Below are 63,534 nucleotides of genomic sequence, written 5' to 3' on the forward strand. Positions count from 1 at the left end.
AATAGCTGGGATTATAGGCACATGCCACCATGCCCGGCTAAATTTTTGTATTTTTGGTAGAGACAGGGTTCCAGCACTTTGAGAGGCTGAGGCGGGCGGATCACCTGATATCAGGAGTTCAAGACCAGCCTGGCCAACAAAGGGGTATGTTTTTAACCATTTCATCCTATGCCTGTCCCTCTTACCCCATTTGGGACTGATATTGAACTTTGGCCACCTTTTTTAAATTAATGAAAAAGTCTTGACCAAACAGCCCCCCGCCCCTTCCCCTTCATTCCTGTTAAGCTCATTACCCTTCAATTCCTTGGCTTTAGGAGGAGAGAAAGGCAAGCAGGGCTGGAGCTGGAGAGGTAATTTCTTGCTGCAAGTTCTGAGTTGGGAACTCTGAGGGCTAATTTCCATCTGAGAAAAGGCTCATGCTCAGTAGGACTTGCCCTATTGTGTTTTCAGGGATCTAACAAGACTGACTTTGGAGACTGAGAATGCAGTACCCACCTCTGCCTGTAGTGGTGCACTCACCAGTGCATGCACACACCCCACCTCCACTCCACCTCGGATTCCTCCATTCCTGCCAAGATCATGCTACCCTGCTAGCCACTCACACAGAATCCCGTGGGCATGCCACCCTCTCCCTCACCCATAATCCCCATGTTCAGCCAGGAGCCAGATCTTGTCCTTACAGTTGAATAACTGATCTTGTCCTTACAGTTGAATAAACTGCTGTGTTTATTCAACACATACCCTTTTCTCTAGCCCCACATTCCTAAACCACTGTCCCTCTCTTCTAGGGGCTTCTTAGCACAGGTTACATTGATCTCAAAATCTTACATTAAGTTCAGTTTCATTCCTAGGCTGTAAAGTTTTTGAGGCGGGGAATCTTACTAAACTAATTTCTCTGACTCCAGTGCCCAACAGCTGGAGGGGGAGCTACAGGAAACAGCGTTAGGTAGAGTTGAACAGAAAATGTAGCTGGGACTTCATTTGTCTAGCAGATACTAGGTATCCGAGAACCAGACCACACACCTGCCTCTTGTCTAGCCTGTGTTGGGAGGAGGAAAGAAGATGAGGTTTATAATGAGCTTGATAGTAAAGTTTCAAGAATAGACCTTAATAACCAAATGACTAGAAAGTCATGGGATCTTCCCAGTGTGCCATTAAAAAACAGGAAAGAAAGATTTGACAGAGCATTCCTGGAGGCAATGATTGCAGGAAAAATAAAACCATGATATATTTACCACACCAAGTTCAAACTGCTCCACAAACTAGTTACAGCTGTTTACAAAAATCAAGTCAACCCACAAAAGACCAAGATTTGCCCATGTTGACTCTTGAAGGATCTTCTGAGGCATCTAGTAAAAATTCAGCTCCATTGCCTTCCAGTTACCTATCCCCTACGAGGCCAAGTTGAGGAGCCAAGGGCGTCAGGGGAGTGAAGCAGCTTGGCAGAGACCAGTCACATCAATCACAGCAGTCATGCTAAGATGGCCCTCATAGACACAACCTGTCTACATCTGGACCTCAATGAGTCGGAGTCATTTTCTCCTTTTTGGAGTCTCTTACTCCTCCCACTCCCAGGCAAGGTCTGCATGGGAGAAGGCAGAAGAATGGGTAAAGTTGTTCAGGAAAGTCTAACGGGTTGAGGATATCCAACTTTGCAAATAGATGGCTATTTATCAGCTCTAAGATGACTTAGTGGAGAAGAGGCTTTCGACAGGACACACGAGAGGGGAGGAGTCTTCTTTCTGACAGGCTCCAAAGAGTATCCACCTAACAGGCACATTCAATTTCTTCCTTTCCCTTACATTTTAAAATGACATCGCATCTGAGACCTAATGTATATAATGGGGGAAAATGCCACAGAATACATGCCCCTATGTCTCAAATCTCCATTTCTGTAAATGGTTTACCATTAACTCTTGAAGTCAGGAATGAGGCAACAAGAGGACTGGGCAAATGATAAGTAATGATGTTTAGAAAGACCCTGCTCTGTGGCAGTTTTGGTGTTACTGTCAGATATCTGATTTCCTCTTAGAAAAGACACGCAGTTCCAAAGTTTGCAATGGTTTGTTCTAAGGCTCTGCTGCTGGAGATTGTTGGGGTCCTGGGTTCAGAGCTTTTCTCTTTGCCCACCCATCCATACACATACACACACAGACACACACATTCACACATACGAACACACACACACCAGTGTATTCCCAGACTCAAGCCCTCAGACATGCAGGACCTACCTATTTCCCCTACTTCTCTCATGTAAGTAACTCCAAAGTCCACGCCACCTCTGAATATTTATCCAGCACATGCCCTTTACACACTGACCCTAAAGTACATCAGACCCTCATTCTCTCTCTTTTGGGAGATCCCCCATTAAGAATCCAGAGCAATCACAAATTCTTTATATCAATTTTAATGCTGACTATGAATCCTTTAAGAATAGGAATCTACACATTTCCCCCTCCATAATCAGTGCCTGAAAACAAAAATTACCTAATGGATAAATGGGGCCCAAGTCTAGAAATCCTGTCCCATCTCCTGCTATCTCCTCCACCCCATTCTACCCCAACACTGCCAGGAATCTCCTCCTGAACATTCTTAATTAGAGGACCGGCTGACTCCTAGGCCCTGCAATTCCCGATCACTTTATTTCCACTTCGTGTTGAGTTCAGTGTCTCCGGCAAACCTACCGGAACTTCCTCCCTATCTCCCAACCCCTACAAGAAGCAGCCTTTGAGATAGGGCAGGCCTGCTCACCAACAAGCCAGGCAAGGTGTCTTAACCCTGCTTCTGACACTTCCCATGAGGCCTGTCCTAGAGAACCTCACACAGCACCTCCACAGGGTGCCAGGGAAGCCCACAGCCAATATTGTTTGCCCACGCTGGAAAGGATTGGGGGAATTCAGAGAACTTCAGAAAAAGCTGTAGGTAGAAAGAGATTCCCAATTTGAGGCATAAACGATGAGTAGATTTAGACACACCGTGAAAATAAGACAAAGGTTCTCAGAGCAGCAACACGGGAAAAGTTGTTAACTAATGAAAAACTTGATCCACTGAGAAATTTTCAAAAAAAATCTTGTATCAAAGGCATGAAGTCCAAATGAGGGATTGAGGAGAGGAAAAAAAACTAAAACCTAGGTGGGGCTAAATCAGGAAAGGTCATGTTTGCTCTGCTAAATATCAGAGTTTTATCCCTAAGAGCAATTAGGAGGCTTTGGAAGGTTTTAAGCAAGGAGTGACAGGATCATATTTGCATTTTAAAAACCATTCTGGCAGGCATCCTAACAGGTGTGAGGTGATAGCTCATTGTGGTTCTGACTTTCATTTCCCTGATAATTAGAGCACCTTTTCATACAACTCTTGACCGTTTGTATGTCTTCTTTGAAGATATGTCTATTCAAGTCTTTTGCCCATTTTTTAATAGGGCTTTGTTTTCCTGCTATTGAAGTGTAGGAGTTCCTTATATATTTTGGATGTTAACCTCTTACTAGGTATATGGTTTGCAAATATTCTCTTCCATACCATAGGTTGCTGTTTTACTCTGTTGGTTGTTTACTTTGCTGTGCAGCAGCTTTTTAGTTTGATATAGCCCCACTTGTCTATTTTTTACTTTTGCTGACTGCACTTTTGGTGTCATATCCAATAAACCATTGCCAAGACTAATACCAAGAAGCTTTTTCCCTGTGCTGTCTTCTAGGAGCCTTATAGTTTTGGGGTCTTACATTTAAATCTTTAATCCAGTCTAGGAGATTTTTGTGAATGATGTAAAATAAGGATCCAATATCATTCTTTTGCATGTATTTATCCAGTTTTTCACACCGTTTGTTGGAGAGACTTTCCTTTATATTATTTTATTGTTTTAGGCAATATCATAAATGAGATTGATTTCTTAATTTCCTTTTTTGATAGTTCATTGTTAGTGTATAGAAAGGAAACTGATTTTGGTGTGGTCATTTTTGTATCCTGCAACTTTACTAAATTTGTTTATTAGTTCTAACAGGTTTTTTTTTTTTTTTTTTTAGATGGAGTCTTGCTCTGTCACCAGCCTGGAGTACAGTGGCGTGATCTCAGCTCACTGCAACCTCTGACTCCCTGGTTCAAGAGATTCTCCTGCCTCAGCCTCCTGAGTAGCCAGGATTATAAGCAGGCACCACCATGCCCAGCTAATTTTTGCATTCTTAGTAGACACGGAGTTTCACCACGCTGGCCAGGATGGTCTCAATCTCCTGACCTCATGATCCAATTGCCTCGGCATCCCAGCGTGCTGAGATTACAGGCATAAGCCACCATGCCCAGCCTCTAACAGGTTTTTTTTTTGTTTTTTTTGTTTTTTTTTTTTGGTGGACCTTTCAGGTTTCTCATCCGTCCGCCAAGTAGAGAGACACGTTGACTAGAGAAATGTTGTAGAACTGATAGGCAATGATAAGTGCCCAGTGTAGATTTGTAGTAATCAATTTAAACTAAGACCAACTAGCATATTATTTTCTCCAACAATGGTCAGTTGAAGAAGTACAGACACCAAGAAGGCAGGAGTGGGACAGTTATGTATGTGCTTAAGGACTCTGTGACAGACTTCTTTTCATTTAAACTAATATATGACCAATTTTACACAAACTGCATTTTTAAAAAATATCCATGACAACAACACGGGACCATCTCCCATACCCTGAGTGTCCATGAACAATCCTTTGTACGCTTCCCAGATTATTGCAGACCCACTCTCTAGGGAGGTCTCAGCCTTGCCGAAGGTCTTCATATGATACTTTAACAATTTGGGTTTTGTTTGTTTGGTTGGTTGGTTTTGTTTTGTTGTTGTTGTTTTTCAAGATGGAGTCTTCCACTGTTGCCAAGGCAGGAGTGCAGTGGCATGATCTTGGTTCACAGCAACCTCCACCTCCCGGTTCAAGCAGTTCGCATGCCTTAGCCTCCCAAGTAGCTGGGACTACAGGCACCCACCACCACACCTGGCTAATTTTTTTTTTTTTTTTTTTGAAACAGAGTCTCACTCTGTCGCCCAGACTGGTGTGCAGTGGCACGATCTCCGCTCACTGCAAGCTCCACCTCCCAGGTACCCACCATTCTCCTGCTTCAGCCTCCCAAGTAGCTGGGACTACAGGTGCCAGCCACCACTCCCAGCTAATTTTTTTGTATTTTTAGTAGGGGTTTCACCCTGTTTAGCCAGGATGGTCTCGATCTCCTGACCTTGTGATCTGCCTGCCTCGGCCTCCCAAAGTGCTGGGATTACAGGCGTGAGCCACGGCGCCCGGCCATACCTGGCTAATTTTTTGTATTTTTAGTAGAGACGAGGTTTCACCATGTTGGCCAGGCTGGTCTCAAACCCCTGACCTCAGGTGATCCACCCGCCTCAGCCTCCCAAAGTGCTGGGATTACAGGTACTTTAACAATGGGTATGACAGCCAAATCATTCTTAAAAAATAAGTCAAATGTTTTAAATATTTGAGTCCACTGAAAGATTAGTGTATGATTCAAACTATGATCCAAAAACTCAGAAAGTCAGGAAAGGTTGGGATTATTGCTTGATGCTTTGTGAAATAGAGCAATGAAGCTTCGTTTCTGAATTCTCCATCCTTTTTGATTTCTATAAAGCATAGATTCTGGCAACAGAAGTTCCAAAAATCCTGCTTCTCCCTCTCTAGAGGGGTAAGACCTGACTACAAAGGGATACTTTTGTCACTGAAAGTTTCACTGATGTTTTCCTCCTTTTCTAAACAGTAAGATTCAGACAATACACCCTGGAGCCACAAGGCCAGCACCAAGTGCTGTAGTTTTAGGGACCTGAGTGGACTATCTCTGACAAAGAATCATTTCAAGGGATTAAACATTCTGATGTATTGATTCTGATGACTGGATAATATCCTAGAGATCCCAGAAATTGTCAGGCAATGTGATTAAACATCTCTCACCTAAAGAGTCCTAGGTGGACTATTTCTAGAAGACCAGTAATTCCAAACACTTTTAGAGAGAGAACACAGAAAATAACAGAATAATTATCACTTAATACATTTGTGTAAATTTTAGTACAATTCAAGTACAATTGTTGAAATTTCTAGAATGTAATGTAATAGACACAGCATGCTTCAAAACCATACATTAGAAAATAACATCAGTAGAATAATTACTCTGGGTATATACTCACAGATTTTAATCTCTTTCTCAGTCATGTCTGTCTCTAACACCATGTCACCAGTTTTATTCTGAAGAACATTCTTTTCAATATGATCTTGGGTTTTCTTTCTTCTTTTTTTTTTTAAGAAACCACTGGGTGCGGTGGCTCACACCTGTAATCCCAGCACTTTGGGAGGCCAAGGCGGGGGGATCACAAGGTCAGGAGTTAGAGACCAGCCTGACCAACATGGTGAAACCCCGTCTCTACTAAAAATACAAAAAATTAGCTGGGCATGGTGGTGGGTGCCTGTAATCCCAGCTACACAGGAGGCTGAGGCAGGAGAATCACTTGAACCTGGGAGGCAGAGGTTGCAGTGAGCTGATATCGCGCCATTGCACTCCAGCCCAGGCAACAGGACAAGACTCCATCTCAAAAAAAAAGAAAAAAGAAGAAAAAAAAAAAAGAAACAGAGTCTTGCTCTGTCACCCAGGCTGCAGTGCAGTGGCACAATCTTCGCTCACTGTCCCACCTCGAATTCCTGATCTCAAGGGATCTTCCCGCCAAGTAGCTAGGACTACAGGTAACACACCCCCACACCAGGAAATTTTTTTAATTTTTTGTAGAGACAGGGATCTTGCCATCTTGCCAAGGCTGGTCTCGAACTTCTGACCTCAATGATCCTTCTGCCTCGGCTTCCCAAAATGCTGGGATTACAGGCGTGAGCCACTGTGCCTGGTCTTATATTTTATTAAAATTGCCAATAAACTTTGCCAAAGTTGTGTTTTATGATTTAAAAATTTAAATGTGTCGACATCATCAATTAACTCTTTTCTACAGATCAGAATATTTTAGGTGAGAAAATACTCTGTACACAGTTGCTGAAGTACATGGTAAACAAAAAATTCTGCCAGAAAGAATATTCTAGTCTAAGTTTTTCTCATTGAAATGTGTAAAGATTTTAGCCCAGATATTTTCACAGATACTGTCTTTCTATCCTGTTCAGAGTAGCATTGCTTAACAAATATTTTTAAAAGACAAGATGAATTGGTAAGTTATCTTTGTTTATGGTTCTTTGAATGTTTCACCAGATTTAGATGCTGAAAAATCACAGGCCTCAATTTCACCCAGTTCCAGAATACAGTATCAATATATTAATTTAAATATAGAAGCTCTATCAAAAGATTCTTCCCACAAGGTTGAGATAGTCTAAAATCTCAAGATTAAACCTTGTAAACTATTTGAGTACTCATCATTTAATTTGTTCAGTTGTTCACTTGCTTTTGTGCAGATAAATTTCACCGTCCTTTTGTTTGCAAGCTTTGTCTTCAATCATTGAAATTTACTGAAAGATTCCAGTGGTGAAGTTTTCAGCACTGCACTGGAATATTTTGATGAAAGATTTACAATGATTCTTAAACAAAATACACTCAACAATTCACAGATTAATGTCCATGAATATATAACAATAATTATTCTGCTAGTTTTTTTTAACTCTAGTATCACTGTAAAACACTTAGGTTGACTGATATCAGCTTCCTCACAAATTACATATATATACACACATACACATATACAAAATATATAAAATATACACACTTTACATATATGTATATATAATACATGCATACATATTATACACATATATATTTATAAATTTTGATAATTATCCCTCTACATTTGGATTGGTAGAATACTGTCATTTACGTGGCCTCAATTCTAAATTGCATGTGTACCACAAGTACACAGCACAGGTACTTTCTACTCCATTGATTTTTTTATTTTAAAATATTTACCACACATTATGTTATACCAAAAACCTTGTTCATATTATCACCACAAAAACAAATAATTTTGTCTTCAAAATGAGACCTTTTAACTAACTTTACAATAGCATTAATGACAATGTCAAATGAACTTCCAAAAGCTTTACTTTGATTCCAGGACTTGGCTGCAAAAAAAAAAAAAAAAATAGAAGCATTACTAGAATTAACTGATTTTCTACTTAAAACACTTGAGGACACTGATATAAAATCGTCATTTTTTAACTATTTGCAAAGTTCATTTATTAATGGAGCTCATAAATTAACAGCTATAAGTTCACATTTCATACATGCTCAAGAAAACTCAGAAATTCAAAATTGTAAAAATTATTCAGAATATCCATCTGATCTAAGCAAAAAGTTGTGCTTCTGTGGAGTAATACAAAAATGTGGCTTCAGCAGCTGCAGGTATTAAATCATTGTTGTCTTCTCAAATAACTACTAACTGCGAGTTGATACTAAATACTTCCTTAGCAAACTTGTGCTTTCTGGCTTTCATGTGGTCAGTGATAGCACTATGATCTCCAAAGTGGATGGTAAATATCAACATTTTGTACAAGTTTTATATGCATTAACAGCTTTCTCTAAAAAATGAATACTGGTACTTAATTTTTGTTTTTTTTTTTAGTTCATTGCTGCCAAAAGTGTTCACAATTTAAAAAGCAATACCAAACAATAAAATAAATAAGTAAGTGAAATTTGTACCATATCATAGATGACAAAACTACTGTAGCAAGGGCAAGCAGGCTATTTTCTGTAGGTCTATCGTGTAACTGATCAGCCTGTTTTTTACACGTATCTCGCACAATTTCCCAAGTTTCCCGCTGGCTCTATCAACCTATGCCCTGATATACTGCACATTTCCCCGCTCATTTCAACAGGCTATTGAACAACTGGAAGGCACACCAAGTGGCTGACAGGAGAGCAATATCAAATACTTCTCCCACCACCTCCAAGACCTGAAAGTGAACGCTGTCTCTTACTGTCCCAATATATACACTATTTTTATCAGGGAGTGCCCTGCATGCTGTCCTTGAAAGGGGGGTGTTAGTCAAGTTGCACCTAGAAAAGACAAGAAGAAGAAAGAAAAGTTAAGTCTAGTTGTATTCCAAATGTGTGAAAGTAGTTCTCACTACAAGACCAGACTATGGCAGAAATTCAAAGGGAAAGTCTACCAAAATATGTCAGTTTATTTTTATGTAGCCATTAATAATAATAATACTTCATTAAAATATAAAAATCCAGGTCACATGCTTACCCAGACCAGACACTTGGGGAGCAGGGGGAACAGCCCTAAACTGGGACTGTCCCAGACAAAACAGGACATATGGCCACCCTACCCTACTCAATATCCATGTTAAGTATTTTATACTGCCTGCTTTCACCAAGTGAAATATAAAATCTTACAAATTCCCCAACTCTTAAAAATACTATTCAAGTAGGGAGTATTTGTTAAGAATATATCCAAAGTGAGTAAGATGCCCAAGCAGGATTGCATTAGCAGAGCTCAAATATTAGTCCTCCGTTTCACTGATTAACCTTCTCCACTGAGTTATACTATTATACTGGTCTCTAGGGGAAGAAGCTCCCTCTTCACTCATTTTGAAGGAGGGGAAATGCTTGGTTGATTGGTCAGATTCTAGACCATCATTAGGCCATGTTTTCTAGTTGAGGACCGGGGCAGAATAAATGTGCCTGTGTACATGAAAACCTCTCTATGACTCATTTTCCTTTGACACTGATGGTGTGAATTTCATCTTTCTTGAGTGGCAAGTTCCAAGATTTAATCTTAACAAATGGCACAATTTAGGACTCTAAACCACACAAAATGTATTTCCCATGCGGTCCAATTAAGCTTCCTAAAGTTCTATACTATGCTTTAGGACCAAAGATTCAGACAAAGATTTTAATCAATCCAACAAAAAAACATATTTAATGCTTCTTATGCCGGACATGTTCCAGATGCCAGGAAATCAACACTGAACAAGACAATCTTGGTCTTGTTGGAGAAAACAAGAGTGAGAAAGGTCAGAAAAATAAATTTCTTAGTACATCTTAGAATAATAAGTTCTTATACATATGTAACTAACCTGCACAATGCGCACATGTACCCTAAAACTTAAAGTATAATAAAAAATAAATAAATAAATAAAAAGAATAATAAGTTCTACGATAGTCTATTAGAGGGTGCAATGAAGCTATTAGAACTATGCCTAATCAAAACTTTCAGGATAGAAGATTCCCAGAGAAAGTGATATAAAATGAAAAATTACTCAAATATGAGTATTGGAGGAGAAAGGGAAGATAATGTTTCAGAAAGAAGGATCAGCAGGTGCAAAATCCCAGAGATAAGTGCAAACAACGTGTGCTCAAGGAACTCAAAGAAAAATGCATGGCTAGGACATAAACTAAGAGGTGAAATGTGGAAGAGATGGTAGGAAGAGGCCAGATCATGAAAAACCTCAAAAGCCTTGTTTAACTGATATTTTTTAAAGGTCCAGGAGAAATTAAAGTGCAAGGAAGAGTAGCGATAATCAACAGAGCAATATTCCTGAGAAGGCAGGAGGAGACAGGAGTCAGATCTTAGATGAAGGGTTAAGTTTTAGGCAAGAGAAAGAAAAACTCTCACATAGTTACTGTAAAAAAGAAAGAAAAGGTGGACACAAGTACATGTAAGGTTACAGATATATTAGCAGGAAATAAAGGGAATTTGTACCAAAACACTTATATTTTCTCTGTGAAGCTGATGAAGTCACTAGGTGTGTGTGAAGGATGTAGTGGGATCCTAGTTGAGGTTACAAACCAGAAGTTTATAATGTATAATCTTTATGGTTTTATATCCTTTTTTTTCCTAAAAGTGCTCAATAGCCCTGGAATAGGACAGAGAGAGTAGAGAGCTAGATTTATCAAGACTCAGAATTTGCCAAACTTTGTAAAAATGAGGTCAGGAAGTGACACAGATTGGCAAAAAAACTTCTCTAAGTGGAAGACCATGTAATTTAACCTGGAAAGGAAAGAACGTGAAGACTGGAGTAGGCATACAGAAAAAGAGAAAATAAAATGGTCAGGGAACTGAAGTTTGAAAAATAAATATAGAAGAAGTATCAGAATGAAAGAGTTGGAAGGATAGGTGATATGTGGTGAGGATGTGGGTGTTTTCAGAATTGGAGTAACTCTAAGAAATGACCACGGCCACAGATTGACCATGGGAGTTGGGGTGAAAGTTATGATAAGGTCAATTTCTACTTTCACGCGAACTTCCATGGTTCCCTAGAACCCAGACTTCTGGGTAAGTCATGGTCATGATCCATGAAGTTGTCCAGCAGCTTAAAACAAAAAGGAAGACCACCACTCAGGAGTAAGTCTTCCATGAAGGAAGGGAGTGGCTGGGAGCCCAGCAGGTGAAACAATGAGGAGGGGTAGACAGATGACCCAAGACTCCTCCGAGGAGGAGGTATTAGTGATATGACTCAATGGACACTGCAGTGGAGTCTAGGATGATCCACATGTCTGTGAATTCCACTGCCCAACCTAAGAAGCATGGCTGTGGGAATGAGTGGGCTGCACTTCAGAAGAGACTCAGGGAGAACCATGTTTTCCTATTGGGATTGCATAATTTAATTTAGTTAATTTCTGCTTTTATATCTATTAATGCCCTCTTCTATTTTTCACATTGTTTGATTAGACATTTTCTAGTTTCTAAACTTGAATTTACTTTTGCTACATGTTCATTTCTCATAAAATACTAAACACCAGGGATCCTCTAAGAACAGTTGGCTGCAAAGTAAAGGTGCGCAGCGTTCACATATCCATTTCCAAAACAATCATCACTTAAGGCTCTGTTTTCTTTTTTTTTTATTATACTTTAAGTTTTAGGGTACATGTGCACAATGTGCAGGTTAGTTACGTATGTATACATGTGCCATGCTGGTGTGCTGCACCCATTAACTTGTCATTTAGCATTAGGTATATCTCCTAATGCTATCCCTCCCCCCTCCCCCCACCCCACAACTGTTTTCCTTTTAACCTAAGAAAGATTGCTGTTTTTCCCCAGGGACTTATTTTTTTAATTATTATGATTTGCCTTTCATTTTTAATTTCTAACTTATATTACATGGTGGTAAGAAAAAGTGGACTTTACAATTTCTTCTTTGGAGAATGGATTGAGGTATTCTTTGATACCTAGTATTTAATCGATTTTGTAAAACCATGCAGGTATTGAAAAAATGTTTATTCTTTTCATTGGCTATAACATTCAAGCAAGTTTGTCAATTGTGTTATTCAAATGTTCTATATACAAAATTATATTCTGTCCACATAAACTGTCACTTCCCGAGACTTAACAGATCGATGTCTCCTACAGAGAGTGTGGCTCTGTCAGGTAGTCCTCATAGTCATCACAGTTTTTGCTTTGTTTCAATGAAAGTGTGATGCATAAAAGTTTGTAACTATTACATCTTCTCAGTGAATTTTACCTTTTTTAAACCTATGCGATTTAAAGCAGCACTTCATGTTCTCTTTAATTATTTTGGCCTTGTGTTCTATTTTGCCAGATAATGTTGCTATTCCATTTACCTAACATTTCTCTCTCCATCTCTTTATATTCAACGTTTGTGTGTCACTTTATTTCTGGTGTGTCTATTATAAAAGAAATCTATGACTGCAGTTCACCTTCTAACCCTGCCATTTATTTATTCTTTTCTTGTTCTTTCTTTCCTTCTGCATCTTTGCTGGATTGATCAAGTTCTTTGTTGTTGTTGCTCTTTTCTACTCTGCCACGTTAAAAGATTTATAAATCAGTTAGAATTCAGTTCAGCTGCATGGAATAGAAACTCCAAAATAAGCAGCATAAAGACATAAGCTTCTCCCCAGCCCCTAAGTAAAAGAAGACTAGAGAAAGGCAGCCTAGGACTCCTGGTAGGAGGCCCCGCTGTCCTCAGGAATCCAGCCACCTCTTTTCTTTCTGCCCCATCATTCTCAAGGACCTAAGGACACAACTTCTAGTCTCAAGGCCATATGGCAGTTGTGATGGCTCCAGCCAACCTATCCAATTTCCAAACAGCGGGAAGAAAGAAGGGAAATGGGCACAAAAACACGTGTCTGCTGAGTCAGCTCCTTTTAAGAAATCTTTGCTCATATTTCACACAGTATTTCCATTTACATTCAGTCAAGTGGCCACTACTAACCGCAAATGTGTCTGGGAATGTTATTTTTTAACTAGACACATTACCCCGATAACTAAAATTAGAATTCTATTACTTAGAAAGAAAGCAAGTATGGATACTGAGTAGGCCAGTATCATCACCACCACCATCTACATACCACACCCATTCTATAATATTTTTAAGTTTCTAACAAACCTATTTAAATCAATGCTTGTATCAGTATCAGCAACTAATAACCAGACTTTACCTTCCTCAAAAAATGAGACCTGTATCATGTATAATTTATCCCTCTTTCCCTATCTTGTAAGACTTTAACAGTATCTATAATTTTATTTCAGATATGGTTAATTTTTGTTATTAATATAACATATAACTGTACTATTTTATATATTATTTTATATATAATCATATATAATTATACAAATAATATAATTATTTTATTATATAATAGATGTATTTCTATTTTAGGATTTCTTAGCAATGGTATTAAACACAATGATAATAACAAGAATTTTTTAGACTTAACTATACATTCTGTTAGTTTCTCTGTTTACCACTCTTTCTTGTATATCCTATTCGCCTTCCTTGAAATTGTATTGTCTGTAGACTAGATTTTCCAAAAAGGAGCATGAGTGATATATTTTCATAGTTCTTTATTTTGGCCTCATATTTGACTTGCTATATAACTCTAGCTCTAACTTGGCAAGCCCTGATCCATTGTCCATTAATTTTCTGGAGCAGACCAGAAGCCTGGTGCTAATCTTATTTGCGTTCCTTTGCAAGTGACTTTTTTTCTCTGAAAATTAGTAAGCCTTTTTAAACCTCTGAAATCCAGAAATTTCACCCACATGAATTTAGGTGTGGGTGTCTTTCAGTAGTCCTACCTAGCACTTAGTGTATGCTTTAGATCTAAAGTCTGGAGGATATCTTGCTATCAGGGAAACTTCTTCTATTATTTCTTTGACCCTGTCTCTCCCATCTGTTTTCTTCTCTTTTACTTCTCTTAAATGAGTATTTGGTCCCCTGGGCATATCCTCCATATCGTTTAATGTGAGTCCCATAATTTCTATTGTCTTTCTGCCTTCACATTACAAAAAATATAAACACCTTAATTTCTAAATCACTAATTTATTCTGCGACCACATACTTTCAGTTACTCAGCCCTTCTATTAATTGCTTTCTTCTTATAATCATCTTTTAAAATCATAAGTCTTTCTTCTTTAGTGATTGGCTTTTCTTCATGAAACTCTACCTTAGCTTTATTGATTTAATATCCACTTAATTTTTTTAAGCAATTAGCATTTTATTTTATCTGAAATGAAAAGTTTTGTTTCATTGTTGATCAGTTATTGTGTGTATTCATCTTGGTTCTTCTTTTCTTTTTCTTTTTTTATTTTTATTTTTCCTAACCACTAGGCTACAAGGGAGGTTCTTCTTTTTCAATATCATTCATTTTCCTTCAATATTTAGTAATTCTTTGTTTTAAATGCAGTACCTTTGGTTCTTCCTCTCTTGGCACTTTGCAATGCTATAGGCATCTGGCATAGGTTTCTATATGTCTGTTTCCATGATGAGTCTCTCTCTTTCTCTCTTTCTCTCCCTTTTTCTCTCATCTTCTCTCATGGAAGGTGTAAGGGGTAAATACGATGAGGATGCTGACAGAAAGGTTTCCCAATAAGGTTGGATGGTGGATGGTGAATATATGGAAGTGGAGCCAATAGGCAATCCGGTGTCCCGTTGTAAAGAACATTCCTCCTTTCTTTTCCTTTCTTCCTCTGTGACCATCTGAAGGCCCAGAGTTACCTCAGGTCCTGCTCGACTCCTTCCTCCATTTGCTCACTCCAGGGCACATCCTTCAACCAGTCACTCTGTAAACACAAAAAGGGGAGGGAGGGAGACTGGCAAATGACTGGAGACTGGCAAATAAGCAAATGACAGAATGGAATGGAACAGAAATGGCTGTTCCAGGAAAAGTCATTTGCTTATTTACCTTTATGATTATTATCCCCTGGGCCAGTTTCACCTTGGCCTTATTGATCCCTGGCTTCAACTTTCTCCAGGGTTCCTTGGGGAAGAGCAGGTCTCATCTCTGCAGTAGTTCTCTCCTGCTTTTCTTTTTGCTTAAGTTTCTCCATCATCTGATTCCAGAAGCTTTGTTTCTCTTTTAGCTTTTTAATTAGAAAAATAATCACTGTTCATTTATTCACCAAATATTTATTGAGGGTCATATCTATAGAAGTGAAACTTTCTTTTAAACACAGTTACCAAAAGATAGTTCTGGGCCACCATAGGCCTCCTCCCACGGGAGGCTCCTAGCATGGAGGCAAACAGCAGAACACGTGCTCCCCCAGACAGCCTGGGTCCCAAAGGAAGGAAGAGAATAAGGCTCTCTGCTGGCCACATCTGCCTCGTCTTTTCTTCCAAACTCCACAATTATTTTAAGTCACTCTTAACTAGAGGTAAAGAGAGACCTCAACTGTTGTGCCTCAAGTTTCCTCAACATGGGAACATTTGGAATGAAGGAAAGCTGTTCCCTCTTCTAACAATATGCAACAAACAAAAGGTTAGCAATCAAAGTACTTAAGGAGCTACGTCAGAGAGATAAAGTTTTTTCTAAATAGCAAAAAAAGCCAAAGGACATAAATGATTCACAGGAGAGAAAATACAAAAGACTACTAATCCTGTCAAAATCACCGGTAAGCAGAGAAATGCAAATTAAAGTATTAACAACAAAATATTATCTTTTGCCCAACAAGTTGGCCAAAATTTAAAATATTGACAGTATCTAGTGGGGATCAGCATATGGGAAACAGGCACTTTCACACACTATTGGTTAAGATATAACTGGAACAACTTCAAGGAAGACAGTGTCTGTTGTTTCCTGACTTTTTAATGACTGCCATTCTAACTGGTGTGAGATGGTATCTCATTGTGGTTTTGATTTGCATTTCTCTGATGGCCAGTGATGACGAGCATTTTTTCATGTGTTTTTTGGCTGCATAAATGTCTTCTTTTGAGAAGTGTCTGTTCATATCCTTCGCCCACTTTTTGATGGGGTTGTTTGTTTTTTTCTTGTAAATTTGTTTGAGTTCATTGTAGATCCTGGATATTACCCCTTTGTCAGATGAGTAGGTTGCAAAAATTTTCTCCCATTCTGTAGGTTGCCTGTTCACTCTGAAGGTAGTTTCTTTTGCTGTGCAGAAGCTCTTTAGTTTAATTAGATCCCATTTGTCAATTTTGGCTTTTGTTGCCATTGCTTTGGGGATCTAGAACTAGAAATACCATTTGACCCAGCCATCCCATTACTGGGTATATACCCAAAGGATTATAAATCATGCTACTATAAAGACACATGCACACGTATGTTTATAGTGGCACTATTCACGACAGCAAAGACTTGGAACGAACCTAAATGTCCAACAACGATAGACTGGATTAAGAAAATGTGGCACATATACACCATGGAATACTACGCAGCCATAAAAAATGATGAGTTCATGTCCTTTGTAGGGACATGGATGAAACTGGAAACCATCATTCTCAGCAAACTATCACAAGGACAAAAAACCAAACATGTTCTCACTCATAGGTGGGAATTGAACAATGAGAACATATGGACACAGGAAGGGGAACAACACACACCGGGGACTGTTGTGGGGTAGGGTGAGGCGGGAGGGATAGCATTAGGAAGTATACCTAATGCTAAATGACGAGTTAATGGGTGCAGCACACCAACATGGCACATGTATACATATGTAACAAACCTGCACGTTGTGCACATGTACTCTAAAACTTAAAGTATAATAATAATAAAATTTAAAAAAAAAGAAGACAGTGTCAAATATCTATCAATATTTTAAATAAACATATTCTTTGAACCAGCAACTCAACCCCTAAGAGTCTATCCTTCAAAATTATTCATACATGTACAAAAATAGCATTATTCCATTTCAGCATTATTTATAATAGGGGAACATTGGAGACAACCTAACAAATCCATCAATAGGGAAGTGTCTAAATAAAATGAGTATATTCATCGTTTGAAATATTAGGCTATAGTTTTAAAAGAATGAGATACAGCTATAGGTACTAATAAAATAAGAAAGATATACAAGAGAGAAAGTCAAACTATTAAGACATAGAGCTTTAGATAAAAATAGAATCCTGTTTTTAATTATAAAATTATAATTAAATTATAATATATTAGCATTTTTATAATGCTAAATATATTAGCATTATAATTATATAATTATAATCCTGTTTTGAATTTTTAAATCAATTTTAAATAAACATATGTATATATGTTTATAAATTGGTGGGAAAATATTTGGAAGAATACATAGAAAATTAAAGGTGCTGCTTATAGAGAAGAGCCAGTATTCAAATCTTTGTGATAGCCAGACGCCATCGCCTTACCGCCAGTCTCTCAAACAGTATTATAATCGTGGGTTTTCTTATCTCCACCACTACACTATGACTCTTGAAGTCAAGAAGTGAATCCCTAGGGTTAAGACACTTCTTGGTAAAAGCTCAACAATTCAAAAGGAAGGAAGGAATCTCCAACTATCTGCCTCTTGGTCTCAAGTGGACCTTTTATAATCCCTACTACCTTGACCATGTGGATAATTTCCTTCTCAATAAGCCCTCTGGTATGTGTGGACTTGCACAGTTAGGACATTTCTCCCTGTTCTAGAAGCCTAACCTGAATCCTGGAAAATCTCAGGCCTTGGGACTGAAGTCTGATTGAAGTCCAGACTTTATGGTCAGTCTTTTGTTCTGGGATCATACAGTGCCATTATTTTCCTCACCAATATTTATAATTATGCATCTACTTTCAGACTCACGATAATAAGAATAGCCTAAGGTGAAACCAGTATAATGAGGATGAACTCAATGTCCATTCTCTGTTTTTTGAGAGTGCTTAAGGACCTCACCTTTAATCATACACATGTTTGTAAATTGGTGGGAAAAGTTTGGAAGGATACATAGAAAATTAAACCAGCAATTCAACCTCTAAGAGTCTATCTTCAAAAATATTCATACATGTACAGAATGTTGTTTTGTTCTCAGAGATACTTTAAATAATCTAACGTATGTGAAAGCATGTTGACTTTGAAATTCTAAATTACTTTGGAAATATTAGTTATTATTTTCCCCATGAACCTCCTGCAACACAAACATATATGTTCATGCTGAATTGTATACTACACACACACACACACACACACACACACACACTCGCTCTCTCTCTGGCTAGTGTATCCGGTAAGAAAGCCTCAGCAGAGCCTATGACAGACACAAGCAAACAAGCAGAGCAGGGCATGCATGTTTTCAGGCCCAGCGGAGCATCCTTTTAGGAAGTCCTGAGCTGGAATATATTCTATGTCTGTATAATATGAAACAAAGATTTCCTGTCATATAAAACAAAACTACCAGCTCTCTACTGGTCCATGAAGATGATAGTGTGGGTCTTCTATTTGCCATCTTTCAACAATTCTAATAGTACACATGTAACTAATAAGGATGCACAGAAAACAAAATATCTCTCCTTTTATTTTAAATTACATGAAATCAATGTGCCAACCTTAATTAGCTCATGCTAAACAAGTTATGTGTCTTAACTAATACAAATATAAAATGTATTATTATTTATAAAATGGGATGCTTTGTAATATAGAACTTAAGATTTCATCAGCCTCTATTATGTCTATAGAGAAGAGAGTCACCTCCGAGCAGATTTTTATTATCATTGTTATGGCAGGAATCACTGAATAATTCTTTTAATTATGCAGTTTCAAGGTGGGTAAGTACTCACTCTGCTGAGGAAATTGTGTCATCAGACCGTTTATATGTGGCTGGACAGGCGAGTTGATTTATGACCCTCACTAACTGCAACAGATCCCTGGAGAAAGTGGGCAAATATGCACAGAAGCCAACAAGGCATCTGTGAGGAAAGGAATCAAGACACTGACCCCTTCTCTCCTGGAATTCAATAGTAGTGCACACCCTTCTCCTTGACTGAGGGTATTCCAATGGGGTCTTTGATAGAAAAGGGTACCAGAGGTCTCCAAAAAGGATTTCCCTACACACGGCCCAGGTTAGGATGTTGGGGGAGCTGATTCCAACCCAACGTGTGGCTCTGATCAAAAAGCCAGCAACCCTGGCCTGGTATTGGGTTTTGGGAACAAAGACAGGGCATGAGATCAATGAAAGAACCTTGACCATATTTTTGAAAAATGCTAAGAGAGTGCATGTCAAGTGTGTTCACCACAAAAATAACTATGTGAGGCAATGCACATGTTACTTAGCTAGATTTAGTCATTCCACCATGTAAATTTACTTCAAATCATCATTTTGTACTTGATAAATGCACACTATTTTAACTGTTAATTTGTTAAAAAGGAAAAAGAAAAGAGCCATGACCTTGATCCTTGGCACTACCCAGTGCTGGCTCTTCCTCGTCACCACACTGGCTGCCTCTCTGATGCAAGAACTTACAGCCACACACTCACCTCCTCTTGGATTCATCAGCCTTCCCAACTGCTAAATGTGTGGCCTAACGACTAAAACAGAGGCCAAAATACATACGGTGTGTCCTTGCTGAAGTTAAGACTAAGAAGATTAAAGAGGAACGTGAGTAGTGCCAAAGACTATAAACTCACAGGGAAATTAGTACAGGGAACAGCCTTAAGTTCCAACGCCACAGGCCCTGAAAGAAGACGGGGGTCTCCAAGAACTAAGCAGGCAATGAGAGGCCCTCTGGTCTCCCTCAGCATGTAGCAAGCCTGGGTGACTTACACCTGAGAGATGGTAACAGCTAGATGATGGCAGATTTCCAAATTGGTTTGAATTATGAAAGAGGAACTGGGTACTATACAGTTATAGTATAGTACTATCCCTATGCAGGGATATGTTCCAAGGCCCCCAGTAGATGCCTGAAACTGCAGATAGTACCCTCTACACACTATGTTTTTTTCCTATACATACATACATATGATAAAGTTAATTTATAAATAAAACACAGTAAGAAGTTAACAACAATAACTCATAATAAAATAGAACAATGTAACAATATCTTGTTCACAATTTTCTAGATAGAAGATTCATTCCTACCATAGACCTTAGCAACCTCAGCATATGATTTTTCTTTTCTTATTAAGTCAAGAACTTTAATCTTTTCACTTAAAGGAAGCACTTTATAGCTCTTTTTGACATATTCAAATTGCCAGCATCACTACTCTCATGCTTGGGACCATTATTAAGTAAAATAAGGGTTACGTGAACAGAAGCACTGCAGTAGTGCAACAGTCATCTGATAACCAAGGAGGCTACCAAGGGACAACAGGCAGGGGGCATAGACACCATGGATATGCTGGACGAAGGGACGATTCACATCCCGGGTGGGATGGAGCAGGAAAGCATGAAATTTCACACTACTCACACACAAATTGTTTATTTCTGGAATTTTCCATTTAATATTTTCAGACCGTGGCTGACCACAGGTAACTGAAACCAGGGAAAACAAAACCTGGCAAGAGCCAAGACTAGGAGTACAGCCAGCCAGGGCTACAGTGCCAACCTTGGGAGGGTTATGCCAGGCAAAAGGAGCAGCCATGCATAGACATGGGGTTGAGGACAGAGCACTGGCCTGTCTTTCACAAAAATAACTATGTGAGGAGCCATTAGTGCTCACAGTGGAAATCAAAGAGGTGCAGCTACTCGGGAGGCTGAGGCAGGAGAATCACTTGAACCCGGGAGGTGGAGGTTGCAGTGAGCCGAGATCACGCCGTTGCACTCCAGCCTGGGCAACAAGAGCGAAACCGTGGCAAAAAAAAAAAAAAGAATACCTGAGTATTCTGGGTAGTATTCCAGGTAATTCATAAAGAAAAGAGGCTTATTTGGCTCATGGTTCTGCAGGATGTACAAGAAGCATGGCACCAACATCTGCATCTGCCGAGGCCCTCAGGCTGCTTCCACTCACCACAGAAGGCGAAGGGGAGAGTGTGTGGAGATCACATGGTAAGATAGGAAGCAAAAAGGTGGGAAGGTGCCAGTCTTCTTTTAACAACCAGCTCTCCTAGGAACTAATAGAACAAGAACTCATTACAGTCAGGATGGAACCCTCCAGACTCTTCTCCAAAGGTTCTCAAGAACATCCCTTCTGTAGACTGGGACAACAACTCACCACCACCACCACCACCACCACCAGTCCCATTAATCCCCACTCTCAGCTCCCAATCCCAGGAATTCCCTGCCTTCTCCTCCTTGAGTTAGCTATATCCTCCAAGAAGCCTCTTCACTCCTGCTGATCTCCTTCCTTTCTCGCCAGTGGAGTCTATACTCAATAGATCTCAATCACTTCTGAGGCGTCCTCCATTTCCTCTCTCCACCTGCTAAACTCTAAGCTCCCTGAAAGCCTACAACAACAGTCCATGGCGTGTTGCCTGGCACAGTGCAGGTGCTCAAAGAAAATAACAACCCAAGGCCCCAGCAGCCTGTGTTCTTCCCTGAGAAACCAGACTGCCGCACTCAAGCCAGAACCCCATGCACCTTCGCCTCAGGCCTCACCACAATGCTGAGCACCAGAACCACCTCTACAGGAGGAAGAGGTGGCATGCTGCCCACGTCCATGTCTTTCAGGGCCTTGGTTTCTTGATTATTCCCACCATGAGACTCCCATCAGGCAGGAGGCTGCAGGGGGGCAGTCCCCACCTTCCTTCCAGGGAATGGACATAGACCGATGCTCTTTGACTCTCTGTCTCTCTCAGGAATATTTTTGAAGTTGGATGGAGCTCCCTGAGATTTAGTCAAATAATGAACAGAGCCTACACATAACCAAAGACCCAAGACTGCTGCTCAGGACTCAACACTGCCTGCTTCTGTAGTCTCTAGCCACTTGGAAGCAACACCCTTAGAGTGAGGCCTCAGTGAGCCAGCAAGGCTAGGGAGGTGCAGGGGAGCGGCTGAGATAAGGGCATCTCTCCTTTGCCTTAGAAGGTAGAAACTGAGAAGAGACTTGTTTCTTTCAGCTAGTCCTTCCTGTGACAAATATGCGCCAAGTATGTTTCTACGCAATGTATCTTCTGTGTGTGTACATTGCGCCCTGGGAATTACAACACTGTAAAAGATAAGGGCTGGCCTGGGCTGTGTAAAGGAGAGTGGCTTAAGGCGAGGGTTGCAGAAGATGCTTTCTGGAGGCATGGAGGCCCTCAGAGCTTCAGGCTGTTTCCGTAGTGCCCTCTGCTGGCCCAGATTTGCTATAGCTGTTAGGACAGAGCTCCTGATGGTGGAGACCTAGGGGAAGAGCCTGGGAGGCGGCTCCCCTCAAGCACTTTAAACTTCATTCACGCAGCGGAAGCCTCCACATATGGAGAACGGATCTTGGGACTGGGGAGAAGCAGAAAACCTACAAAGCTGGAAAAACTGTTAAGCCAGTGTTTTTCCAAAGCAGAAGAGTGTTGGGGTTGGGGGGAAAAGGGTGAGGAAAGAGGAGGGTGAAGACCGTCAGTCCAGGGCATGTACTCAGAACACTCTCTGGAAAGGTGAACTGCCCGCCCACGCAGGGCTCCAGCCCCTGAGTCTCAGGCAGTCCCGTGTCAGCCCAAGGGCGCTGGGAGACCTGGGAGGGCCCAGCCCACACACAGGGACTGTCAGAACTGGCGGGGGACTGAGAGAGATCTAGGGAAGCCCACTTGTTTTTCACAGGAGGAAACAGGGGACAAGGGAGGGTTAGTAGCTTTCCAGGAACACCTAGCGAGCTAGTGGCGGAGCCGTGAAAAGAATCCAGGTTCTCTCAGCCACTCAGCGTTGTTCCCTGGAAATGGCATTCACAGACCGAAGGTGAACCAGATGCGTGGTAGGACGCTTCCTGTGGATGGGATGTCAGCCGTGGCCAGAGATGCACAGCGTCTAAGCATTATCTACAGCAAAACTGAAAACCGTTCTACGATCAAGGAGGGAAGGTAGTTCCAGGTGCCTCTGCTTAAGTATAAGGAAACCCAGGGTGGCTGTGTTATCCCTACAGCAGCTCCAACCCGGACCCAGAATAGGTCCAGAGTTGTGACGGAAACCATCTTGCCGTGGGGGCCCTTCATCACTCCTCTCACTTAGATGCTCTCCTCAGACGAGGCTCGTTTTCACACCATTCCCCATGCCCCTGATCCTCTTGGAAAACTCATAAATGGGACCTGGAAACAGAGATGCTGAGAGTTTTGTTCTGGAAGAGACAGGGGAGACCGCCAGGCCAGGGAGCCAGAATCGTCCCCGTGAATCGTTCTGGAGAATGTCACTGCCGTGCTACCACATTCTGGCCCCTGAAATCCTCCCCAGCTCCGTGTATGGAAAAATACCTTTAGATTAACACACTTAACCCAGCAGAAGTGGTTTGGAATGTTTAGCATGACTTTATTTAAGGAGAATAAAGATGGAATTTAAAAAACAAAAACCAGATTCACACAGCCTGGCTAACAGAACTCTAACCCTACCCGGGAGCGCTCCCTGTAGGGCTCACTGGCAGCCCCGTCTCCCTAGTATCAGCCAGCCAGTTCTGTTTTCTTTATGGCAGTCAGCCACAAGGCTGAGGAGTGTATGCAAAGCTGGAGGATAGGAGTTTCGGTGTACAGAGGAAAGGTAGACAGTACGCCAGAAACTAAGGCTCAGTGTGTCAGAACCAGCAAGGGCCTGAGGTCAACCATAGCCCAGGGAATTACCTCATCCTTCAGGTGGGACTCCCCTCTTCTGCCCAGGCCCTCCTCATGTCTACAAACCAATTGCATCATTCTTGTTATTGAATAATTTATAACAAAAATAACTGTGGACCTCCTGGTGAGACACTCCTCATTGTTCCCAGGCCCTCCTCATACATACAAACCAAATTGCATCATTCTTATTACAGAAAAATTTATTTTAAAAAATAACTGGCTGCAGATCTCCTGCCCTCCAAAAATGATGGCATAATCTGTCCAGATGTACGTGGTTCTGTGCATAAGAAAATGTTTCAGTGAGCTTCGGGTAACATCAAAAGAAACGACCTTTGGGTGATACTAAAAGAAAGCCAGAAAGAGGCAAATTTGAACATTTAAAATATTTTTATTTTCAGTGTTTGCAAAGAATTCCTTTAGAGCTGGGCTCCCTGAGTAAGATACCCAGAAGGTAAAGGAAAACAGCGAAGTAGCAGTTGGTCACTTTCTTATTTCACTGTTATAAAAACGGCAGTTCCTCACATGATTACCATATCTGCAAGAGCTATTATGTCATCTGCGGACATCAATATTGTAAAAGTCAGAGATAAGTTTCACCTCACTAGGGAGTCAGCAACTCATGGAATAAAGGTCCAAGGCTTTATTTGTTTGGAGGACTAATGCTTGACAGAGTTTGCTTTAGTTTACCACAGGATGCAAAGTTTTGTCTCTGAGGCATGTGAAGTATGTGATATACACAATTAGTCAAAATGGGGGCATACCCAGTGTCCATTTTGCATTCTCAGTGAAGAAAGATGAATTTCCCCTGGATGGTAGGAGACAAAGACAACTAAACTACTTAAACGTATCAGTGACTAACGTGGTATTTGGCATATGGTAGGCAATCAATAAACATGTATTGAGTGAACAAATGAAGAATAAAGTTAAGTAAACGGGTATGGAGTGCTAGGGAAAAGAGAACAACCAGGAGAGACTTAAGGTCTAAGGAGAGATGGTGTGAGGCTCCCCATAGCCGGGAACTTCAATGGATCAGGTTCCCTAGGGCCAATTACATTTGGGCATGGATGATTCATGTGCATCGTTAAAGTGTTTTTGTGTTGGAATTTTCAGCAAAGACAAAAGCCTTATATTGGTGGTGCCCAGAGAAATGCAGAGAAAGGAGCTGTGTCCATATTTGGAGGGATTCAGGGAACAGGGAATAACTGAAGGAATCAAGACACAAATGAATGATAATTCATTAGAGAAAATCACAGGGCACAGTGATTTTAAGAGTTGAAGCTCCTGAGAATCTACACAGATGTTGACAAGGGAGTTGAATATCTCCCAGTGGGAAGGAGGATTAAGTCTATTCAACATGTATTAAAAATAAGTATTAGACGGCCTGGCTCAGTAGCTCATGCCTATAATCCCAACACTTTGAGAGGCCAAAGAGGAAGGATTGTTGGAGGCCAGGAGTTCAAGACCAGCCTGGGCAACATAGTGAGACCCCCATCTCTATAAAAAACATTTTTTTCAATTAGCTGGGCATGGTGGCATATGCCGGCAGTCCCAGCTACTCAGAGGCTAGTCAGAGAATTAGGCTTATCCTCTGAGCTAATTGATTGTTTTCAGCCCAGGAGTTTGAGTTTGAGGTTAGTGAGCTATGACCACACCACTGCACTCCTGGGTGACAGAACAAGACTCTGTCTCTAAAAATAAATAAATATATAAAAAATAAAAGTATTAGATAAAGCAGATAGATCTAGAGGCTTTCTCCACTGACCCCACATTGAGAAAGCTGGACTACGAATGCATAAAACAGAGAAAACATGATATAGCAAGAATTATACAGAGTAAATGGCAGAGCCAAAGACAAGGAATTTGTCTCTCACAGTCTCTTTTATACCTTCAATCTAGACCAGTTGCTTCCCTTCTCTCTGCCAGTCTGAAAGGGATGGAATGACTTCTCGCTCAATCCTCCCCCTTGAAGAGTCTCTAAGTCTCTGAAGAGGTTATATGTTCCCACCTACCCAGCAGCTTCTTTCCTGGTCATTAGCTCAGAACAGGAAGAAGGGAAGTGGTCACAATTCTACCCAGAAGAGAGCCAGAGGGGCAAAGGGAGCCAGGGCTTGTGGCCAGTTAGGGGCATTTCAGGAAAGCAACCTCCTGGAGTTCCTTGAATCTCAGCAGAGAACAAAGCCGGTTGCTTCCTGCAAACCTCACTGGCAACCCTTTTCCTCAGCTCCATTCCCACAATGCCCCAGGCTCACACATGAATTAACAAGAACATAAAAGTCCTATTTGTCTAAGTCATCTCCCTGAGGCAATTGGCTCTCCATGCAGCTGGGCCTGACCCCCTGCCACCTCTAGGGATTAAGGGAGTGCATCACAAACTTGGGGAGTACCAGACCCTACTCAGGCCCTATTAGTACTTTAGAATTGGCTCCAGTTATTCAGAGGCAGGAATGGCAGACAACCAAGATGATTTTCCTCTCCTCCTGTTTAAAACTCCATTCTAACAATTTATCTTAGCCTTCTACCAGCTGCTGCCCTCAGCTCTGTTGTGCCCTTATTTTAAGGGTTCCCAAAGTCAGTTCTGCTCAGTTCATATGCCCAAATTCTGCATCCAAGGATAGCACTGTTGTCCTTATGCTAACCAACCCCCAGTATTGAAGGCTGTCACTTCCATCTCTCTCCACAGTCTTCTTGGTCCAGGAAGCCTCTCCAGATTAATTCCCAGTAACTTCCTAAGGTCTGATGACTCCTCAATTCTCCAGACCCTTGGGATAGAGAAATTTAGAATGTCCTAAGTGTACCAAAGACCTTGCTAAGGCCAATTTCAAACTTGATAATAAGGAGAAGAGAACTGATTTGTCACAAATAAGCCAGAACTTCTACATCTAAATGAGCACCACATTCTTCAAACTAGTCACCTTGAGAAGCCATACTCACCCCAAATGGGCTTTCATTGCTCCAAAATTATCTGCCCTTTTGAATTGATTTTCAGAACCTGTTTAGAAGCCAGACAAGAATGGGAACCTTATGATGAAATAACCAAGTAGAGTTTTCAACCCAAATGCCTCTCCACTTTATTCCTCAATCTTAGTTCTTAATGACCATTTCCAAATATTAATTTGATTTTTAGAGGTACATGATGTGTCACCTGGAAATTATTCGAAGCCAGGGACATTGATTCTGAGGATGCTTTTTCTGGCAATTGCCTATAAAATTCAGGCAGTTTACCTTTTGACATTTGACAAAGATGACTGGTTAGCTTCCACCAGCTCAGAGAAACAATGCATTACTGTAGTGCCAATGGGTGCGTAACAGAAACAGCAGTGAAGTCAGTTAGGATCAGCGTGAGATGGCCAGGTAAAGCCCTTATGTCCATGTCCCAGATGCAGGAATCAACCTCCCATCCTCGTAAATGCAGGGTCACCTCCTCCCTCTGTGTTCCACATTCCCCACCTCACTGTCTAGGATAGGACACTGTACCCAGGTAGGGAAGAATGAAGAACAGGGGAAGAACATGCAGAACAGGAGAAGGGGCAGATTAGCACCCCAGCAAGCACCAGGGTCTTCAACCAGGTGTCCACGGACAATTGCTCCCTCAAGGAACCCAGAGAACTGGCGTGTTTTTCTTTAACCACATCCAGGAGAAAAGGAATTGCAGTCTTCTGGGTACCATCCCTGCCCCCATTCCCATCCCATGCCTCCCTCTCCATAATGAGTAACAGGCTAAGCTTGGTAATGAATATTACAGACTTGTTTTAAATTCATGAAAAGCATCTTTTTTAAGTGTTGGGGGAAAAAAGGTATTTACCTTACAGGCCTCTGCTCCCTCCCCACAATTCCTGGGAGTACCTCCTCCTTTCTTTCCTGAGGCCCAGGTAGGGAAGGGAGGCAAGGAGGAGTACCGAGAAACTGCTCCTTGGCAGTGCAGAGTCCAGAACCCTGAGGTTCCTCCTCCTGGAATCTCCTCCTGGAAAATACTTGTGCAAATAGCAAGAACTGTTCCTGAGGGCCGCGTAATGATCTGTTGTTCCTGAGGGCCGCGTAATGATCTGTTGTTCCTGAGGGCCGCGTAATGATCTGTTGTTCCTGAGGGCCGCGTAATGATCTGTTGTTCCTGAGGGCCGCGTAATGATCTGTTGTTCCTGAGGGCCGCGTAATGATCTGTTGTTCCTGAGGGCCGCGTAATGATCTGTTGTTCCTGAGGGCCGCGTAATGATCTGTTGTTCCTGAGGGCTGCGTAATGATCTGTTGTTCCTGAGGGCTGTGTAATGATCTGTTGTTCCTGAGGGCTGCGTAATGATCTGTTGTTCCTGATGGCTGCGTAATGATCTGTCCGAGATGACGTTCCTACTGAGAAGGGAGCATCACCCTCTGCCTTCATATACCTCCCACTCAAATGTGTGTGCACACACACACACACACGCACACACATGCACACACATATGCCCTCCCCATACTCAAGCCTCTCCATCTCCGGCCCTATCACTCACTTGGTTTCAGATCTTCAGGAATGGAGCACTTCCTCTCCCTCACTTTCCTGACCGTAATGCCCCTGAGTGCTTCCTCTAACGTTTCCCCTCTTCTCAACATCCCTGAACTGCTTCAGACCTTCATTTTTCCCTTCTAGGTACTCCTTTATGGGTCATATTAATATCGAATTATTTAGCATAACTTTATTTCCAAGCCGAGACTATGAGCTCCATGAGGGTGGATACCAACTCATACTTATCCCTCAGATGCCAGTACCCAGTACCTGCAAAATGAATGAAGCCCCTGCCTACCTTTCTCTGAATTCTCCTTGCCCTGCACAGATCTCCACTGCCCACCTTTGATATTAGACTTAACTCACCTCCTGACTCCCAACTCTTAACCACATTATTCCCACACTGGACTTCTGAACCTACCTGACCTTTTCTTTCTGAGGAACCAGCTGGAAGACATCAGTTAAACAGAAACGGATTCTGTCGAAAGCCAAGTATTCCCCATATCTTAACCTTTCTTCTGGGCCCTTCCTGGGGAATCACTCCATGAAGTGCATGAAAATTGAAGGCCCAGTGCTGACTCTTTTCACCACGGAACACCAAAGAGACTCTCCACACCTTTGAAAACATGCAAGCTCTCTTTTCTGACCCAAGGATGCTTCTATGGCCTGAATTGTCAGGTTTCTACAGGCATAAGCCCACATTACAAGACAGAGAAAGAAGGCTATCAAGCTAGGGTTGAATAAACCCCACAGATATTCCAGCAATGAGTGCATTAAATTGAGAAACTGAAGCGAGAGGATCGCTTGAGCCCAGAAGTTTGAGGGTGCAGTGAGCTATGATGGCATCTCTACACTCCAGCCTGGATCACAGAGCAAGATCCTGTCTCTTAAAATAAAAAAAAGAGTGTATTTAAAAAGCAGTTCAGCTTGCCTCTAGGAGCTGGGGCAGGTATCACCTGGGAAAAGGCAGGAGGAAATTTTCTGGGTTACTGGTAATGCTTCATATCTTGATTGGAGTCTGGGTTACATCAGTAGATGCATTTGTCAAGATGAAAAAATACAGTTAATATGTATGTTTCATTGTATAGTTTCATTGTATGTAAGTTTTACCTCAAAGAAAAAAACTACAAACAAGTATTAAATAGTTTCTTAAAAAGCAGCTTGGTATATCTCTTTCCAACAGATTAATGTTATTAGTCCAATCTAAGCTTTATCCACCAGTCCACATCTCTTGCCCAAATTCTGAAGGTTTCTAGCCCCACTCACTTGTAGGTTTCTAGCTGCACTTCACCAAAAGTTACTGCATTCTAACTGTGTGTCTGGCATCCTCACTGGGGCTGGGGTGCACAGACAAATTAAACATGGTCCTGCACTGCACAGCTGAAGTCTAGTGTGGAAAACCAAGCACTAAACAGACAATCCCAATACCATCGAGGTGATGCACAGATAAAGAGAAGAGCAGGGGGCTGGTGGAAGTGCCTAGCCCAGAACTCTGACCTCACTTTGGTGGGGAGAGGAAGGAAGACAAGAAGAATGCCCAGAAAATCTTCCAGGGGCTGGGCCCAGTGGCTCAAGCCTGTAACCGCAGCACTTTGGGAGCCGAGGTGAGCGGATCACGAGGTCAAGACATCGAGACCATCAAGACCATCCTGGCCAACATGGTGAAACCCCATCTCTACCAAAACTACAAAAATTAGCCAGGGGTGGTGGTGGGTGCCTGTAGTCCCAGCTACTTGAGAGGCTGAGGCAGGAGAATCGCTTGAACCTGGGAGGCGGAGGTTGCAATGAGCTGAGATTGCACCACTGCACTCCAGCCTGGTGACAGAGCGTGACTCCATCTCAAGAAAAAAGAAAAGAAAAAAAGAAAATCTTCCAGGAAGCAGGTATTTCTGATCTGAATCTTAAAGGATGAGTAGGAAAAAGCTCTGTCATCTAATCGTAGGAGGGCATTAAAGACAATACACGGAGGAAAATACGTGAAGAGGCAGAAGCAAGAAAAAATTAAATCTATGCAAGAAACTGAAAGAAATTTAATGTGACTGAGGCAGAGTCTTGATGAAGGAATGAGAAGGGTTGAAACTGAAGGGACAGACAGAAGCCAGCTCATGAAAGATGGTGTGTGCTCTGCACATAGTTTGTCTACTATAAATCACTTAGACAGCTGGGAGATAGAACTTGAGACTGTCAAAGGGAAAACCATTTGTGAAGCTGTTTCTTCAGTGAACATAAAAAATGGCAAGGCCCCCAGGCAGAGGCTTCTGAGCCAGAGCCCTGGGATTGACAAAGAGGCAGAACTTCATAGACCCCGGTGTCCTTGTACATAGGGGGCCAAGAGAAGGAAAAATGTAAAATTACTCTCAGATCTCTATTTAGATAACTGGGTGAATGTCAATACTGTTAATCAGAATGGAAAATGGTGCAGGAGGAGGAGCAGGTGACGGTTAAGATGTGGGGAACGTAGGTGAGGCCAGTTGCAACCCCTAGGGTTCATCAGTGCATTACTGCCCGTCCATTGGTGGATATTAATGTTCAGGAGAGGGGTCTGGGCCGGAATGAAGATGTGGGAGCCAGGAAGTGTGACTCCAAGAATGAGTCACACAAGAGAGTTTGTAAGAGGAGAGAAGAAAAAGGCTAAGAATAGAACACTGGAGAATATCAAAGGGGCAGGCAAGGTGAGTCAAAGTGGGACTGAAGGGTGGTCCAAAAAAGGAGAGAAAGAAAGAAAACCCCAGCACCTCAAAAGATGAGTGGCTCTAACAATGTCAGAGCCCACCAAGATCAGATAAGATAAAGGCTGAAAAGTGGCGACTGTATCCGAGTACCTTGGCAAGGATGTATCTCAGTTCCAGGGATGGTGGTGCAAACATTACAGGGTGATAAGAACATAAAGCAAAACATGGATGTTGAGGCCAAAAAAAAATGGAGTTGTTTTCAAAAAGCTTGGTTGCAGAAGGATTGGAAAGAAGCTAGATAGGGAGAGTATAAAGGGAACATTTTGCTTATTTTTAAGATGTCTGTATGTTGAAGGAAAAAAGCCAAGAAAGTCTCACAATGAACCACACAACAGGAGAGATGGTGAGAGCTCAGATGGACTGAGTTCCCATGGAGGTGAGAGGTAGACATCCAGAGAACAGGGAAGAGCCCCAGAAAGTTGACCCAGAAAGTGGATCTGAGCTATTCCTGTTCGAATTTCACAAGTACCCTGGGTCACACTGTGGAGATGAGAGTCAGAGAGATTATGTGACATGCCAAAATCATTCAGCCTCTAACTGGTGGAGCACAACTTTGCTTCAATCCCATAGGCTAGGAAGAGCATGCTTTCTCTACCAGGACAAAGTCCCCTGCTACCATCAATTGTCCCTTCATCTGTCTGAGATCCTTGCCCACTGTGTATCCCCTCAAAGCAAGACCACAGTCTACTCATCTTTATCTGTCTGGGTCCAGCACGGTGTCTGGCACAGACAGGGCACCTCAGGAAACAAATCTCAGTCCATTTTCACCAAGGTCCCAGGAACAGGGCAAAGGCAGGCTCCACTCCATGGAGAGAAGACATCTCAAGGAAGTAACTGGCTTTGTGAGGAGCAGAAACTAAGGTTCCAAGTTATCCTCAGCTCCCCAGCTTGGGTCTGGAATAGATGGAGGAGGGAGCTGACCAGTTTTGACACATGTATTCCTCACACGAAACCTGTAGGATTAAAATGATCATTTCTCACCATCAAATGCAAAACAGCTGAAGTGGAACACAAGAGCTGGAGTCAATAATACTGTATTGAATTTGGGATTTTTGCTGGAAGAGCAGATTTTGGGTGCTCTTACACATACACACACACACACACACACACACAGAGAGAGAGAGACACACACACAAAAGGCTAGTTATGTAAAATCATGGATGTGTTCATTTGCTTGATTATAGTAACCATTTCACTAAATACATGTATATCAAAACTTCATGTTACACCTTAAATATTACTATAAAATAAAAGAAGAGAGAAAAACAATTGAAGGGGGGCAGGTAAATTGCCTCTCTGAAGGCCACACAGCTAGTAAACAACAAAATCGAGTCATAAACCCACATCTCCAGGACTTTCTGCCATTTCAAAGCAAACACAAGTCCGCAGGAAGGGATTCTGAGGCAGAGAGAAGCACCTTTGGATTCTCCACTTCTCTGGATTATCCACACCACTGGCCTCCCTCCCCTATCTGAAGGGCAAACTAGGAACTGACTTCATATTCTGGTTAACTTACCAGGAGAATTTTCTGGGGTAGAGGATCATTAGCTGGGACTGAAGACACCCTGGTCAGGGCCTACTGAGGCTGGGAAGCTCTGGTTACCACATGGAGACCCCTAGAGAGGACATCAGCCTCTCTGGACCTTAGTCAGGTGGGATCCCCAAATGCTGTGAGGGCAGCCCCCTAGGGTGGGCTTAACCCACTCAAGGGAAGCCTCACCCACCCCCACTCTCTCCTAAGGAGGCTGGATCTGATATCTTGGGCCCCCCTTCTGTTTCCAGGTGGAAGGAGAGCCTTCTGGGCACAGCCCTCCTGCCAGGGCCCTCTCCAGAAACCTCTCACAGTCTTCCCCAGGACCCCAGATGCAATCAGAGATGGGAGCCCAGGGACAAGTGAGATGGGAAGGGGAGAGGCAGGCAAAGGATGCCAGTCAGGACAGTGCCAACTCCAGAGCTGCTGTCCAGGACCTACCTGCAGGGAAGGCGGGCACCAGCCAGCCCCAGCCAGCCTTTGTTGACTTAACAGGTGGCTCTGAGGTGGGAGAAGAGGAGGAGGAGAACACACCACTGGAAGACTGGTTCCCATTGGTCCCTGTCATGCTTTAAAAAAGGCCCAGAGAGGCAGTCTTGACACCCTAGATCCCAAGATCTCCAAGGATTTGGTGGCATACCCACTCCAGCACACAGAAGCATGAGGTTCATGACTCTCCTCTTCCTGACAGCTCTGGCAGGAGCCCTGGTCTGTGCCTGTGAGTATGGCTCTTCCCCGACACCCAACCATATAGTCCCCTGAAGACTGGGCCCTGCCTTCATTTCCCCTTCCCCTCCTCGCCAGAGGCAGTTCACCCAAGTCTGTCTCTGTAGCCCACTCCTGCCTCCCACTAGGTTCTCCACACAGGGACTCTATGGTCAGAGGAAGCCAGGAGCCCTGTGGCCCCAGCCTGGCTCTCCATTGCCTCTCCTCTCAGTCTGTGATTGGCCCACTCTGCTCCAACCACTCTGGCATTCTTTTTCCCCTCAATGAACCAAGCCATTTCCCACTGCCAAGACTTTTGCACATCCTCTTGTCTTTTCCCCTGCCCATTATTTCACCCACCCATGTCAACCTCCCTCCTACTCAATTTCCAAGTGTCTGCCCTGCTAGCTCTCTGTGTCCATGTATTTCCTCACAGCAGCCTTGCTGAAGCCCCAGAATCATTTTGGCCCCTATTTTGCATTTTCTTCCCTCCTGTATTTTTCCTTCCTAGCACTATCACAAATGTAATTAAATAATTGTTTATGTAATTATGTTAATTCCTCCAAATCCCCCATTGACTGTCAGCTTCCCCGAGCAAACACTATCTGTCTTCCTCACAGCTGTATCTCTAGCCTCTAACACCATGTCTGGTGCATAATGCGTGCTTCATTCATGCTTTTGGAAGAATAAAGAAATGGAGGGAAGGTCCTTCTGAGGTCATTCTATCGGGTGACAATCAGAACAACTCCTGCCCTGTCACTAGAGCAGGTGCTGTGGTCATGCCCTCGTGGTCATGTCCCTTCAACTTTCATTATGAAACTTGGACATCTAAGACATAGAAGAGAGTCAGAGAATGATTCCATTTCCATAGGGATGTTCTGAGTAGCCTAGGTCTAGGGAGGATAACAGAGAGAGGGATTTGGTTGAGATACCAAAAAGCATTTCTAGTGGGCCCCTTGTGTAGCAGAGATTTCTCTCCTGTCTGTCCACTGCCACACTCCTGAGATTAGAGGCCTGGGAATTCTAGGCAGCCCTGGCTGGATACAGCTCATGCAACTGTGCCCTACTTGACATGGTCACTGTTCCCTCCTTTGCAGATGATCCAGAGGCTGCCTCTGCCCCAGGATCGGGGAACCGTGAGTCCTTTCCCTTCCTCCTGCCCCAGTCCTGGGTGGGAGGGTTAATGACTTGGGATATGAGCGGAGGAAGTCAGAGAAGCAGAAGGGGGGTCCAGGGGAAGGAGAGTTGGGAGGCCGACTTTTAGGAGACATGGAGAAGGGAGACTTCCTGAGAGACTCATGCACAGGAGAAGGACAGAGCATGGGGGAAAGGGTGGCCCTGTCTGGAAGTAGAAGTGGAGTAAGAAAAATGGGAAAGAAAGGAATACTTTTCTTGAGCAAGAGGAGGAACTTCAGATTAGATGGGTTCAGAGGTTTTCATCTGCCCCACCTTCACCAACAATTTCCATTCAAAAACCTTTCACGTGGTTTCCCATTTCTCATCACGAAACTCTCACCTCCTAGCCTGACATTCAGGGTATCCATGATCTAGATCCAGGGTACTTTTCAAATATAATTTCCCTAGACTCCACTGCTTGCATTCTCCACATCAAACGTTATACATTTGTTTCATCAGACAACATGAGTAACTTTCTACTACCCAACGTTCCTCTTCCTGGGTACCTTTTCAACCCCTACCTGTCCATGCTCTAACAAGCTTCAAGTCCCAGCTGCTCTCTGAAGCCCTCCCTGCCTGGTGTGTATGGTGCCTCTGTCCCAGTCTCTCCTTTCATCCCTCCTTCTTCTGGGCTTCCCATATATAGCAGTTTTGTCTCTTTTCCTGGAAGCCCCTGAGAGAGAGATCTAATTCTCATTCATTTCTACTTCCCCAGCCATGTACACACTCTGGATAATTAACGGCAGAAAGATAAACTGTATTTCCGCACATCTTCACTGCACTGCGAGCCCCAACCACAGCACACACCTGCACCCTCCCTGCCTTCTCACATACAGCCCAGAGGGAACACCGGGCACCTTGGTGTCTTCTCAGATGCCCCTGAAGCGTTTCACACCAATGCAATAAGAGAAGTTTTGATTCTCCAGATAAACAAATGGATTGTTTACAGCTACAGAAGCCCCCTTCAGAGACTGCCAAATTTCTGTCCTCATCCACCAACCTGCCTAGAAGAGAGAAGCTAGTGCCCTCTGCAAAGCCTCCCCACACTAGGGGGCTGGTATAAGGGATGAAAACTAGGGGGAGTCTCTTTAAGGTGATCTTTCTGCCAAAATGACTTTACTTTTCCCTGAACCATAATCTACTCTAGAAAAGGGCCCTGGAGGAGCAGGAAAAGTCTTGGAGGCAGCAGGAAAAAAGCTTGAGGGATGCTAAAGAACCTAACACATCATGAAAGTCAAGCTCTAGAGGAATTGGGAGAGAGGGAGCTATCCTCAAGCCAGACCTTGAGGGGGTAAAAGCACCACCTGCTCCCCGACCAGGGTGGAAAGAGTGAAATAGCTATTATTCCTCTCACTCCCTTACCCTTGCAGCTTGCCATGAAGCATCAGCAGCTCAAAAGGAAAATGCAGGTGAAGACCCAGGGTTAGCCAGACAGGCACCAAAGCCAAGGAAGCAGAGATCCAGCCTTCTGGGTAAGCCTCTGTCCCAATGCCTGGTATAGAATTCTGATGCATGAAACAGCAAGATATCTGGGGGCCAGTCTGCACTCACAGGCACAAGCACAGGGACACAGCTACACCCATATTCCTAGGGAGGGCTTGGGGTGCACACCTGCTTCTACATACAGGGTTTCCGGGCCATAGGTTTTGCAGCTAATACTGGCCTACCAACCTTCCCATGACAGAGAAGTTGGTTCCTTCAGCAAAACCACTTCACCTTAAGAGTGCCCATGGTGCCTAGGAAGCGGGGAACTCTCCTACAAAGGAAGTAGTTTTTCTGCTTCTATGACCTCTTCTTTTCTGAATCCACCCTAGAAAAAGGCCTAGACGGAGCAAAAAAAGCTGTGGGGGGACTCGGAAAACTAGGAAAAGATGCAGTCGAAGATCTAGAAAGCGTGGGTAAAGGTGAGTATGTCCCCAATCCTCCCTCAGGACCAGCCTCAGTCTCCACCCCTTGCATGAGATCTGAAACTGCCACAGCTCCCCCATTGAAGACCCCTCACTTTGTGCTTTCAAATGTCTCCAATTCCTCATCCAGATTTAAATTGCCATTCTTGTCTAATATTGATACTTCCTGGGGTCTAACTTGCTTTTTTTTTTATTGCTCTTGCCCCCTGCCCCTGCCAAGGTGGGGAAGAGAGGTAGGTCTTTGGGGCTCCTGTGAATCTAGCCTCCATCCCTCTGACTTCTGTGTAAGCACCTCCAGGCCTCCTTTCCCCTTCCCCTTCCCCTACCTCTCCTTCCCCAATTCCCTGGCTCTCTTTCCCTTCCTTTTTTCTTCCTATCCCTTTACCCCATTTCTTTCTGTGGCTGTCCTAGGAGCCGTCCATGACGTTAAAGACGTCCTTGACTCAGTACTATAGCTGTAAGGAGAAGCTGAGAAATGATGCCCAGGAGCAGCAGGCTTTACATCTTCAGCCTAAAACCTAAAAAAAAAAAAAAAAAAAAAAAAAAAAAAAAAATTTAAAACAGCTATTAAACTGAAAGCATCTGTAATACTTGGAGTATGTGTGTGTTTTCCTTAAGAAGAGATGGGGTAAGAAACCTGGCCAGGAGCCCAAAAGGTTGGAAGAGCACTCCATGAGGCTTCAATTGGCACCCTGGCCCTTCCTCCCGAAACACAGTTTCCAGACCCAGCCTTCCCAGAGAGCACAGCTCCAGCAAGTTCTTTGATTCATGCCCAGCCCCTCGCCCATATCTGCAGGGTCTAAGCCTCAAGTCCCAAACTGGTTGCCTCTTTATCCCTCATTCTGCCTGCCCAATGCCATTTTACTATGCATCAGTGTTGAGTGGGACTTTTCTCATTGCCCTGGATTTGGCTCTAGGACCCACAGCTAGAATCATAGACCCCCCAAATACCCCACATTCCATGGAGAACTTCTGACATCTGGAGCCTGCCCACCACCCTGGGACTTCCTTAGAGCTAGAAAAGCCAGCCCAATCCCAATCAATCACAGAACTATCATTCTCTACCCTGTGGAGAAGAAGAAAAGTGGAATCATCAGGGTCACTGGCTCTGTGGGGAAAGCAGTGCTCATAGCAAAGAGATTTTTCTTGAAGATCTCCATGGAAGAAGGGAGGGAGATGCTTCTTCTACCCTTCAAGTCAAGTGAAGGGCTGTGGAAATCACTCCTAGATTGAAGGTTCCAGTCCAGGAGGAGACAGGCATCTCCCCCACCAACCTCCCATCTCCAGCTGAATGCACCCTCTAGACTGACCTGAAGCTGCCCAGACTGGAGCACAGTAGGACAGCTCTTGAGAAAGCCGTGTCCCCAGACATCAAGATTATATTAATTAGGGAAGGCTAATCTACTATAAACAATAATCCAAGATATAATTGCACAAACATGTACAAGTCAAGGTGGTTTGCTCCAGATTTGGGGGAAAGAGGCAATAGTCTGTCTTCTCCACAGAGTCGCTTAAGGATTCCAGGATGCCAACAGCCCTGCCATCTTCAATATCTAGCTTCAAGATCATTCTGTCATCTTTATCACCATTCCAACTACAGAAAGGGGGAAGGAGCATAGAACAGATTGCTTGGAGGTTTGTATGAGCTATACTAGCAAGTTATATAAGAACCCACTCCCAGTGGCCACACCTAACTGCAAGGACTGGAAATGCCTAGCAGTAGGATGGTCAAAATGAATGTTTGTCTCCCTGTAGCAACTTCTGCCACAGGGCAAAGTGAACAAAAAGGTGGGTACCTGTTTATCGTCTGACATTTCTAGAAGCAAGAAGTTTTTCATGGTAGCCCGTGGAAGAGATGCAAGAAGACACTCTCATCCAAGCTCCTGAGGCCACTGAAGAGCAAGGAAGAGAACTTAGGATTCCCATTGCTCTCATGAGTGCATTTAGAAGAGGGATCGAAAGCCAAGAAGCTGCACTGGGGGCTTCCAGGCTGGATGGGAGGAGGCAGAACCTGGTGAGAGGGTTGAGAGTGTGGGCCACTGGCCCAAAGGAACTGCCACTCTTTGAGGGTTTCCACAGCAATGGCAGGGCTGGGGTGAAGCTAACCACCAACTAACTGGTGACCACCACACCCTGCATCAGTGGAGGCCTCCAGAGGAGCAGAAGAATGGAGACCAAGCCAGGAGGAGATCAGGATTTCTCCCTCATTGACTGTGATCAGTGACCTTAGAAGATCTCTGTCCGCCCCATCCCACCTCGCCTGAGATCCAGAACCAGACCCCACCCCTTTTCATGTCTCTCCAGTGAAGCATACGCTGGGGAAAGGAAAGGGAGGTAAGATTTTATACTGGATGGACTCTCAACAACCACAAAGAACTAGAATAAATGGAATCCTCTAAATTTGTCATCAATAAATGGGAAAGGGAGATTTAACAACACATACAAGATGCCTCTCAATTTAGGATGAGGTTACAGCCTGATAAACCCATCATAAGTTGAAAATATAAGTTAAAAGTATATGTAACATACCTAACCTACTGAACATCATAGCTTAGTCTTGCCTACCTTACACGTGCTCAGAACACTTACATTCACCCAAAACTGGGCAAAATCATCTAACACAAAGCCTATTTTCTAATAGTGTTGAATAGCTCATGTAATTTATTGAAAACCGTAATGACAGTAGAAAACAGAGTGCTTTTATGGGTACTAGAAGTATGGATTCTACTGAATGTGTATTGTTTTCTCACCGATGTAAAGTCAAAACATTGTAAGTCAGGGACTATCCGTATTTGGGAGCACTGTTTGAAGAAAAACAAACTCCACCAAGTCCTGCCTATTCAAGAAAATATTGTTTCTAAAAATAAACCCACAAGCATCAGGATTTGTCATCATAATGATGATCAAGGGGCTGGGCACAGTGGCTCACGCCTGTAATCCCAGCACTCTAGGAGGCCGAGGCAGGTTGATTGCCTGAGCTCAGGAGTTCGAGACCAGCCCAGTCAACATGATGAAACCCCATCTCTACTAAAAATCAAAAAAAAATTAGCTGGGCGTGGTGGCGTCTGCCTGTAATTCCAGCTACTCAGGAGGCTGAGGCAGGAGAATCACTTGAACCTGGGAGGCAGAGGTTGCAGCAGTGAGCCGAGATTGCTCCTTTGCACTCCAGCCTGGGTGACAGAGCAAGACTCCATCTCAAAAAAAAAAAAAAAAAAAAAAATCAAGGACAGCCATTTCTAAAGGGGTCTTCTGTTATGTATATTAAAAATTCAAATCTAATTCTCAAAATGTTAAGGAAAAAGCAAAGAGATGGAAACGAAGGCAGAGCATGATAAAGCAAGCACAATTAAATCTTGACATTTGGGAGCTCAAGTCCCCATTGGATCTAGAAAGAGGATGTGAAAATTCTTTGTACTATTTTTACAAATCCTCTGTAAGTCTGAAGTTATTTCAAAACAAAAAGTAGGTAATGCATATGTTAATTAGCTTGATTTAGCTGTTCCACATGCAACCATATTTAGAAACATCACATTGTATGTGATAAATATATACAATTTTCATTTGTCAATTTTTAAATTAATTAGTTTTAAAATAATACAAAGTAAAAATATTAAATGAAGTGTTCTGAAATAATAAGAAAATTAGGAGTGTTACAAGAAAATCCAGATTTCCAATTTTCCTTGAAGAATTAGAATGTCTGGCAGCCATCGGCTCAAGGCAGAGGCAGCTGACCACTTTACAAAGGGCAGGCCACTCCAATTTGCCCCAACTCTACCACTTCCTCCTGATTTCCTGCACCTGAGAGGGAAGGACAATTACTACTTATCATCGCACCTATGCTGCCGTTTGCCTTGTACCTGGACTGCCTGGCTCATTAATGGTACCTGCTTGACTCCTGTAGGCATTGAAATTTGCAACCCTTAGCCCTGACCTTTGACCCCAAGTCCCTTTCTGGACATTGCCAGATGAGGTAGCTAGACCCCATGGGAGCCATGAGAATCCTTTTTGCTTAGACCACAGGCAGGAAGAGGGCCCGCTTATTGGTCTTCTTTGTGGACTGTTTCACAGCTTCCTGGAGCTTACCCCTTCACTTGTGAAACTAGAGATAGAAAAAAAAAAAATCCTTCCCCTTAAGGTCTGGAAAAAGCTTTCCGAAGATGCACATAACATGCCCTTTTTTTCCTCTGGGCCAAGTTGGTGTCCACTAAACCTTCCAAAATCAAAATGCTGAAGGGTACTGTCCTAGTTAATTTTATATGTCAACTTTGCTGGGCAACAATGCCCAAATATGTGGTGAAACATTATTCTGATGTTTTTGTGAGGGTTTTCTTGGATGAGATTAACATTTAAATTGGTAGACCTTGAGTAAGGCAGATTGCCCTTGAGTAAGGCAGATTGAAGGTGGGCCTCATCCAGTCAGTTGAGGCCCGAATAGAACAAAAGACGGACCTCCCCTGAGCAAGAAAAACTTCTGCCAGAAGGTGACCTTCAGACTTGAAGCACAACATCAGCTATTTCCTGGGTCTTCAGCCTAACACCCTTCAGACCTGAACTACAGCTTTTGGACATGCTAGCCTCCATAATCACATGAACCAATTTTTTAACATAAATCAACCTCTCTCTGTTTCTCTCTCTCTCTGTCTCAATCTCTCTCTCGATATATATATATGTGTGTGTGTGTGTGTGTGTGTCTGTCTATAAATATTCATACTATATATAAATACATATACATACAAATACACACATATCCAATTAGTACTATTTCCCTGGAGAACCCTAATGAATACAGGTACCAATTAGTTAAACTAGAGAAACGTAATGTTACAGAGTCCTCATATTTATTTTAAAATGGAATTTAACATTCCAGCAAGGAGTTGTGGTTGACAGCACAGACTCTGAAACTAGGAAGCCCACGCTGAAATCCAGCTGTGCCACTCACTAGCTGTGTTATCATGGGCCAGCATCTTAAACTGCCTTTGCCTTAGTCTGCTTATCTAGAAAGTAAGAGTATTAATAGTACTTTATCTCATTGGGTTGTTAGGAGGATTAAGTGAGATTAAAATGGATAAAGCTCTGAGAATAGTGCTTGGCACATACTACATGCTGTATGTATGTTAAAGAAACAGAATTCACATTTTTAAAATTTTTTCACTCATTGCTTTGTCTTTTCACCTCCCCGATGGCCAAGGTGGAAGATCGGAGGCATCACAGGAGTGTGGCAGAGCTTGTGCAGGCCACAGGGCTTGGCAGAGAAGACAAGCCATGTCGAGCACAGCAGCCAGGGTAGAATGGCCCTCGGAGATCAACGTGTGCCTGTGTCTCCAATGCAGGAGCAGTCTACCCTAAATAGTCCATGTCAATTCCTCCCTTTGGAGTCTCTGCTTCCCCACCAGCCCCCAGAACATGGCCTAACACACAGGGAGGGGAATGAGGAAAAGACATTCATCACAGTTCAGACAGGAAGTGGTGTATCAGTGGAGAGGTCCAAGTAGAAAACAAATGGCACACTCAGGAGGGCTTATATATATATATAAAATACTTTAAGTTCTAGTGTACATGTGCACAATGTGCAGGTTTGTTACATATGTATATATGTGCCGTGTTGGTTTGCTGCACCCATTAACTCATCATTTACATTAGGTATTTCTCCTAATGCTATCCCTCCCCCATCCCCCCACCCCACAACAGGCCTCGGTGTGTGATGTTCCCCACCCTGTGTCCAAGTGTTGTCATTGTTCAATTCCCACCTATGAGTGAGAACATGTGGTGTTTGGTTTTCTGTCCTTGTGATAGTTTGCTCAGAATGATGGTTTCCAGCTTTATCCATGTCCCTACAAAGGACATGAACTCATCCTTGTTTATGGCTGCATAGTATTCCATGGTGTATATGTGCCACATTTTCTTAACCCAGTCTATCATTGATGGACATTTGGGTTGGTTCCAAGTCTTTACTATTGTGAATGGTGCCACAATAAACATACATGTGCATGCATCTTTATAGTAGCATGATTTATAATCCTTTGGGTATATACCTAGTAATGGGATCGTTGGGTTAAATGGTATTTCTAGTTCTAGATCCTTGAGGAATTGCCACACTGTCTTCCACAATGGTTGAGCTAGTTTACACTCCCACCAATGGTGTAAAAGCATTCCTATTTCTCCACATCCTCTCCAGCACCTGTTGTTTCCTGACTTTTTAATTATTGCCATTCTAACTACTGTGAGATGATATCTCATTGTGGTTTTGATTTGCATTTCTCTGATGGCCAGTGATGATGAGCATTTTTTCATGTGTCTGCTGGCTGCATAAATCTCTTCTTTTCAAAAGTGTCTGTTCATATCCTTTGCCCACTTTTTGATGGGGTTGTTTGATTTTTTCTTGTAAATTTGTTTAAGTTCTTTGTAGATTCTGGATATTAGCCCTTTGTCAGATGGGTAGATTGCAAAAATTTTCTCCCATTCTGTAGGCTGCCTGTTCACTCTGATGGTAGTTTCTTTTGCTGTGCAGAAGCTCTTTAGTTTAATTAGATCCCATTTGTCTATTTTGGCTTTTGTTGCCATTGCTTTTGGTGTTTTAGTCATGAAGTACTTGCCCATGCCTATGTCCTGAATGGTATTGCCCAGGTTTTCTTCTAGGGTTTTTATGGCTTTAGGTCTAACATTTAAGTCTTTAATCTATCTTGAATTAATTTTTGTATAAGGTGTAAGGAAGGGATCCAGTTTCAGCTTTCTACATATGGCTAGCCAGTTTTCCCAGCACCATTTATTAAATAGGGAATCCTTTCCCCATTTCTTGTTTTTGTCAGGTTTGTCAAAGATCAGATGGTTGTAGATGTGTGGTGTTATTTCTGAGGCCTCTGTTCTGTTCCATTGGTGTATATCTGTTTTGGCACCAGTACCATGCTGTTTTGGTTACTGTAAGCTTGTAGTATAGTTTGAAGTCAGGTAATGAGATGCCTCCAGCTTTGTTCTTTTTGTTTAGGATTGTCTTGGCAATGCGGGCCCTTTTTTGGTTCCATATGAACTTTAAAGTAGTTTTTTCCAATTCTGTGAAGAAAGTCATTGGTAGCTTGATGGGGATGGCATTGAATCTCTAAATTACCTTGGGCAGTATGGCCATTTTCACGATATTGATTCTTCCTATCCAAGAGCATGGAATGTTCTTCCATTTGTTTGTGTCCTCTTATTTCATTGAGCAGTGGTTTGTGGTTCTCAGGAGGGCTTTTTTTTAAAAAAGGTTCTTTAAGGAAAAATGTATCTATTATTTACAGAGATTCAAGTAAGGACTAGCAACAGCAGGAAGTCTGAAGCAGCGTGTTTTGGGGGGGGTGAATAATGTCACCTGACACCGAGAGATGGCGCTCTGAAACAGGGACCAGACAGAAGCTGCAGTCAGAGAGAAACAGCCATTGCCACACCATGCTGCATTAAGTATCCGTGGCTGTAAAAATTATTCAAACATTTGGTGGCTTCATACATGATTTCTTATCCACAGTTGTTATGGATCAGCAGTCCAGGTACAGATGCGCCCTCAGACACAGAGTCTCTAATGAGGCTGCAGTCAAGGTATCATCGAGGCTGCGGTCACCTCAAAACTCAGCTGAGGAAAGACCCACTTCCAAGCTCAGTCACATGGTAGCTGGCAGGGTTGAGTTCCTCACAGATAGCTGGACTAAGGGCCTCGGTTCCTTACTGGCTACAGGCTGGAGGCTGTCCTCGATTTCTTGCCACGTAGGTCTCTCCACAGGACAGCCTCACACATGGCCACTCACTTCATCAGAGCAAGCTGAGAAGATCCAGAGACAGAGTGTGTGTAAACAAGACTAAAGTCATAGTCTCAGAACTGACTACCTCATCACTTTGCCATCTTCTATTTGTTAGGAGTGAATCTCGAGACCCAGCCCAGTTAAGCAGAGGAAATTACAGCAGGGCACCAATGCCAAGACGTAGGCATCACCAGGAGCTATCTCTGAAGTCGTCCTACCACACATGCCAAAGCAAGAGAGGGAGCAGGAGGAACAAATGCCTTGATCTCTCCCTTTTCCCACCCTCCCATCTCCCACCTGTGTCTTCCATTGGCCAAACTCAACTCGAAGCTAGAGGGCATGGGAGCCCAGGTGATACAGCCCATAGAGGCATCCTTCCAGACCAGTGCAGAGATGAGAGAGAATAAACCTGAGGCAGAGGGGAGAGAGGTACAATGAGCAGCCCATGAGACAAGACACAGATCAGCGAACTGACAGTCATCATGGAGGTCAGATAACCTAGAAAACAAGACATCACACAGAGCAGCCCCTCAACCATATCCATGAGGTCCGTCAAGACATTGCACAGAGCAGCCCCTCACCCATATCCATGAGGTCTGCCTCTTTAATCTATGCACCCAATTCTTTCCCAGGCTCTATAATTTGGGGTAACATTTCTCCGGGCCCTGTTATAGAATAATGAAAATTTTCTATAAAACGAATGTCCTTACTTTCACCTCATCCCTATTTATGTAAATGCTTGCCTCTTTAATTACTGAGGCCAGGAGGAAGATTTGGGAGAGGAAAGGGCTATGCGGTGACATTTGGAAAGACCCTGCTCTGTGACAGTTCTAGTGTTGACGCCAAAGTTCTCATTTCCTCTTAGAAAAGTCTTGTGCAAATAGCATAATTTGCTCCTGTTGACTTTTTTAATGTGCTCATGGAGACTGCTCGGGATCTAGATCTGTTTGGGATCTGCAGGACTTCTCCTTCTGCAGTGTACACACACGTGCACACACGTATGTGCACATACCCAGGGCACTGGTGCCATCAAAACTTTCTCTTGTTCTTCAGCCTTCCCCATTCCAGGTAAGGCCACCACCACCTTCAAGGCTCCCAGGCCCAGACCCTCAGGCAGGTAGCAATTGCCAAGGCTTTAATGTCCCACCCCATTAATTTTATCTTCCTTTATCTCCTGAAAAGATTAATGCTCTAAACCCTGGCACCCAAAACACCCTCATGTTGAAAACTCTTCAATACCCCCTTCTCACACTCATCTTCAGAGCTACCATGAGGCAGAGAAGCCTCCGGAATCAGCCCACACGGGGCTGGGTGAGTGCCAACACCAAGCAAGGGGAAAGTCACAAATTGACATCCAGCACCTTATTCTCCACCCTTCAGCCCCTCAACTGACTCCTGCTCCACAGCCCATTCTATTAATATCTAGCATTTAGCACCAGCCTGGACAAAAACCTACTTGGAAAGATGGTACAAGAACCCCACACAACTCCATAGAACTTCGCTGTCTAAAAAAATGCTTTGCCATATATTCTCTCACTTAATCTCCACCACTATGCTGTACATAGGAGCCACAACTCCTAGACAACAAATAAAAATCCTATCACTTTTCAAATCCTAACATTTTCATATGACAAAGCCAGAACTCAAAATCCAGACCTCTAGAGTCCCAGATCAGGAAAGGAAGAAACGCCAAGTCAAAGAGAAGCTTCTTTAGAATAATCTGCTTTTCTGGATTATTCACACCATGAGTCAGCTCCCCACTTGAAGTCAGAACCAAGCTCCAATTTCAGTGAACCACCATCATGCTTTGACCAGGAGATTCTCTCAGAAATGTGGGGTCCCACTGAGTAGGCCTGAAGACAGAGATTGACAGGCCTGTGTGAGCCTGGAGGAGTTCTTTTTAGGGGCTGGATAATGTCAAGAACAGAGAACAACTCCAGAGAAGGCACACAAGCCTTCAAACCCATCCCCTCATGGGGAGAAAGCAGCCAGGAACTCAGGCCTCAAGTGTTCTAGGTGTGGTCTCCCAGGGAAACAGGCTCACTTAGTTTGGGGAAACCTTCAAACCCTGCACTGAGTCCTATGTAGACTGGGACAGAAGGTGGACAATGTAATCTCCTGAGCCCTCAACCTCCTCCTGGAGAGATGACAAGATTAAGATTTCTCTACCAGAACCCTCAACAGACACATCCCAGAATCTCCCCAAGTGAAATGTGCTCTACCTACCGTCCCTGAGAGCCCAAGGGTGTGAACCCAGAGGGCAGGTGTGGTGGGGAAGGGAGGAGGGAGAAAGAAAAGGGATGGCTGGGAGTTGGAGAAAGGCTCCTATCCAGGACCTGCCTGCAAGGATCCCAGGTATCAGCCAGCCCAACCTAGCCCTTGTTGACTTAGCAGGTGACAGTTTGGGGAAGAAGGGGAGGAGGATGCGGAAGTCACACCTCTCCAGGCTTGGTTCCCATTGGCCCTTGATATCCTTAAAAGGGCCCAGAAATTTCAGCATCCTTATTCCCCAGATCTTCTGCAGATTCTGTGGTTATACTCACTCCTCATCCCAAAGAATGAAATTTACCACTCTCCTCTTCTTGGCAGCTGTAGCAGGGGCCCTGGTCTATGCTGGTGAGTATGGCCTTTCCTCTGTGCCCCACAAGAGTCCTCCCAGTCCAAGGAGCCCCTCACTCCTGCCTTCACCCCTCTCCTCCTCTCTCAGTGCTATTCTGGCTTCCCTGCCTCTGCAAGTGACTCCTCTCCCAGTTCTCCACACGTGGCCTCTGCACCCCACTGGCCAGAGGAACCCAGAACTCTCTGGCCTCTGCCTGCCCTCCCAGCTCATCTCCTCACACACCATTGTTTACCCACTATGCCTCAGCTACACTGGCTTCTCTGGTGTCCCCTGCATGTAGTTGAGCAGGGTGTCCCCTACACGAGGGTGCCCAGGCAAGGAGTGGTAGAAGCTAAAATCTGGCCGACACTCTACTTGCCAAGCAGCGAGCCTGGCCCCTGGCTGTGTCTCTTAGGAGGAAGGGATGCCTTTTTTTTTTTTTTTTTTTTTGAGACCGAGTCTCCCTCTGTTGCCCAGGCTGGAGTGCAGTGGCACGATCTCTGCTCACTGCAACATCCACCTCCTGGGTTCGAGCGATTCTCTTGCCTCAGCCTCCTGGGTAGCTGGGACTACAGGCTCATGCCACCTTGCCCAGCTAATTTTGTATTTTTAGTAGAGACGGTGTTTCACCATGTTGGCCAGGTTGGTCTCGAACTCCTGACCTCAGGTGATCCGCCTGCCTTGGCCTCCCAAAGTGTTGGAATTACAGGCGTGAGCCACCGTGCCCGGCTGGGATGCCTTTTTTGATCCACAGAAGCACTATTTGGGCCGTGATGATCCTGCTGTTCCTTGAACATCAGGATCTTCCTTCTTGTCCTTTCCTCGTCTAGAATGCTTTCCCTCTCCCTGGCCCCTTCCCCCAACCAACTCTAATGTCACCTGGCCAATGATTTTTCATCTAGAAAATCTCAGTTTAGATATAATTCCCCAAAAAGGCCTTCCATGCACATGCGGAACAAATCAGATCCATGTGCCCTTCTCGCACCAGGCTGCACGTTCCCTTCCAGCACTGTCACACCAGCCATTAAATAATTTCGTAAAAGGACAGATGTAAGCTCTGTCAGGGCAGGGGTCTTGTCTGCCCTCTTCAGCACTGCACCTCCATCTCTTGGCACAGAGCTTTGCATAAGTGTTGTGTTGAAAGAATAAAGGGAATCAAGGCTGGGGTCTCAATCCTGCAAATCGCTCAAATATGGCCCCATAACCCCCACATACTGTCCTCCTCCACCACAGAGGAGGTTGAGCCCCTCTGACCATGGCCAGCTCCATGACAGACACCTCAGGGAAGCCTCCCTCCCAAGCCAGGGGCCAGTCAGGAGGAAGGCACTGTTCCAAGAGACATTACACTTCTCAGAGGGGAACTTATTTCAAAAGCCACAGGAGTTAAACATCAGAGAGTGCCCCAGTAGACCCGCTGATATGGTGGAAGGGCATGTCCAACCCAAAGGGAAATTGATCCCCTTCTATCCATGAGCATTCCCAGGAGATAAGCTTTGGGAATGGGAGGGGAGGGTGGCTCGAGTAGGTCCGGTCCGGTCCTTGCTCTCATCTGGCATGTTTCCCCCATTGCAGAAGATGCCTCCTCTGACTCGACGGGTGCTGATCCTGCCCAGGAAGCTGGGACCTGTGAGTCCTCCTCTCCCTGCTGCCCTAGCCCTCGTTGGGAAGGTTTAACAGTTAGGGATGTGAGTGGTGGCTGGGAGAAGAAGCCAGTGGGAGGAGATCTGGATTCTGTGCTTGGTGGTAATGGGGAGGGGCAGGTAATATAATAAAGAAGCTGGCATGGGTTGAAATGGCACAAGGCTAAGGACAAAAGAGGATGACCCAGAGAGGCAAGGACAATAGGGAGCATGGGGAAAAGGTTATTGTGAATACAAGGGAGAGAAACATGAGGTTAAGTGGTAAGGGCAATGTCTCACATGGCATTAATACCTTCACCTGCAAACACCTCCCATTACTCCCAATTCCTTAGCAAGATAACCATTATCTGGCCTCTAACCTCATTTTCCAACCCCATTTTCCATGACTCTCTTTTATGTCGCACCCACATCAGCTAAATTGAACTTGTTTCCATTCCCCACACATGCCTTCGCCTGACCTCTTACTCACTGCCTGCCCCCAGGGAAGCCCCTTTGGTACATCCTCTCCTGCTAACATCCTGCCTTCAAGATCCAGCTTCTCTATGAAGTGCTCCCCGATTCTCACCATCCCCTAGCCCAAATCCTTCCCCAACCCTGCCCGCTGCATTCCAAGAGACACACAGCATGCAGAAATGCTATCTCCCTTAAGGGGGCAGCGTTTAAGCCATATCGCTTCTGTATCCTGGCACCCAGCACACATTAGGTATCCTGGGGCCCTGCAACCCATTCCAAAAGAAACAAACACTTCGACTTTGCTAAAATCCATCAATTTGTGCATTCACAGCTAAGCCTAATGAAGAGATCTCAGGTCCAGCAGAACCAGCTTCACCCCCAGAGACAACCACAACAGCCCAGGAGACTTCGGCAGCAGTTCAGGGGACAGCCAAGGTCACCTCAAGCAGGCAGGAACTAAACCCCCTGAGTAAGTCTCTGTCTCTATGCCAGATCAACAACCTAGGAAAGTCTCTGGCTGCAGGCCCACATCACACCTCCACGCACAGAGATAAGCCTGGTGAGAAGCAGGTAGACTCAAACACCTGAACACAAAGGCACAAATGGGATTGTGCATTGCACCCACACAAAACGTTTCCACAATAGTAGATGTTGCAGCCTGCACAATACATGGTTTCTGTCCTGGCTCACACAACTTCCTATGAGAGAAGTGCTGGAGCCCTCAGCAAAACTTCTGCACTTTAGGACTTTCTGTAGGGATGATGTCCTGGGTGGAGTGGGGGTGGGGGGCGGGTGCAGGTGGGGCAATGCAGAGTTCTCTTTAAATGAGGTGATTTTTCTGCTGATGTGATTGTTCTGCTCCAAAATTAGAATCCATAGTGGAGAACAGTATCTTACTAACAGAACAAGCCTTTGCAAAAGCAGGAAAAGGAATGCACGGAGGCGTGCCAGGTGGAAAACAATTCATCGAAAGTGAGTGCATCCCAAGGCAAGGCCTTGTGGGAATGAGAATACTCACCACCCACCATCCGGGGGTGGGATATGGGACAGAACTTGCCCCCATTTCCACCTCACATATGAGACTTGGAATTGCCACAGCCCCTGCTGTTGAAGACCCCTCACTTTGTGCTTTCATATGTTTCCAATTTCTCATCCAGATTCAAATTGCCAGCTGGGCACGGTGGTTCATGCCTGTAATCCCAGCATTTTGGGAGGCCAAGGCTGGTGGATCGCTTGAGCCCAGGAGTTCAAGACCAGCCTGGGCAACATGGCGATACCCCATCTCTACAAAAAAATACAAAAATTAGCCAGGCGTGGTGGCACATGCCTGTAGTCCCAGCTACTTGGGAGGCTAAGGTGGGAGGATCACCTGAGCCCGTGAGGCAGAGATTGCAGTGGGCCGAGATTGTGCCACTGCACTCCATCCTGGGTGACAGAGAAAGACCCTGTCTCAAAAAAAAAGAACAGATTCAATGTGCCATGTTGTCTGATATTGATTCACCTGGGGTCTAACCCCCTACCTTCCCACAGCAGAGCCTGCTTGTTTCTATTCTTGTCCCCTGCCCCTGCCAAGGTGGGGAAGAGGGTAGGTCCTTCAGGCTCTGGTGAATCTAATCTCAATCCCTCCAACTTCTGTGTAAGCCTCTCCAGAGTCTCAGTAAGTCTGGAAAGCAGAGATGGAATTGAGGAGAAATGGAAGGGGTGGAGCTGGTGCCTGGGGTCCTAAAAGCCTCATTTGTCTCATCTTTCCTTCTAGATGGAAGTGAATTTGCACAAAAATTACTGAAGAAATTCAGTCTATTAAAACCATGGGCATGAGAAGCTGAAAAGAATGGGATCATTGGACTTAAAGCCTTAAATACCCTTGTAGCCCAGAGCTATTAAAACAAAAGCATCCAACTTGCTGTGTGCCTGTGCTCTATGGGATGGGCCCTGGAGGAAGTGCAGGGAGAAAAGCCCTCCCTGGACCAACACAAGGCATAGGATGTCCTGACCCAGGCCCTTGGCCAGTCACAGCCTGCCTGGAAGGCAGAGCCTCTAACAAGCCCTTTTATTCACTTCGAGCCACATCCACATTGCTGAGCCTCCTTTGAGTCCAAATGCCACTCCAGTTTTCGTCCCCCTCTTACTCTTCACACATTACTCCTAGTGACATTTGAGCATTTCCAAAAATTAAATCAAATTCCAAAGAACCAGGATTTATCATCCTGAAAATAATCAAAGCCTGAGCCATTTATACTAAAGCCACTTTCTGGTACCTTTATCAGAAATTCATCTCTCCTGCCTTCTATTCGTACGTTCTACACTGGGCCAAAGTGGCTGGCAATGGCTAATTAGGTCAGACAGTAAAGTAATGAGCTACTACAGTGACAACTGGCACTTGACTAAGAAGACCAATTGAATCCATTAAGGTTATTCTTGTGATGTGGTGCAGAGAAACCACTTTTGACTGTGTTTTAGATGTGCAAATTATCTTCCCCAAAGGACTAAAGTCTCTCAAAGGGGTCTTGGTCACCTCTTTCTCCTCCTGCAACTTTGTTTTCCTCCCCTACAGCTCATGGCTGTGTCTTGCACACAGATGAACCAGGGAAGATCACTCATGACTTCAGGGGGCAAAGAAAGCAGTCAGATCTTCTACCAGACCCCTCCCCAGGCCAGGCACAGGGTCTTCTGCTCTTTAACATGCCCGGAGTCATTGATTCTAGACTGTTCTTCCCACCCCATCTTAGTTTATTTTCTGTTGCTCATAACAGAATATCTAAAACTGGATAATTTATAAGACGCAAAATGTACTTCTTACAGTTCTAGAGCTAGGAAGTCCAAGGTCAAGGGGGCATGTCTGGCAAGAGCTTTCTTGCTGGCAGGGAATCTCTGCAGGATCCCAAGCTGGAATAGAGAATCACATAGTGAAGTGGCTGTCCACGCTAGCTCAGCTCTCTCTTCCTCTTCTTAGAAAGCCTCCAGTCTCACTCCTGTGGCAAACCATTAATCCATTAACCCATTAATTCATTAATCCATAGATGGATTAATCTATTCACAAGGGCAAAGACCTCATGACCCAATCATTTCTTTTTCTTTTTGTTTTTTAAGACAGAGTCTTGTTCTGTCGCCCACACTGGAATTCAACGGCTCAATCTCGGCTCACTGCAACCTCTGCCTCCTGGGTTCAAGCAATTCTCCTGCCTCAGCCTCCCAAGCAGCTAGGATTACAGGTGCCCACCGCCACACCTGGCTAATTTGTTGTATTTTTAGTAGAGACGGGGTTTCACCATGTTGGCCAGGATGGTCTCAAACTCCTGACCTCATATGATCCACCTGCCTAGGCCTCCCAAAGTGCTGAGATTACAGACATGAGCCACTGCACCCAGCATGAACCAATCATTTCTTAATAACCCTGCCTTTCAATATTGTTACTTTAGGGATTAAGTTTCAATGTAAGTTTTGGAGGGGACAAACACTCAAACTATACCATTCTACTCCTGGCCCTCTGAAACTCATGTCCTTCTCAAATATAAATATATTCATTCCAACTCCATAGCCCCAAAATCTTAGCTCATTCCAGCACCAACTCAAAAGTCCAAAGTCCAGAGTATCATCTGTGAGCCTGTGAAATACAAACGAGTTATCTACTTTTAAGATACAGTTGTGGTAAAAGCATAAAACAGACATTCCCATTCCAAAATGGAGAAATAGACAAAAAGAAACGAGTAACAGGTCTCAAGCAAATCTGAAACCCAGCAGGGCAGACGTTAAATCTTAAAGCTGAAGAATAATTTCTTTTGACTCTGTGTGTGGCCTCCCATCCACAACGGGGTATGGGTTAGGCCCCCAAGACTTCAGGCAGCCTCACCCTTATGGCTTTGCTCAGTGCAGCCCATGTGACTGCTCCTAGGTATTGGAGTCTGGTGCCTGAAGCTTTCCCAGGTGGGTGTTGCATACTGCCAGTGACTGCACACTTCTGGGTTCCCAGTAGTGGTCCCACTCCCACAGCTCCACTAGGCATTACCCTAATGGAGACTCTCTATGGTGGCACCACTTCCATGGCTCCGCTAGATGGGGACTCTTTGCATTGGCTCTGCCCCTGTGACAAATCTTTGCCTGGGCTCCTAGGCTTTTGATGATATCCTTTGAAATCTTGGTGGAGGCTGCCAAGCTGCCACAGCTTTTGCTGTCTGCAAGCCTGCAGAGTCAGCACCACCTGGATGCTGCCAAGGTTTATGGCTTCTACCTTCCAAAACTGCAGCACAAGCTACAATTGGGGTCACTTGAGCCTTGGCTAGGGCAGCCATGAAGCTCTGCACTGGGGTTCCAGGGCAGAGTCCCAAGGCACCATTCTGCCCTTCTAGACCTCTGGGCCTATAACAGGAGGGGCACTCTCAAAGATCTCTGAAATGCATTTCAGGTCTTTCTTCATCGTCTTGAGAAATAGCATCTGGCTCCCTTCTATCTGTGCTAATCTTTTTAGCTGCACCCTTGATCTCCTCTTCTGAATGCACTTTTTCACTCTTCATGTGGCCAGGCTGACAGTTTTCCAACTCTTTCCACTCTGCTTCCAGTTTAATGTAAATTTTCTTTATCTTTATAATTGTCTTTGAATTATTCCTTTGCTCCCAAATCTCAGCATAAGTGGCCAAAAGTAACCATGCACCTCCTTCTATATTTTGCTTAGAAATTTCTTCTGCAGATACTCTAGTTTGTCACTCTCAAGTTTGGCCTTCCACAAAGCCCTTAAATGTAGACACAGTTCAGTCAAGTTCTCTGTCAATTTATAACAAGGATGGTCTTTACTCCAGTTTCCAATACCTTATTCCTCAGTTCCATCTGAAATCTCATCAGAATGGCCTTACTGTTCATATTTCAACTAGCATTCTGGTCACAATCACTTAACAAATCTCTAAGAAGTTCCAAACTTTCCACAGAACTGAGGTTCTCCATGAGTTCTTCACCCCTGCAGCAAACTTCTGCCTGGACATCCAGGTGTTTTCATACATCCTCTGAAATCTAGGTGGAGGTTCCCAAACCCCAATTCTTGAATTCTGCGCACTCACAGGCTCAGCACCACATAAAAGCTGCCAAGGCTTGGGGCTTGCACCCTCTGGAGCCACAGCCCAAGCTCTATGTTGGCCCCTTTCAGCCATGGCTAGAGTAGCTCAAACACAGGACACCAAGTCTCTAGGCTGCACAGAGCACAGGTACCCTGGGCCTGGCCCATAAAACCACTTTTTCCTCCTAGGCCTCCAGGCCTGTGATGGGAGGGGCTGCTGTGAAAACCTCTGACATGTCCTAGAGACATTTTCCCCATCATCTTGTGGATTAACATTCGGCTCCTCATTACTTGTGCAAATTTCTGCAGCCGGCTTGAATTTCTCCTCAGAAAATGGGATTTTATCTTCTATCACATTGTCAGGCTGCAAATTTTCTGAACATTTATGCTCTGCTTCCCTTATAAAATGGAATGCCTTTAACAGCACCCAAGTCACATCTTGAATGCTTTGCTGCCTAGAAACCTCTTCCACCAAAAACCCTAAATCATCTCTCTCAAGTTCAAAGTTCCACAAATCTCTAGGGCAGAAGCAAAATGCTGCCAGTCTCTTTGCTAATACATAACAAGAGTCACCTTTGCTCCAGTTCCCAAAACAAGTTCCTCATTTCCATCAGAGACCACCTCAGCCTGGACTTTATTGTCCATGTTGCTATCAGCATTTTGGGCAAAGCCATTCAACAAGTCTCTAGGAAGTTCCAGAATTTCCCACATTTCCCTGTCTTCTTCTGAGCCCTCCAAACTGTTCCAGCCTCTGCCTGCTACCCAGTTCCAAAGTTGCTTTCACATTTTCAGTATCTTTTCAGCAACATCCCACTCTACTGTATTAATCAGTGCTAATACAGTACCAGTTTAGTGTATTAGTCAGTTTTCACGCTGCTGATAAAGACATAGTGGAGACTGGGCAATTTACGAAAGAAAGAGGTTTATTGGGCTTAGAGTTCCACGTGGCTGTGGAGGCCTCACAATCATGGTGGAAGGTGAAAGGCACATCTCACATGGCAGCAGACAAGAGAAGAGAGCTTGTGCAGGGAAAATCCCCTTTATAAAACCATCAGATCTCATGAGACTTATTCACTATCACCAGAGCAGCACAGGAAAGGCCTGCCCCCATGATTCAATTACCTCCCACCAGGTCCCTCCCACAACACATGGGAATTCAAGATGAAATTTAGATGGGGACACAGCGAAGCCGTATCAGCAGGGATTTCTGTCTGCTCTTTTACTTCTATATCCCCAGTGCCTAGAATAGTGCCTGGAACACAGAAAGCACCCAAGAAACATTGGTTCAATGTTGAATGAATTCACCCACTTCCACCCACCTCCTCATTTATATCCTGTGAGATGAATGTCTCCATCCTCTCTGTTCTTAGAATGTGCATTTGCATGTCTGCTATAATACCTCTTCACCAGAGAGGCAACACTTCAGAAGTAGGTCCAGGCGGAATTCATCTCAGAATGCCTAACACTCGGCAGGTAACAGGTGGTTAACCAGTTGTCTGTGTACTGAACGAAGGAGAAGCAAGCTCTGGGATTACCTGCCTACAGCACCCCCAAAATTCCCCAGGTTCATCCTCCTCAAAGGAGAGACAACTTCAACCATTTCACATTCACAAATTGGTGACTTTGGACACAGAGTGATTATGACAAAGCCTGATGAAGGAGCAAGAGCTAACCCCAGATACTGTTTCAGAGAAAACCCCAATCCTGATGAAATCCCTACCAACCCCAGAGACAATGGCAGCAATCCAAAGGGTCTATGAGAAACAAGGAGCAGATAGTTCCCCCTTGTGGCACAGGCCTGTGGACTATGTGACTTTATCGTGAGGACAGGGTGGACCCATGTTCAAACTACTCAAGGCATACACAAACACATCTGTACCAGATGGAAGGCTGAGCATAGCCTTCTACCTCCCTTTCCACTGAATATTTCATGAAATGACTGAAAATGCTGATTTAATGAAAAACAGGCTACTTCTGGGTTGACAGTCATTTTCCTGCTTTCTGAGGTTATGGAAGTTTTAACATTCAGATATGGATGACATTCTAAATAAATTATATACAAATTAATGGGGAAAACATTCAATAACATAATTCTAAATGTAAGGAAAAGAAATAAAGATATATCTACTAATTTCTTACCTCTGAAACCAACTGAATTTTACAACAAGGAAAATAAATGCAGATATGTAAATTCCATCTTAGATGAAAATAGAAAGCCCTTACAACCCCAAATAACACTTTCTTTGAAGAAATTCTGCCAATTCCAGTGAAACTGGAACCAAATGGAGGGAGGATGCTGACACAGTGTCCCATAATAACAGATCATGGGCAGAGCTGGCAATACGCAGACTTCTCTAAGTACATGACAAACTCAGAAGAGCAAAAGCAAGGTCACCTTGTTTGTAACCAGAGCAACCATATGTATAATGAGTGCTCCTGAAAAAGAGAACTGAACACGCAGAATAGGAAACATAAGTGAAAAAAGATTTCTTAAAAATAAAATTCTAGCCAGAAGCAGTGGTGCACGCCTGTAATCCCAGTGACTCTGAAGACTGAGGCAGGAGGATTGCTTCAGCCCAGGAGTTCAATACCAGCCTGCACATAGTGTGACTGTCTCTCAATAGACAGAAAGAGAAAGAGAGGAAGGAAGGAAGGAAGGAAGGAAGGAAGGAAGGAAGGAAGGAAGGAAGGAAGAAAGGAAAGAAGGAAGGAAGGAGGGAGGGAGGGAGGGAAGGAAGGAAGGAAGGAAGAACAGAAGGAGAAGGGGAAGAGGAAGGGAAGGAGGGAAGGGAGGGAAGACAACTTGAATCTAGCAGAGGGCAGGGGGAAATAAGGAGTTGTTTAATAAATATAGTTTCAGTTTTTCAAGATGCAAAAGTTCTGGAGATTGGTTATATAACAATGTGAATATACTTAACACCATTGAACTGTACACTTAATGGCTAAGCTGGTAGATTTTATGTTATGTGTATTTTACCACAATTAAAAATTTTAATTTTAAAAAAACTTGAATCTACAGATTGAAAGAAAAAAACTGATTCAAAAAGACCAATTTTAAGAACTGGCCTAATAGAGTTTCTTATCTTCAAAGATAAAGAAAGAATCATCTGGGCATCCAGCCAAAACTATCAACACACGGACTGAAGGGAAAAGAAATAGATCGGGCTAGCTCCTGACTTCAACATCAAAAGACCACAGAGAAATTCCTACACAGTCCTCTGGGAGAAGAAAGGTGATATCCAAGCATTCTGTCTTTAGTCAAGCTATTTTACCAGGCTAAGGCAATAGGCAAATACTTTCAATATGCAACAATTGAAGGAATTCCATTCTATTAACTCTTTAAAAAACCATTAGAAGATAAACTTCAGCCAGCCAAGAGATAAATGGAGAATATGAGGTAAAAGGAGTAGCTATGAGTGCTAAATCCATTTTAATGCAGGACAAAGCTAAAAGTGCTGTGGAAATTATGGTTACAGAGTAGGGGGTAAATGTTATAAACTATGAGAATGTAACAAAAAATCAGCATACGGATGGAAGAGAAAGAGGGAATTCATATAAGTAGGTGGACTTTACAACTTTTATAGTTGAAGGATCAAAAAATATTTTTAACATGCTAAATCAAATAATCAAGGTTTAAAGTAAATCACTAGAAGAATTCATAATAATATAATCCACGAAAACCAGATGATAAAAAGGAAGGGAAAAGGAGAAAGTAGAAGTATACCGTTTTAATAGTTGATAGTAGAGGGAGTAAACTCTGAATAAAGATTTGAGTACATCATTTGAAGTTGATTAAAAAGATAAGCAATAGGACTATAAATAAACTATAAATCTTTTATATTAGCAGAACTATACATAAAAAGGAAAAAACAGATCATATAGCAAAATATACATTTTAAATTGTTAAAATAAAAGGATGGCATTAAGAAGATATAACTAGTACAAACATGCCTTTCATGTGAACAAACAAAAATAGAACAAATTCATGTCATAAAAAGCAAGAGTCTCAGATCAGCACATAAAGCAAAACCAAACTATAAACAATGGATTCATAAATATTATACATCAAGAACAATGGAACTGCTTTACTTTGCCTCCCTTCCTGTCTGCCTGTATTCCTGCCTTACTTTCTGAATTTCAGTACAAAAGCCAGTGGGTAGAGCAGAGCAAGGCAGGCATCTGCATGAACAGGGAGTGGGGGATTACGAGAAAGCCAGAGAAAGGTGTTGGAACAGAAGATGAGGAGGGCATCTACCAGGAGCACAGTGGGTGAAGGGGAGCAGTGACCTGGCATGGGGCATCAGGGCCCGAGTAGGATGAGAAGGGCACCCATCCGGCCTGATGTGGGGGGTTGCAGCTCAAACAGAGTGAGGGGGTCTAGGTGGTGCAGGTTGACTGAGCCTGAACAATGTGGTGTTAGATTGGAATTGGAGGTAATGGTGAGAACTTATGGTCTTTGATATATAATTTGATGTAGAAATACATGTAGGTGTAAATATGCTTATATAATTTATTCATAGGAATGCACATACATATATAAATACATAGATACATTTCCTAGCTTGACCACTAGGAGACCTAGAAGCAGTAACATCCTAAAAACAGTGAGCATATATACAGCCTATATCTTCTTTTCCAAATACCATTAAGAGAACAGGGATCCTTGGAGAAATGGCTAATACCAGGGGTAGGACAGAGAAAGTACATGATAAGGCTGGAATGACTTGTTGTACCAGAAAGTAAGAAAATGCTCAAAAACTGATGGAGACATATCAAAAGAATACAAAATCTAATGAGAAGGTTAGCTTAATCCCAATAATATTGAATTATCTCAGACTAACAAAATTCAGTGGAAAGGAAAATATTATAAAAGATTATAATAGAAAGAAAGAGAAAGAAAGGAAGGAAGGAGAAAGAAAGAAAACAAATGAAAGAAAGAGAGAGAGAGAAAGAAAAAAGAAAAGAAAGAAGGAAGGAAGGAAAAAGAAGAGAAAAAACGAAGGAAGGAAAAGAAAGGAAGACTATAAATCATTGAATAAATAGAAAGGAAAGGAAAAGAAAAGAGAAAAAAGGAAGAAAGGAAAAGAAATGAAGATTATAAATCATTGAATAAATAGGAAGCCATGAGTCCATATTGATTAAATAAATGAATGGATAAGTAAATGGGGATATGAGAAAGGTTTTTCTTACAGTAGAATGGTAGCTAATAAATTCAGAAGGAATGATTGAAGTAGAAAATCACTATTCAGCAACCATCAGGGTGATAATTCAACCAGGAAACATCAATGAGCACTAAAACTAATTGGTAAAAGTTTGATAAGGAAAAGGATACTTACATAGTTTCAAAGTACCTTTCCACAAAATATTTATTAATTTCAGTAGAAGAAAAAGAGTAACTTCACAGTGGAGACAGCTGGCAGACATCACCTTAATCAGTATCATCACAGAAATCGGATAAATCAAAATCATGTGCCGGCTGATAGAATGCAATGCAGAGAATTCAGTATGACTGACTGATATTCCTGCCAAAAGTGAAAAGCCTGAAATTTAATCATGAAGAACATAAGATGAACCCAAATTGGGGACACTCTGCACAATAACTGGTCTATAATCTTCAAAAGTGGCAATGTCATGAAAGTCATGGAAAGATCGAAGAACTGTGACAACTAAATGCTATGCATAATCTTGGACTGGATCCTTCTGTCATAGGATCATTATTGAAACAATGGGAAATATCTAAATGGGGTGTGTGGTTGACATGGTTATAATGTATCAGTAGTGTATCAAATATTAATTTCCTAATTTTAATGGTTGCATTGAGGTTATGATGAAATGTCCTTGTTTGTAAGAATTACCAAAAAATTCAATAGAAAAAGAATATTTAAGTAACTCAGAAAGTGTAAAAGTCAAAAGATGAGCAAAAACCCACCAAGCAAATGAAAAAAACAGAATCCTGATCTTAATATCAAGTCAATATTTATTTCAGAGTAAACATATTAAATGAGACAAGGAGAAGTATTTATAAGGATAAAGGTTGCGGCTGGGAGCGGTGGCTCACACCCATAATCCCAGCACTTGGGAGGCCGAGGTGGGCAGATCACCTGAGGTCAGGAGTTTGAGACCAGCCTGGCCAACATGGTGAAACCCCGCTTCTACTAAAAATACCAAAAATTAGCCGGGCATAGTGGTGGGCACCTGTAATCCCAGCTACAAGGAGGCTGAGATAGGAGAATCGCTTGAACCCAGGAAGCAGAAGTTGCAGTGAGCCGAGATCGTGCCATTGCACTCCAGCCTGGGCAACAAGAGCGAAATTCTGTCTCAGGAAAAAAAAAAAAAAAAAAGAATAAAGATTGCACTCCACACTCCACAATAAAAACAGACACAAAGATTTCTGCACCTTTTAAAGAGCACCAAAACTTCAGGAAATGCAAAGAGATTCATAGTTGGACAGGCTCAAATTCACCTGTCTCAAGCCATAAAGGTCAAATAAACAAGAAAAGTTTGACTACAGAGTATCTAAGTAACCTAAACAGGAAAATAGAGTTAATGTAATACTCCTGAAAAACCAGAATATCCTTTCATTTCAGAAACTTTTGAAAAACGCATCAAAAAGTATATGATAAACAACTATATGAATACTAATGGTTAACATATCTATGAAACTTTAAAATGTACCAGGTACTATTCATAAGTACTTTGTAGATCTTAATTATTTTAATCCCCATAACAACCCCATGATAAAACTTGAGACACAGAGAGGTTAAACAACACGCCTGAGGTCATGCAGCTGATACATGGGAAAACCAGGACTTGAACCCACGCAGTGTGGATCCAGAGTCTACACTCCTAACCAATACTTGAATAAACTCTAAAGTGCAGAAATGATGCAAATGAACATTCCCCAATAATAACACAATAAAACTAGAAATTAAGAACAGAACTAAGTAATCTTTAAAATCTTATCCATATGAGATTTATCACCCTCTTAAACAACTCTTGATTCAAAGAAGAAAACAAAACCAAAATTGCTATCTAAAATAAAACAATAATGAAAATACTATATATTATATATTATAGTATATATACTATATATTAAAATCTATGAGATACAGCTAAAACTGTGTGCATAGGAAATTTCAAAGTCTTAAATATTAATATTAATCAAAAAAATGTTTAAAAATTAAACACCCACCTCAAAAGAATGAACTAAATTTAATGAAAACATAAAGAATAAATTAGTAAAAGCAGAAGTTAATTGAATAGACAACAGAAAATTATAGAATCTAAATTTAAAATATCCAGAGCTAATTATTTATGGAAAATATAAACTATTATCTAACTTTAAAAAAGGGAGAGGTAAAGAGGGCAGGCATGAGAGAAACCAGAATAAGAAATGAGAATGGGGACATTACAAAGGTAAAAAGGAAATTCAAATAATGAAAAGATTATTTTGCTTAAACCTGAGTAAATCGATTTTTAAATGTGTGAAATGAATTATTTTCTAGAAAAAATATCTAAGACCACTGGGTGCGGTGGCTCACGCCTGTAATCCCAGCACTTTGGGAGACCAAGGAGGGTGGATCACCTGAGGTCAGGAGTTCAAGACCAGCCTGACCAACATGGTGAAACCCCAACTCCACTAAAAATACAAAATTAGCAGGGTGTGGTGGTGCATGCCTGTAATCCCAGCTACCAGGCAGGCTGAGGCAGGAGAATCTCTTGAACCCAGGAGGCAGAGGTTGCAGTGAGCCGAGATCGCGCCATTGCACTCCAGCCTGGGCAACAAGAGCAAAACTCCATCTCAAAAAAACAAAAAAAAAAAAAGAAAAGAAAAAAGAAAAAATATCCAAGAAAACTGACCCTGGATAAGGTGAACTACAAACAGACAAGTTACGATACAGGACATAGAAAATATCAGAGCTATCACACCAAAAACCACCACACCCAGAGAATTTTACAAGTGAATTCTCTATCCCTTTAAGGAACCAAATTTCACTAAGCTCTTCCAGAACACAGGGAGGAGGAACCCTTCCAAATACATATCAAAGTCAGCAGATTATTTATTTAAAAACCCAAAAGACTGCCCACCAAAAAAGAAAATATAGATCCATCTTTCTTACTTGCAAACATTAGGGCAAAGTTCTAAATGAGATACTATCAATAAAATCTAGCAGCAAGTAGGGTCCATGCCAGGAGTGAAAGAATGGTTTGATATTAGGAAATGTATGAATATAATTATATATTATATATATGGTTAATAAATATATAATACATATGTGTGTGCATATATATATATATAAATTGTTAACAAATAAAAAGCATATGTTTATATCCTCACGATGCTCCAAAGGACTTTGACAACAATTCAACATTCATATTTTTTAAAGGTGATATTATCATTTAAGTGGTAGTGGTAATAAAACCATACTCAAATGGTTTGCCACAAAAAGTTCTACTTAGAAAACAATCATAGAAGCATTCAGATAAATCAGTCTAGGAACATGCCCCAAGAGATATGGGAAATGATAATAATTATTATCTAAAGAAATGAAAGAAAGGAAGAAGAGAATGTCATAGAACTAAATCTATAACATCACAAAACTAAAATTCTAGAAAATATTAACATGGCAGGATGTGGGGGAAGAAGACCAAAGGGACATAGCAACATGAAGTACTTTTTAGAGAAGAAATATAGATATGGGGTATCCTATTCCTTCCCACCAATATTTCAGCAATTTTTTCCACTTTATTTCTTTGCTGGGGTTGAAGGGAGAGGTCTAGGCTGGAAGATACACATTTAGGACCAATTAATACATAGATCAGATATAGATAGGATTTAAAGTTATGAAATTGAATGAAATGGCCAAAGAACTATAAATAGAGAAAAATGTCTCCTCCAATACTTAGAGGTTGGGGAAAGTTAGCAAAAAAGAAACAGCAAAGAAGCAGCAGCCAGTGAGGTAGGAAGAAAGCCAGAAAAACGTGGTGTCCTTGAAGGCAAAAGAAAAAATATATTTCCAAGAAGACGAGGTGATCAACTGTGTCAAACGCTCCTGATAGGTAAAGTAAGAGATCTAAGGACTGACTATTAGAATTAGCAATATTGCTATCTTGACAAGAACAATTCCAGTGGGATGGTTTGGGTGAAAGCCTGATTTAGAATGAGTGTGGTAGGAATTGGCCAAAACAAATACAACCAATCCTTTAAATAGGCTTGGTTGTAAAGTGAAGTAAATCCCCTCAAAGGCATTCTGTTCAATGTCCACCCTAGAGATAATGGCCTTCAAGGACAATAGACAGTAGATTCTCCCAGAAAACAGACCTGAGGGCTGCCACATTGGCCAACAAAGGGTACTAATTCAGCGCTAGGAAGGGCACCCTTGCTATTTCTGCCCAGCAGAATATTTACTGTGAATCACTGGTTACTGGAGAAATTTCCCATCACTCCTTTTTTGATGGAACTTTTCATTATGTTACAGTCTTCCTTCTCCACTATTGTATACTGGATGTTTCGATGATATATAACATCTTTTAAACATAGGTCATAGGACATCAAGGAATTGCAGCTAGGCTTGAGATCTGGATCTGCAATTAGGTACAGCAAACAGATGAGAAGCTTTCGAGTATCTTCTTTTAGAGATGCAGGCATTGTGTTTCATCTAGCACAAAAAATTTTAAGTGTGTATATGTGATGAATG

General features: G+C 42.8%; 2 protein-coding genes across 3 annotated transcripts; both read left to right on the top strand.

The window, feature by feature from the left end:
* Window positions 1-33,144: 33,144 nt before the first annotated feature.
* Window positions 33,145-37,355, top strand: DCD (dermcidin). Of its 2 annotated transcripts, none has more exons than XM_003807560.5 (5): window positions 33,145-33,264; window positions 34,349-34,387; window positions 35,798-35,899; window positions 36,242-36,331; window positions 36,746-37,355. In XM_003807560.5, exons 1-5 carry the CDS (start codon window positions 33,207-33,209, stop codon window positions 36,787-36,789), a joined length of 333 nt encoding a protein of 110 aa, XP_003807608.1. In that variant the 5' UTR covers window positions 33,145-33,206; the 3' UTR covers window positions 36,790-37,355. The 2 variants fall into 2 exon arrangements, with proteins under 2 accessions (XP_003807608.1, XP_014202631.1); XM_014347145.3 differs by lacking the exon at window positions 36,746-37,355 and adding an exon at window positions 36,555-36,571 and having other exon boundaries at window positions 33,207-33,264.
* Window positions 37,356-46,416: 9,061 nt separating this feature from the next.
* LACRT (lacritin) lies at window positions 46,417-50,691 on the top strand. Its single transcript, XM_003807561.4, has 5 exons — window positions 46,417-46,716; window positions 48,272-48,325; window positions 49,124-49,261; window positions 49,663-49,764; window positions 50,549-50,691. Exons 1-5 carry the CDS (start codon window positions 46,524-46,526, stop codon window positions 50,608-50,610), a joined length of 549 nt encoding a protein of 182 aa, XP_003807609.2. The 5' UTR covers window positions 46,417-46,523; the 3' UTR covers window positions 50,611-50,691.
* Window positions 50,692-63,534: the final 12,843 nt, after the last annotated feature.

This window comes from Pan paniscus, chromosome 10 (assembly GCF_029289425.2).
Source record: "Pan paniscus chromosome 10, NHGRI_mPanPan1-v2.0_pri, whole genome shotgun sequence".
Classification (NCBI taxonomy): domain Eukaryota; kingdom Metazoa; phylum Chordata; class Mammalia; order Primates; family Hominidae; genus Pan; species Pan paniscus.

Coding starts and splice junctions, on each gene's coding strand:
- DCD (XM_003807560.5), top strand. CDS start 33,207: ATGAGGTTCATGACTCTCCTCTTCCTGACAGCTCTGGCAGGAGCCCTG. Junction 33,265..34,348: donor AGGAGCCCTGGTCTGTGCCT/GTGAGTATGGCT, acceptor CCTCCTTTGCAG/ATGATCCAGAGGCTGCCTCT. Junction 36,332..36,745: donor TCTAGAAAGCGTGGGTAAAG/GTGAGTATGTCC, acceptor TGGCTGTCCTAG/GAGCCGTCCATGACGTTAAA.
- LACRT (XM_003807561.4), top strand. CDS start 46,524: ATGCGGAAGTCACACCTCTCCAGGCTTGGTTCCCATTGGCCCTTGATA. Junction 46,717..48,271: donor AGGGGCCCTGGTCTATGCTG/GTGAGTATGGCC, acceptor CCCCCATTGCAG/AAGATGCCTCCTCTGACTCG. Junction 49,262..49,662: donor GCAGGAACTAAACCCCCTGA/GTAAGTCTCTGT, acceptor CTCCAAAATTAG/AATCCATAGTGGAGAACAGT.